Source organism: Triticum urartu, chromosome 6 (assembly GCF_003073215.2).
Source record: "Triticum urartu cultivar G1812 chromosome 6, Tu2.1, whole genome shotgun sequence".
NCBI classification, from domain to species: Eukaryota; Viridiplantae; Streptophyta; class Magnoliopsida; order Poales; family Poaceae; genus Triticum; species Triticum urartu.
This window is the reverse complement of record NC_053027.1, coordinates 514,223,600-514,295,688: the sequence shown is the minus strand read 5'-3', so window position 1 is coordinate 514,295,688 and position 72,089 is coordinate 514,223,600. Positions and strand designations below refer to the sequence as shown.

At 43.2% G+C, this 72,089-nt stretch overlaps 1 protein-coding gene and 1 non-coding gene across 2 annotated transcripts; both read right to left on the bottom strand.

The window, feature by feature from the left end:
• Positions 1 to 46,912: 46,912 nt before the first annotated feature.
• Positions 46,913 to 47,735, bottom strand: LOC125512566. Its single transcript, XM_048677661.1, has one exon. The coding sequence runs from the start codon at positions 47,629 to 47,631 to the stop codon at positions 47,122 to 47,124; it is 510 nt and encodes a 169-aa protein (XP_048533618.1). The 5' UTR covers positions 47,632 to 47,735; the 3' UTR covers positions 46,913 to 47,121.
• A 6,151-nt stretch (positions 47,736 to 53,886) lies between these two features.
• Positions 53,887 to 53,967, bottom strand: LOC125517752. Its single transcript, XR_007287786.1, has one exon. It is a non-coding gene; the product is annotated as a small nucleolar RNA R16 (small nucleolar RNA).
• Positions 53,968 to 72,089: the final 18,122 nt, after the last annotated feature.

The window sequence follows — 72,089 nt, the reverse complement described above, 5'->3', positions numbered from 1 at the left end:
TAGCTTTGCCCGTGAGATTTTTGGTGCAGAGGCAGGCTTTGAAGCTTTTGGCTGATTCAGTTTCTTTGGCTTCGGCGCTGCAGGCGCTTCATCTGATTCAGCGTCATCTGCAGGCTCATTCACGCCTGTCCCTTGAACCACTATATGAGTGATGAGACCTTCTAAGTTGTAGAAGGGCCCAAGAAGATTGGGTTCAGCTTCACGAGTTCCATCGGCACGGGGAGCAGAGGGACCAGGGTTGAAGTCTAATCCCAAAGACTTCTTGTTCTGCTTCGCTAGGTTCTTGGCAAACTGGAAGTTGCGCTTGAACAGATTGTCATCACAGCACCATAGTAGTGACGATGGGTGTGCATCTGCAGGCTGTGGCCCACGGACCATGCAAGGATAGAAGCCTTGTTCAATGGCTTCTCCTCTGGACCTGGGTTGAAGATTCTTGTATAGGATGTCTCCCCACGGTCGCTTGATGGCATTTTTCTCAGCATATTCTTGGGTCACAAACCGGTATTTGAACCATTGTTCTGCCCAATATCTTCGAATCCACTGGATTCGGGTCTTGCGCTACTTATAATCCTCTTCAGGATCTGTCTTGTAAAGTTCTGAGAGGTCATCAGGCAGATCTCTTGATGTTCCCCCACGACGCTGTCTGCTTCCCTTCCTTGCAGATTTCTCTGAAGCCATGAACTTTAAACTGAAAGGCTTCAATACGTTCAAAGGCTTCAAGGGCTTTCGCTTGCTGGACCAACAGGAACTGGCTTCGGGAGAATTTATGTGATGTTGTAAGAATTCTGCAAATGAATGCAGACTATGAGAACCAAGGGATTCTCCCATGGACATGTACCTGTGACAGCATTAAGGTGCGAGGGAAGGGGAAGAGGTCATATGCATTCTCAGAAGATTTTGAAGATAAATCAGTTTAGAAGACATTGACCTCATCGTGCGAAGACATTCACTCATAGATAAGGAGTTGGTTCCAGATTTGTACAAATCCATGGATCAGTACAAGTGAGGAATCTAACTACTTTGTGAAGCATAAGTGAATATACTAGGCATATTATGAGATGCAGTATGAAAGAGATCCAACTTGTGTGAATAGAAACTGCTTGTGGTAGAAAGTGACAAAGCTATCGGATCAAAGGGGCCATAAAAAGGAAGTTTTATTTACCACACGAAGAACTGCTAGACGGAGTGGAAGAGGAGGCCGATCAGTTCGATCGTCCGTGCCCTAACTTGGCGACGGAGGACACCTACAGCGACGGCGGAGAAGACGATGTCCACGGTCGGCATGAAGACGGCGTCGGAGAGGTTGCGGCAGCGAAGCGCTTCGTCGCCGGCGTCGTCGAGGGCTAGCGGTGGCGCTAGGGTTCGTGCGAGAGTGGAAGAAGAGATAATTACTGCGGTGAGGCGTGTATTTATAGGGACAGGGGCGGCTCAGTGTTATTACACAGGTGCCCCTGATGATTCACATCTGAGGAACACGTGGCCATCATGCAGCATGCCGGAGGTTGTTCCACGTCCCACGCACGCCTGGATTGTCGGGTGGTCGTTTCCACTTCTCCGGGTTTTAGGTGAAGGAATGAGCATTGAAAATGGACTTAATGTTTGTCTCTGTATCTTCTGCTGACAAGGACGCAGAGAAGACATTCGACAGTTTCAATAGAATGCATAGGACTTGGAGAGATAGAGTTTGAGATAGAAAGCATAGAGAGGTTAGGGTCCGATCACATTCACTTAGTTCAAAAGATTCAACAAGAAGACATAGCTATAAGTGAATGCTGTAGAGGACAGAACACTAGTATATATATATAATCAACATAGTGAAGATAATCATGAAGACATGTTGAGATTGAAGTCAAACCAAATGTGAAGACATAGCAAATGTAACGCCATGAGTGAAACACTTCAAACAGAATCTTTGGTGGTGGCGTTACCCACCGTATAGGAAGTATTAGACCCAGACACGACGCACAATTATCGTGGCGCTCCAAAGTCAAATTCCACATTAATGTATTCACACTTAGAATGTATGTCTTCATTGATTGAAGATATACTTTACTTCGTGTGTTGCACATCTAAGTCATCAATATGCATAAGTGTTAGGATGTGTGCCTGATCACAGGACATTTAAGGATTCCAAGATATTTAGCTCACACCGTAACTTGCAAAACCTCTTCTCATCCAAGGGCTTGGTGAAGATATCTGCCAATTGCTCTTCAGTGTTGACGTGTATGATATCAATATCTTCCTTCACAACATGATCTCTGAGAAAGTGATGACAAATTTCAATGTGCTTTGTCTTCGAGTGCTGAACTGGGTTGTTGGCAATCTTGATGGCTCTTTCATTGTCGCAGTACAGTGGCACTTGCTTCAGATGAATGCCATAGTCCTTGAGTGTTTGCTTGATCCACAGAAGCTGAGTGCAGCAAGATCCAGCAGCAATGTATTCAGATTCAGCAGTGGAGAGAGATACACAGTTCTGCTTCTTTGAAGACCAACATACAAGTGATTGTCCCATAAAATGACATGTGCCTGATGTAGACTTGCGATCCACCTTGTCACCAGCATAATCAGCATCCGAGAATCCAACTAGATCAAACTCTGAGCCCTTTGGATACCATAATCCTAGAGTTGGGGTGTGAGCCAAATATCGAAGAATTCGCTTCACAGCTAAGTGATGCGACTCATTTGGTGCCGCTTGGAATCGAGCACACATGCAAAAACTAAGCATAATATCTGGCCTAGATGCACATAGATAAAGTAAACAACCAATCATGGAGCGGTATACCTTTTGATCGAACTCTTTACCATTGTCGTCGGGACCCAGATGATGCTTGGCTAGCATTGGCGTCGTGAAGCCTTTGCAGTCTTGCATACCGAACTTCTTCAGGCAATCTTTGAGATACTTCTCTTGAGATATGAAGATGCCGTTGAGTTGCTGTCGTATTTGAAGACCGAGGAAGAACTTCAGCTCTCCCATCATGGACATCTGATATTGCTCTTGCATCATATATCCAAACTCTTCACTTTACTTCTGATTGGTGCAGCCGAAGATGATGTCATCCACATATATTTGGCACACAAACAGTTCACCATCATATGTCTTCGTGAAGAGAGTGGGGTCGAGGGAACCAGGTATGAAGCCTTTGCTTTTTAGGAAGTATTTGAGTGTGTCATACCAAGCCCGAAGGGCTTGTTTGAGGCCATATAGTGCCTTGTTGAGCTTGTATACCATGTCAGGATGTTTTGGATCTTCAAAGCCAGGCGGTTGTCCAACATACACTTCTTCTTCAATCTTGCCATTGAGAAAAGTGCTCTTCACATCCATTTGATATAGAAGTATGTTATGATGATTTGCATAGGCCAGCAGTATGCGTATGGCTTCAAGTCGAGCCACAGGAGCAAATGTTTCATCAAAGTCAATTCCTTCCACTTGAGTATATCCTTGAGCAACGAGACGAGCTTTGTTTCTGACAACTTGACCATGCTCATCTTGCTCGTTGCGGTATATCCATTTGGTGCCTATTATATTGTGCTTCCGAGGATCATGACGCTTAACTAGTTCCCATACATTATTCAGCTCAAACTGTTGAAGCTCTTCTTGCATAGCTTGAATCCATTCAGGTTCCATGAAGGCTTCTTCAACTTTCTTAGGTTCTGTTATTGAGACGAATGCGAAGTGCCCATAGAAATTTGCTAGCTGTGTTGCCCTTGAACGAGTGAGCGGACCGGGTGCATTGATGCGATCAATTATTCTCTCAATCTGCACTTCATTGGCAACACGAGGATGTACAGGGCGAAGATTTTGCTCTTGTCGATCATTGTCATTGTTAGTGGGATTGTCTTCAGGCTGAGCATTGTCTTCAGGTTGATCAGGTGCGGAGATGATAAGTTCCTCTTCAGGTTGAGCTTCAGAGGGTATGATTTCTCCAGTTCCCATTAGTTTGATTGATTCGCTGGATGGAACTTCATCTAGCACATTTGGCAGGTGCTCTCTTTGTGAACCGTTAGTCTCATCGAACCGCACATCCACTGTTTCAACCACTTTATAATGAAAGAGATTGAAGACTCTGTAGGAGTGCGAATCCTTTCCATATCCAAGCATAAAACCCTCATGTGCTTTTGGTGCAAATTTTGAAGTGTGATGTGGATCCTTGATCCAGCACCTGGCTCCAAATACTCTGAAGTAACTGACATTTGGCTTCTTGCCAGTAAGGAGCTCATAAGATGTCTTGTTCAGAATCTTGTGAAGATAAACACGATTGATTGTATGGCATGCAATATCAATAGCTTCAGGCCAGAATTTTCTTGGAGTCTTGTATTCATCTAGCATTGTTCGGGCCATCTCAATGAGTGTTCTGTTCTTGCGTTCGACGACGCCATTCTGCTATGGCGTGTACGGAGCTGAGAATTCATGTGTGATGCCCAAAGTATCAAGATATGTATCAAGGCCAGTGTTCTTGAATTCAGTGCCATTGTCACTTCGGATGTGCTTTATCTTGGCGCCATAGTTGTTCATTGCTCGATTGGCGAAGCGTCTGAAGACATCCTGCACTTCAGTCTTGTAGAGGATTATGTGCACCCAAGTATATCTAGAATAATCATCAACAATGACAACGCCATAGAGACAAGCAGTAGTAGTAAGGGTTGAGTAATGAGTGGGACCGAAAAGATCCATGTGGAGCAGTTCAAAGGGTCGAGTTGTTGTCATGATTGTCTTCGAGGGATGTTTGGCCCTCGTCATCTTTCCTGCTTCACAGGCACCGCATAAGTGATATTTCTTGAACTTGACGCCCTCGATGCCTATGACATGCTTCTTCTTTGCAAGGGTGTGGAGGTTCCTCATGCCAGCATGCCCTAGCCTCCGATGCCAGAGCCAGCATTCTGAAGCTTTTGCTAGAAGACATACGGTAAGTTGTGGTCCTGCTGAGAAATCTACCATGTACAAATCATCGTTACGATACCCTTCAAACACTAGAGACTTGTCAGATTCCATTAGAACAAGGCAATGATATTTTCCAAACATTATGATCATGTTCAAATCGCAAAGCATTGAGACAGACATTAAGTTGAAGCCAAGGGATTCAACAAGCATGACTTTATCCATGTGTTGATCCTTTGAGATTGCAACTCTACCTAGACCCAATACCTTACTTTTACCAGTGTCAGCAAATGTGATGTCACTCTTGTCGGATGGACGTAAGGTTGAGTCCATAAGAAGGCTTCTTTTGCCAGTCATGTGATTGGTACACCCACTATCAATAATCCATTCTGAAGACGCTGGTGTCGTACCCTTGGCACCGCGTGCCATGAAGCAGTAGGTAGGAGCTGAGTAGTCCTTGTCATTTGCATCGGTGTCGGTGATGAAGTCATTGTCTTCAGTGTTGAAGATGGACTTGGCAACGTATGCTGTAGCCAGACTTGCAACGCCAGAATCGGACTCCTCCTCAAACTCCACCTCCGCCTCCTCAGAAGCGGACTCCTCCTCTGAATCCATTTCCTTGCCAACAAACGCACGTGCCTTGCCAGATGAGCTCTTCTTGTGTGATGAAGACTTTGAGGAAGACTTGGAAGAAGACTTTGAGTATTTCTTCTTCTTCTTGTCGTCAGAGTCATATTCCTTGCTCTTCTTCTTATTTTTGTTCTCATTGTCCCACTTCAGACACTCAGAGATGAAGTGGCCAGGTTTCTTGCACTTGTGACATGTTTTCTTCTTGTAGTCATGAGCAGAAGCTTCATCATTCCTTGAGCTTGATCGTGAAGACTTTCTGAAACCTTTCTTCTTGGTGAATTTTTGGAACTTCTTCACAAGCATAGCAAGTTCCCTTCCAATGTCTTCAGGATCATCAGAACTGCTGTCAGATTCTTCTTCAGATGAGGCGACAGCTTTTGCCTTCAAGGCACGAGTCCGCCCATAGTTTGGACCGTAGATATCTCTTTTCTTAGAAAGCTGAAACTCATGTGTGTTGAGCCTCTCAAGTATGTCAGACGGATAGAGTGTCTTGAAATCAGGACGTTCTTGAATCATCAGGGCTAGGGTGTCAAACGAACTGTCAAGTGATCTCAGTAGTGTCTTGACGACTTCATGCTTGGTGATCTCAGTAGTGCCAAGGGCTTGAAGCTCATTTGTGATGTCAGTGAGTCGATCAAATGTGAGCTGGACATTCTCATTGTCATTTCTCTTGAAGCGGTTGAAGAGGTTGCGAAGAACACTGATTCTCTGATCTCTCTGGGTTGAGATGCCTTCGTTGACCTTGGAGAGCTAGTCCCAGACTAGCTTAGATGTTTCCAAAGCACTCACACAGCCATACTGTCCTTTGGTCAGATGACCACAGATGATTTTCTTGGCAGTAGAGTCCAGTTGAATGAACTTCTTGACATCAGCAGCAGTGACACCTTCTCCAGCCTTGGGAACGCCGTTCTTGACGACATACCATAGGTCGACGTCAATGGCTTCAAGATGCATGCGCATCTTATTCTTCCAGTAGGGACATTCAGTTCCATCGAAGACGGGGCATGCAGCGGAGACTTTGATTATCCCTGCAGTCGACATAGCTAAAACTCCAGGTGGTTAAACCGAATCACACAGAACAAGGGAGTACCTTGCTCTGATACCAATTGAAAGTGCGTTATATCGACTAGAGGGGGGTGAATAGGCGATTTTTATGAAAGTCTTCAAAATGTGGAAGTTTCGAAGACAAACGATAGAAATAAAGCTATTACCATGCAGCGGAAGGTAGACTACACTAGGCAAACCATAGTCAAGTATTCAACAAATTGAAAGCATAATGACTAATAGCAGCAATGTAGTGCGGATCAGGTAGGAAGATATTATGAAGCCAAACAGAACACGCAGTCACTCAGTGAAGAAAAAAGATAGTGCAACCATACACTGACTTCACAAGGACCTACAGTAAGTAAAGGGAAGGGAAGGATGAAACCAGTGACTCGTTGAAGACAATGATTTGTTGGACCAGTTCCAGTTGCTGTGACAATTGTACGTCTGGTTAGGGCGGCTAGGTATTTAAACCTGAGGACACACAGTCCCGGACACCCAGTCCTGAACACGCAGCTCAGGACACCCAGTCCTCACCGTATTCCCCTTGAGCTAAGGTCACACAGACCTCGCCCAATCACTCTGGTAAGTCTTCAAGGTAGACTCCCAAACCTTCACAGACTTCGTTCATCGGCGATCCACAATGTCTCTTGGATGCTCAGAACGCGACGCCTAACTGGCTGGAGGATTCACAGTCCTCAAGTGTAATAAGTCTTCAGGTCACACAGACAAGAAGACTTAAGTGATGCCTAACACTCTTTGGCTCTGGGTGGTTAGGGCTTTATCCTCGTAAGGAATTCTCTCTCAAAGGCTTCGAGGTGGGTTGCTCTCAAACGACAAAAGCCGTACTCTAACTCTGAGCAGCCAACCGTTTATGGTTGTAGGGGGTGGGCTATTTATAGCCACTAGGCAACCCGACCTGATTTGTCCGAAATGACCCTAGGTCACTAAGGAACTGACACGTGTTCCAACGGTCAGATTTCAAACTCACACGGCAACTTTACTTGGGCTACAAGCAAAGCTGACTTGTCCGACTCTGGATAAGATTCGCTCTCATAGTCTTCACTCGAAGACATAGGTTTTGGTTAAGCATCACTTCAGTCATTCTGACTGGTTCTCTTGGACCCCACTTAACAGTATGGTGGTTCCTATGACTCAATCAGAGAAGAAAACGAACTACGAAAGATCTAAGTCTTCGAGCTCCATAGGCTTCATGCGATGTCTTCTCTTGTCATAGTCTTCAATGAGAATATCTTCATATACCACCTTTGACATCAATGTCTTCATACATTTTTAGGGGTCATCTCTGGTAGGAAAACCGAATCAATGAGGGACTTCTACCTGTGTTATCCTGCAATTCTCACAAACACATTAGTCCCTCAACTAGGTTTGTCGTCAATACTCCAAAATCAACTAGGGGTGGCACTAGATGCACTTACACCAAGTATATAGATGCATTAATTAAATAAGAGATAATGTGATATCCCAACAAATATCCATGTTCCAACATGGAACAAACTCCAATCTTCACCTGCAACTAGCAACGCTATAAGAGGGGCTGAGCAAAGCGGTAACATAGCCAAACAATGGTTTGCTAGGACAAGGTGGGTTAGAGGCTCATGGCAATATGGGAGGCATGATAAGCAAGTGGTAGGTATCATAGCATAGGCGTAGCAAAAGAGCGAGCATCTAGCAAGCAAAGATAGAAGTGATTTTGAGGGTATGGTCATATTGCCCGAGATCCTGCAAGGAAGAAGAACGAGTCCATGAAGGAGACAAACGAACATAGATGAATCGATCCTCACAACTCCGGAACGAAAACCGAAGATAACGCGAGAAGTAACCCGGAAAGAAGCAAACAACATAGTAAACAACCATCACATAAACATGGCATGATGCACAATCAAGTATGATGCATGTCCGGTTTAATGAAGCATGGCATGGCAAAGTGCACAAGCAACCCTACAAATTAAGTGGTTAGCATGGCACCACATGACTTATTTAGGTCTCTCTCGTTAGGTACTCAACAATATTAAATGTTGGATAGCATGGCAAGGGGTGAAGCAAAAGATAATTACCTATCTAGGCAAGTTTAAATGAGGTCGGAAACAACAATCAACAATTCCGGTAAATCCCCATATGCATATAATAAGGTTTGGTACTGTTCTGCCCTAAACCATATTTTATAGTTGTTAAACATGCAAAGTAAGTCACCATGTTAATCTAGGCATTTTTCCACCCCATTTACATATAAAGTTTATTAAATTCTGAATAACGATTATTTAGTTAGGAAATAAATCATTTTAGCATTGCATATGGACAAAATTACACAAACAGCATTTTAAACATTTTAAACATAGATGAAAGTGACATATCATGAAACTAGGCACAATTTTAAGCATTTTTCATATATAAATTGTTTTAATCCGATGCACGGTTGAAAAGTTATTATATGCTTGATGTTGGAGGGTTTTTCTATAAAACCGCAGTCTCTGGAAAAAACATAAATTCGCAAAACTAAAAAAACAAAACGGGCCGAAACATGGACAAGCCCAACAGCGCATAGAAGGCCGGAGGGATCTGCTCACATCTCTCCAGGGAGCTGGGCCTTGGCGCCTGTGCTGGGCCAGCCTTGGTGGATCGAACGAGGAGATGGTGGGGGCGCGGTCAACGCACGCGCTGACGAGGCATCGTCCTACATCGAGCCTGAGCAAGGCAATGGTGGCGAGGGCGGCTTGGCAAGGCGGGTCGCCGGGTGGTCGAGGAGGCAAGGAGAAGGCCAAGGACAAGCTCCAGAGGCCGGATCTGGTGGTTGTCTCTCTGTTCCCGGCGTCAGCGGCGAACTCCGGTGACAAATTGGCGTCCTGCAGAACGAGGGGGAGAGAGAGGTGAGCTCGGGAGAGAGAGCAGGAAAAGGAGAGGAGGAGGAGGAGGAGGAGGAGACGGGGAGCGGTGGCATGACCTGGTTGCCGGAGCGGCGAGGCGACAGGAGGAAGGAGGAGGAGCTCGAGCGGCTCGGCGGCGGCCATGGGAGCTCGTTCTCCTTGTTGCTGCTCGGGATGGTCTGCTAGTTGCTGCTGCTCGCCGGCAGCGGCTGGGTCGACGACGGGGTCGAGGTGCACCTCGGCGCCATGGGTGCTACGGGAGAGGTAGGCGCACGGGCATAGGAGCTCTGGCTCCTGTAGGATTCGGGCAACGGTGGTGGTTGGACGGCAGGGGAAAACGAGGAGAAGGTGGAGGTTGCGATTCGTCTCGGGTGGAACTGGATCGGGATGATCCCGAGGGGGATTGTGAGTGGGTGGCGGCGGCGCGATGGGACAAGGGGGGGATTTTTAGGGTTGGTCTAGATTTAGACTAGGGAGTATATATATATAAGGAAAGAGGGAGAGTTTAGGGGCTAATCCGTCCCTCCAAATAAAATCGAGCGGTCGAGAAAAATAGACTAGGGAGTCCAAATGAGAAAACGGTGATGTTTTGTAAATGTTTGGGGATGATCCGGATCCAACGGTGACGACTGTCCGGGTCGGGTCCGGGACAGCTTTTCGGACGCGCGCGCGAGGAGGGCCGCGGGCTGACGAGAGAGGTTAGGTTGGTCCTAGTGGTGGGTAGAAGACTGTGTAGAAGGCCTCGGGCTGAGAGAAGAGAAGAGAAGAGAGGCCCGGCGACTGTTTTCGGAGACCGAAAACGTCCGACGTGTGCCCGGCTATAATGCCGCTATAGTTTAACGGTTGAGCTATCAAACCAACTCCGAATGTGATGAAACTTGACAGACGGTCTATCTACACTATAATAAGACCACACGCCAACTTTCAACCCAATCCGAGAACATTTTCCGACCACTTATAAAATAATATTTCGGATGTGCCGCGGGCGCGTGCAAGTGTGTTTGCGCTCAGAACAGGCAACAGACGGAACTGGGGAACCCGGACGGATGCAAGTTTGAAAACATGATGATGCAATGCACATGATGACATGACAAGATGCAACACGCAAGCGAATGGCAAGGCAACAACAGCGAATAACTGGAAGACACCTGGCGCAACGGTCTTGGGGCATTACAGATAACCTGAATAAGCATCCAAGAAACTCCAACGTGCGCAACCCGCCGTAGCATCGATGATCTGATCAATGCGGGGGAGGGCAAAAGGGTCAGCCGGACAAGCCTTGTTTAAATCGGTGTAATCCACACACATACGCCAGGTGCCGTTCTTTTTTAGCACAAGCACCGGGTTGGCTAACCACTCTGGGTGAAAGACTTTCACAATGAACCCGGCCGCCAAGAGCCGGGCCACCTCCTCTCCAATGGCCTTACGCCTTTCTTCATTGAACCGTCGGAGAAACTGTCTAACAAGTTTAAACTTTGGGTCAATATTGAGAGTGTGCTCAGCGAGTTCCCTCGGGACACCCGGCATGTCGGAAGGTTTCCATGCTCTGGAGTCATACTCATCCCCAAAGGCTACTTCCAGTTCAATCTTACCAACTGCGTATGTTGACTTACCAGGTACCACACCGAGAAAAACAGTGTTGGATTGCTTAAGACTCTTATCAGTCAACCCCATCCGATGGAACGTCTCATAGTAGAGGATGTTGATGCTGCTGCCTCCATCTATGAGTACCTTAGTGAGTTTATATCCACCAACCTGAGGCGCCACTACCAGGGCCAAGTGACCCGGATTATCGACCCGGGGTGGGTGATCCTCTTTGCTCCACACAATAGGCTGCTCTGACCAACATAAGTAACGTGGAATCGCCGTCTCAACGGCATTGATGGTCCTCTTGTGAAGCTTCTGGTCCCTCTTACATAAACTAGTGGTGAACACATGGTATTGCCCACTATTCAGCTGTTTTGGGTTGCTCTGATATCCGGACTGTTGCTGCTGATTACTTTGGCGAGGTTGTGGATTATATCCTCCTTGGTTACCAGGATGGCCCTGACCGTGGAATCCTCCTCCACATGATCCGGCGCCCGGGCCATGAAAACTGCCCCCACCTGAACCGCCGCCTGGGTCGTGACCTCCATCGAATGCATTTGAATTTTTAAACGCCTTCATGATTGTACAATCCTTCCACAGGTGGGTGGCTGGCTTCTCCCGGGTGCCGTGTCTTGGACAAGGTTCATTCAATAGTTGCTCAAGGGTAGGACCTGACCCGCCCGACCGAGGGGGTTGCCTGCCCTTGCGCCGTTGATTGCCGCCTTGCGCATTGGTGTTAGCGACAAATTCATCAACCTTACGTTTATTACCTCCTTGATTTGTCGGGTTATGCTGGTGACCCTTGCCGTTGCCGTTCTTCTTTCCCTTCGTTGTCTTTTCTTCGTCAGACACCGGGTCCTTGGTACTGTCCGAGTCAGCATACTTGACGAGAGCCGCCATCAACTGGCCCATGTCATTGCAGTCATGCTTGAGCCGCCCCAACTTCTGTTTCAAAGGTTCAAAACGGCAATTTTTCTCCAACATCAAGACTGCTGAGCCAGCATCCATCTTATCAGACGAATGTATTATTTCCTTGACCCGGCACACCCAATGGGTTGTAGATTCGCCGTCCTCTTGCTTATAATTAGTCAGGTCTACAATCGACATGGGTTGTTTACATGTGTCTTTGAAGTTCTGAATGAACCGGGCCTTCAACTCCGCCCATGTGCCAATTGAATTGGGTGGCAACCCCTTCAACCAAGTACGAGCTGTTCCATCCAACATCATAGTGAAATACTTGGCCATTGCCGCGTCGCTGACCTCCAACAACTCCATAGCCATCTCATAACTCTCAATCCAGGCCGCAGGCTGCAAGTCGGCCGTGTAATTAGGCACCTTACGAGGCCCCTTGAAGTCCTTTGGCAAACGCTCATTATGTATGGCAGGCACCACGCAAGGGACACCTCGGTTCTCGTGGCCACTCCTGCCTCAACCGAGGTTGCTGGATAAACCGGAAAGGTCTGGTGAGCCGCCTGCTCTGCTGCCAATTGAACCGCTCGCTCGGCCTCTTGTCGGATCCTTTCCTGGTCCGCCAAATTCAGGGCTCCTGCCTGTCCCAGCCCATGCCTGTGCGGCCGGTTGCGGCGTTGAACATTGCTTGACATGTCAGCTGAATCCATATGCCTATTGTAGCTCGGGCTCTGGCTTGGGCGAGGGGTTGAATGAATCCTATCTCGACTGTAAGAGTATGCATCCTGCTGCGCCAAAGCCGTTTGAAGAAGTTCTCTCACTCTGCGTGTTTCGATCGCCGCCGGAGAGTTGCCCTCCATTGAAGAGCCGCCAAACGGGCCAATGCTGCAAGGAGGTTTTCCAAGGGATCGGAGAAGTGACCCGGGCGAGTTGGCACATAATAAGGCGGAGCGGTATGTACGCGAGGTGGCTCCATGGCACGCGGTTGAACCGGTGCCCCGGGCGTCGTGATCCGATTTGCCTCCGGTGGGTTGCTTGCTCCACCCCGGTTGTATGAAAAAGGTTCCTAGGATCGAGCGTTAGAGGTAGACGTGACTGAGTTTTCTGATGCCTTCTTCTCATGATCTCATTTGACACGTTCAGATCCACCGAGAGCCAGAAAGTCTCCGCTTGAAGCTGTTGCGCACGAACGTCTAACGCCGCCCGCTCTGCTGCCATCCCGACCTCCTCTGCTGCTAAATTCTCCATAGCTTGTACCATCTCTTCCCGCACGCGTGCCACCACCGCGTCATGATGGGCTCTATCCACCAGTTCTACCATGTCGGTTAACAGAGTCGTTAGTTTATCCGTAAGGTCCATTAGAATCTGAGCCGAGGGCGCGTGGGGTCTCCTGACCCGGCTGCGGCCGACCCAGTAGCTGTTGCTGCTGCTGCTGTGGAGTTCTGCCCGGACTGTGTCCCTGCCATGAAGACTTCATCCCAATTCGGCGGCTTAAGGGGATCCGGAATACTGCTGCCATTGGAACAGCCTCCGAGCATGCCATCCTGCAACTGATACAAAGAGTCTGTCTCACCTGTTGATGATGTAGCGTCAGAACAGATGGCCGTCTCAGCGCCTTCCACCGATCCTTCAGAGTATTCACCGCCGTGGACGCATCCTACGAAAGCATGCTTCACGACATATTGAACACGGGTGGTCCTCGCGCGCTGAGCCGTCTCGATGAGGTTGGTGTGGACGTCCGGCTCAGGGCCTGACTCACTGATTCGGCTGATGAAGACATGAATTCCGCCGAAAGGGACCCGGTACCTGTACTCAATTGAGCCGGCCTCAGGGCCCCAGCCTTCGTCGTTGGTGTAGAGCTTGCCGCGACGACTCTTGGTCATCCGGCCCACAGTGTATCCCAGGAGCCCTTCGAAGTTGCCCTTCAAGAACTCAAATCCACCGTGTGCTGGCCCCACGGTGGGCGCCAACTGTCATGGAATTGTCACGGCAGATGTCCTAGTGGAAGGACTTAGTCGTAGGGCCATCGCAACTAGGAAGCTTAAAGGGGTTAATCGGGACAAAGGACACGAGAGGTTTTATACTAGTTCGTCCCCTTACGATGAAGGTAAAATCCTACGTCTAGTTGTGTTTGGTATTGCTGGGGTTTCGATCACCAAGAGGCTAACTCGCCGGCTTGGTTATCGATCTCTTGTTTCTTGCCCTAAGCCGCCACCGGGTCGTCCCCTTATATACATGGGTTGACGCCTGGTGGCCTACAGAGTCCCGGCCGGCTCATAAATCGCGCCCGGCTCGGTGACTTTTACATGCCTTTCTTTACAAGTCTTTCCTTACATACGGTGTTTTACAATATTGGGCCTTAAGCCACCTCTAGGCCTTTTAGGTCTTTTGTAAGATTTGATAAACTATCGTCTTAATGTTTACTGGGCTCCCTTTGTAACCCGCCATTGGGGCTGACCCGGCCCCTCCTGGGCGGGTCTTAACTGATAGTTATATCCCCAATAGGTATACCTTTTGATCAAACTCTTTACTATTGGCATCAGGACCCAGATGACTTTTGGTTGGCATGGGTGTCGTGTATCCTTTGCAATCTTGCATTCCAAACTTCCTCAGGCATTCTTTGAGATATTTTTCTTGAGATATGAAGATGCCGTTGCTTTGCTGACGTATTTGAATACCAAGGAAGAACTTCAGCTCACCCGTCATAGACATCTGATATTGCTCTTGCATCATGTGTCCAAACTCATCACTGTATTTTTGATTAGTGCAGCCGAAGATAATGTCATCCACATATATTTGGCACACAAACAGTTCACCATCATATGTCTTCGTGAAGAGTGTGGGATCCAGGAAACCAGGTTTGAAGCCTTTGCTCTTTAGAAAATCTTTGAGTGTGTCATACCAAGCGTGAGGGGCTTGTTTGAGTCCATACAGTGCCTTATTGAGCTTGTATACCATATCAAGATGTTTTGGATCTTCAAAGTCAGGCGGTTGTGCAACATACACTTCTTCTTCAATCTTGCCATTGAGAAAGGCACTCTTCACATTGATACGTCTCCGTCGTATCTACTTTTCCAAACACTTTTGCCCTTGTTTTGGACTCTAACTTGCATGGTTTGAATGAAACTAACCCGAACTGACGCTATTTTCAGCAGAATTGCCATGGTGTTATTTATGTGCAGAAACAAAATTTCTCGAAATGACCTGAAACTCCACGGAGATTATTTTTGGAAATAATAAAAAATACTAGCAAAGAATCAAGTCCAGGGGGCCCACACCCTAGCCACGAGGGTGGGGGCGCGCCCCCTGCCTCGTGGGCCCCTGGAGCTCCACCGACCTCAACTCCAACTCCATATATTCGTGTTCGGGGAGAAAAAAATGAGGGAGAAGGATTCATCGCATTTTACGATATGGAGCCGCCGCCAAGGCCTAAACTCTCTTGGGAGGGCTGATCTGGAGTCCGTTCGGGGCTCCGGAGAGGGGAATCCGTCGCCATCATCAACATCAACCATCCTCCATCACCAACTTCATGATGCTCACCGTCGTGCGTGAGTAATTCCATCGTAGGCTTGCTGGACGGTGATGGGTTGGATGAGATTTATCATGTAATCGAGTTAGTTTTGTTATGGTTTGATCCCTAGTATCCACTATGTTCTGAGATTGATATTGCTATGACTTTGCTATGCTTAATGCTTGTCACTAGGGCCCGAGTGCCATGATTTCAGATCTGAACCTATTATGTTTTCATGAATATATGTGAGTTCTTGATCCTATCTTGCAAGTCTATAGTCACCTACTATGTGTTATGATCCGGCAACCCCGAAGTGACAATAGTCGGGACCACTCCCGATGATGACCGTAGTTTGAGGAGTTCATGTATTTACTATGTGCTAATGCTTTCGTCCGGTACTCTATTAAAAGGAGGCCTTAATATCCCTTAATTTCCGCTAGGACCCCGCTGCCACGGGAGGGTAGGACAAAAGATGTCATGCAAGTTCTTTTCCATAAGCACGTATGACTATATTCGAAATACATGCCTACATTACATTGATGAATTGGAGCCAGTTCTGTGTCACCCTATGTTATGACTGTTTCATGATGAACCACATCCGGCATAATTCTCCATCACCGATCCAATGCCTACGAGCTTTTCACATATTGCTCTTCGCTTATTTACTTTTCCGTTGCTATTGTTATCATCACTACAAAATACCAAAAATATTACTTTTGCTACCGTTACCTTTTGCTACCGTTACCACTACTATCATATTACTTTGCTACTAAACACTTGTTGCAGATATTAAGTTTGCAGGTGTGGTTGAATTGACAACTCAGCTGCTAATACTTGAGAATATTCTTTGGCTCCCCTTGTATTGAATCAATAAATTTGGGTTGAATACTCTACCCTCGAAAACTGTTGCGATCCCCTATACTTGTGTGTTATCAAGACTATTTTCTGGTGCCGTTGCCGGGGAGCATAGCTCTATTCTTTGAGTCACTTGGGATTTATATCTGCTGGTCACTATGAAGAACTTGAAAGACGCGAAAACAAAAATTTATCCCTCAACTATGAGGGGAGGTAAGGAACTGCCATCTAGCTCTGCACTTGATTCACCTTCTGTTTTGAGTAAGCTTGCGACACCTAAACCTGCTTCTGCTATTAATTCTTATATGTCGCATATTATTGATGACGCCACTTCTGCTATGCATGATACTTATGATGAAACTACTTCTATGCTTGATACTACTGTGCCACTTGGTGAATTTCTTGATGAACAACTTGCGAGGGCTAGAGAGAATGAAATTATTGAAAATGATAATATTGATGAAAGTGATGATGAAGGTTCTCCTAATAAATATGAATTGCATGTTGTGCCTGAGGGCTATGTTATGGATGAAGAAACTAAAAGAGACTTTCTTGCATGCAATGATAGAAGTGATATTAAGAAATTATTAGCTAAGCTTAAACAAAAAAACTCTGAATGCTAGAATGAAATATGATCCTGCTTATGCTACTTCACCTATCTTTGTTACTGATAAGGATTATGAATTCTCTATTGATCCTGGTATAATTACTTTGGTTGAATCTGATCCTTTTTATGGCTACAAATCTGAAACTGTTGTGGCACATCTTACTAAATTAAATGATATAGCCACCCTGTTCACTAATGATGAGAGAACTCGCTACTTTTATATTCTTAAAATATTTCCATTCTCATTAAAGGGTGATGCTAAGATATGGTTTAATTCTCTTGATCTTGGTTGTGTGCGTAGTCCCCAGGATATGATTTATTACTTCTCTGCTAAATATTTCCCTGCTCATAAGAAATAAGCTGCCTTAAGGGATATATATAATTTTGTGCAAATTGAAGAAGAGAGTCTCCCACAAGCTTGGGGGAGGATTCTCCAATTACTTAATGCTTTGCGTGATCATCCTCTTAAGAAAAATGAAATACTTGATATCTTTTATAATGGACTAACCGATGCTTCCAGAGACCGCCTGGATAGTTGTGTTGGTTCTGTTTTCAGGGAAAGAACACCAAATGAAGCTGAAATTCTATTGAATAATATTTTGAAAAATGAAAATAATTGGACACTTCCTGAGCCAGCTCCTGAGCCTATTCCTAAACCAACTCCGAAGAAAAGGGGTGTTCTATTTCTTAGTCCTGAAGATATGCAAGAGGCAAAGAAATCCATGAAAGAAAAGGGTATTAAAGCTGAAGATGTTAAAAATTTACCTCCTATTGAAGAAATACATGGTCCTAATTTACCGCCTGTTGAAGAAATATATGTTTTTAATCCATCACATATTGAATAAACACATGGTCTTGATAGCCTGACACAGGTAGTAAAGGTAAATTCTCTCTATAGATATGATAAAGCTGAAATCCCTCCTACTAAGTTTCCTAGCCAATGTTTGGATGAGTTTGATAACTTTATGGTTAGGCAAGAAGACTCCAATGCTTATTTTGGTAGACAATTGAAACAAAATGCTTATATGATTGAACACTTGGGTGATTATATGTCTAGAGTTAAAGGTGAACTTAAACTCATTAGTAAACATGCTTCTATGGTTACCACTCAAGTAGAACAAGTACTTAAAGCTCAGAATGATTTGCTCAGTGAATTAAATAGTAAGAAAAATGATAATGTTGTTATAGTTATGACTAGAGGTGGTAAAGTGACTCAGGAACCTTTGTATCCTGAAGGCCACCCTAAGAGAATTGAGCAAGATTCTCAGAGAAATAATATAGATGCACCTAGTCCTTCTAAAAGGAAGAAAAAGAAAAATGATAGGACTTTGCATGCTTCTAGTGAACCTATTGCTGACACACCTGAGAATCCCAATGATATCTCTATTTCTGATGCTGAAACACAATCTTCTAACGAACATGTGATACGTCTCCATCGTATCTATAAATTTTTATTGTTCCATGCCAACATTATTCAACTTTCATATACTTTTTGGCAACTTTTGATATTATTGGGACTAACATATTGATCCAGTGCCCAGTGCCAGTTCCTGTCTGTTGCATGTCTTTTTGTTTCGCAGAAACCCAATATCAAACGGAGTCCAAACGCGATAAAAATGGATGGAGATTTATTTTGGAATATTTATGATTTTTGGGAAGTAAAATCAACGCGAGACGGTGTCCTAGGGGGGCACGAGGTAGGAGGGGCCCTGACCCTCGTGACCACCACGTAAGGCAGTTAGAGCCCTTCTTTCGCCACAAGAAAGCTAATTTCCGGATAGAGATCATGTTAAAATTTCAGCCCAATCGGAGTTACGGATCTCCGGGAATATAAGAAACGGTGAAAGGGAAGAATCTGAGAACGCAAAACCATAGAGAGACAGAGAGATAGATCCAATCTCGGAGGGGCTCTCGCCCCTCCCACGCCATGGAGGCCATGGACCAGAGGGGAAACCGTTCTCCCATCTAGGGAGGAGGTCAAGGAAGAAAAAGAAGGAGGGGGGCTCTCTCCCCCTCGCTTCCGGTGGCACCGGAGTGCCACCGGGGGCCATCATCATCACCGCGATCTTCACCAACAACTTCACCGCCATCATCACCAACTCTTCACCCCTCTATGCAGCGGTGTAACATCTCTCTTACCCGCTGTAATCTCTACTTAAACATGGTGCTCAACGCTATATATTATTTCCCAATGATGTATGGCTATCCTATGATGTTTGAGTAGATCTGCTTTGTCCTAATGGCTATTTGATGATCGTGATTGGTTTGAGTTGTATGTTTTATTATTGGTGCTGTCCTATGGTGCTCTCCGTGTCGCGCAAGCGTGAGGGATTCCCGCTGTAGGGTTTGCAATATGTTTATGATTTGCTTATGGTGGGTGGCGTGAGTGACAGAAGCACAGACCCGAGTAAGTAGGTTGTTTGCGTATGGGATAAAGGGGACTTGATGCTTTAATGCTATGGTTGGGTTTTACCTTAATGAATATTTAGTAGTTGCGGATGCTTGCTAGAGTTCCAATCATAAGTGCATATGATCCAAGTAGAGAAAGTATGTTAGCTTATGCCTCTCCCTCAAATAAAATTGCAATAATGATTACCAGTCTAGTTATTGATTGCCTAGGGACAAATAACCTTCTTGTTGACAAAAGCTCTTTACTAAAACTAGTTTAGTTGTGTCTTCATCTAAACAGCCCCTACTTTAGATTTACTTGCTCTTTATTATCTTGCATACCTATCCAACAACACCTACAAAGTACTTCTAGTTTCATACTTGTTTCCGGTAAAGCGAACGTCAAGTGTGCGTAGAGTTGTATCGGTGGTCGATAGAACTTGAGGGAATATTTGTTCTACCTTTAGCTCCTCGTTGGGTTAGACACTCTTACTTATCGAAAGAGGCTACAATTGATCCCTGTTATCAAGACCTTTTTCTGGCGCCATTACCGGGGAGCAATAGCATGGGGTGAATATTCTCGTATGTGCTTGTTTGCTTTATCACTAAGTAATTTTTATTTGCTGTTCTTAGTTGTTTCCTATCTTTAGTTATGGGTAGGAAACGCAAAATACCAAAAATATAGTTGTACCTACTGAACCAATGGTTGAAGAACCAATCAAAATCTATCACACTGCTGAAGCTTATTACTTAGATCATCTTCGATCCCTATGTGCTCGTGCTGAAACCCCAACTAGTTTAGTTGAGGGCAAATCCTTAGATGAGCATGCTTGTTATGTGCGACACCGTATATCTGAAAAAGGGAAACTATTATGGGGTCAAATTCAACGTTTGCAATGCTATGCTTGGAATTTATGTGAAATATATGATTTTACTTGTTGTTCTGAAAACCCTAAGAAACACCTTCCCTATCAATGTGAGTTCAGTAATAATGGAATCGTATCTTCGTATGCTAAGGGTGTTTATAATTACTATGATGTTCAACAAATTGAAGAATTTGTTGCTTTTAAGGGTGCTTTTGAAATTGCTTCTTTGATTGAAAAGTATGATGCTACTCTTTACAAATCTGAAAATTTTGCTATACTTGAATATTGTTATGAGAATTTTTCTTCTAATACCTATGTTAAACAATATATTGAGGAATACTCCGCTGTCCAGGAAGAGATTAATATTTTGCAGGAGTCTATGGAAGAAGAAATTGATGAAACTGTGAGCTCATTGGATGAAAAAGATGAGGAGGAAAGCGAAGAACAAAAGGAGGAAGAGCGGATTGATCACCCGTGCCCACCTTCTAATGAGAGTAACTCTTCAACTCATACATTGTTTAATTCCCCTTCGTGCTTACCAAAGGATGATTGCTATGATGACTGTTATGATCCCATTGATTCTCTTGAAATATCCCTTTTTGATGATGCTTGCTATGCTTGTGGCCAAGATGCCAATATGAATGATGCTTATGGAGATGAACTTGCTACAGTTCCTTATGTTAAACATGAAATTGTTGCTATTGCACCCACGCATGATAGTCCTATTATCTTTTTGAATTCTCCCGATTACACTATATCAGAGAAGTTTGCACTTATTAAGGATTACATTGATGGGTGCCTTTTACCGTTGCACATGATGATTTTGATGAATATAATATGCATGTGATTGCTGCTCCTACTTGCAATTATTATGAGAGAGGAACTATATCTCCACCTCTCTATGTTTCCAATACGATAAAATTGCAAGAAACTGTTTATACTATGCATTGGCCTTTACTATGTGTGCATGAATTGTTCTTTTATGACATGCCGATGCATAGGAAGAGAGTTAGACTTCGTCATTGCTTGATATATGTTACTTTGTGCTCACTACTAAATTACAAATCATTGCTCATTAAAATTGGCTTTGATATACCTTGGGATCCGGGTGGATCCATTACTTGAGCACTATATGCCTAGCTTAATGGATTTAAAGAATGCGCTGCCAGGGAGACAATCCGGAAGTTTTAGAGAGTCATTTATTTCTGTTGAGTGCTTGCATATAGTTTAAAAACAACAAAAATAAAGTGGGGAACCCAAAGCTTTTTCAAAAAGAATAGTGAAAGTGAGAGAGACGAGCATTGTGAAAGTGGGGGACGTCCTTGAACTTTGTTCATGCCCATGGGAACTTTGTGAATCTTAATTACAGAAACCTTTCGACAAAAATAATTATCCCCTTGTACAATTTCATTGTATTATAAAAATAATGTGCCAAGGTTTGCCTTTAGGATGTTTACATTTGCTTGATGGTTTGTACGGTGCAGGACAGAAACTTTGTCTGTAGTGCGCGATTTTACGTTTTTAGCTGGAACGTCAAATGGTTATGATTCTTTTTGCACTGTCTTCCTATACAAATTGTTTATTTTTACTAATTTTGGTAGAATTTTTCAAGTATCAGAAGTATGGTGAATGTTCAGATTGCTACAGACTGTTCTGTTTTAGACAGATTCTGTTTTTGATGCATAGTTTGCTTGTTTTGATGAACCTATCAATTTATATCAGTGGATTAAGCCATGAAAAAGTTATATTACAGTAGACACAATGCAAAAACAAAATATGAATTGGTTTGAAACAGTATTTAGAGTAGTGATTTGCTTTATTATACTAACAGATCTTACCGAGTTTTCTGTTGAAGTTTTGTGTGGATGAAGTGTTCGATGATCGAGAAGGTTTCGATGTGAGAAGAAGGAAGAGAGGCAAGAGCTCAAGCTTGGGGATGCCCAAGGCACCCCAAGTAAATATTCAAGGAGACTCAAGCGTCTAATCTTGGGGATGCGGGGGAGGCATCCCCTCTTTCTTCAACAAATATCGGTATGTTTTCGGATTCGTTTCCTTCATGCGACATGTGCAAGTCTTGGAGCGTCTTTTGCATTTAGGTTTTTTTTATGCACCATGCTGGTATGATATGGTCCTTGGTTGATTTATAGAATGCTCTTTACACTTCACTCATATCATTTGAAGTTTACATTGCCTGTTTCTCTTCACTTAGACAACCGCCATTTGTAGAATGCTATTTTTCTTCACTTATACTTGTTAGAGCGAGGGCATATCTTTTGTAGAAAGAATTAAACTCTCGTGCTTCACTTATATCTATTTAGAGAGATGACAGGAACTGGTCATTCACATGGTTAGTCATAAAATCCTACATAAACTTGTAGATCGCTGAATATGATATGTTTGACTCCTTGCAATAGTTTTGCGATATAAAGATGGTGATATTAGAGTCATGCTAGTCGAGTAATTGTGAAATTGAGAAATACTTGTGTTGAGGTTTGCAAGCCCCGTAGCATGCACGTATGGTGAACCGTTATGTAACGAAGTCGGAGCATGAGGTGTTTATTGATTGTCTTCCTTATGAGTGGCGGTCGGGGACGAGCAATGGTCTTTTCCTACCAATCTATCCCCCTAGGAGCATGCGCGTAGTACTTTGTTTCGATGACTAATAGATTTTTGCAATAAGTATGTGAGTTCTTTATGACTAATGTTGAGTCCATGGATTATACGCACTCTCACCCTTCCATCATTGCTAGCCTCTCTAGTACCGCGCACCTTTCGCCGGTACCATAAACCCACCATATACCTTCCTCAAAACAGCCACCATACCTACCTATCATGGCATTTCCATAGCCATTCCGAGATACTTGCCATGCAACTTCCATCATCATCATATACATGACTTGAGCATTTATTTTCATATTGCTTTGCATGATCGTAAGATAGCTAGCATGATGTTTTCATGGCTTGTCCATTTTTTGATGTCATTGCTACCCTAGATCATTGCACATCCCGGTACACCGCCGGAGGCATTCATATAGAGTCATATCTTTGTTCTAGATATCCAGTTGAATATTGAGTTGTAAGTAAATAAAAGTGTGATGACCATCATTATTAGAGCATTGCCCAAAAAAAAGAAAAAAAAAGAGGCCAAATAAGCCTAAATAAAAAAGGGGGCAAATAAGCCCGCAAAAAAAGGGGCAATGTTACTATCCTTTTACCACACTTGTGCTTCAAAGTAGCACCATGTTCTTCATATAGAGAGTCTCTTGAGTTGTCACTTTCATATACTAGTGGGAATTTTCATTATAGAACTTGGCTTGTATATTCCAACGATGGGCCTCCTCAAATTCCCTAGGTCTTCATGAGCAAGCAAGTTGGATGCACACCCACTTAGTTTCAGTTTGAGCTTTCATATACTTATAGCTCTAGTGCATCCGTTGCATGGCAATCCCTACTCACTCACATTGATATCTATTGATGGGCATCTCCATAGCCCGTTGATACGCCTAGTTGATGTGAGACTATCTTCTCCTTTTTGTCTTCTCCACATAACCCCCATCATCATATTCTATTCCACCTATAGTGCTATGTCCATGGCTCACGCTCATGTATTGCGTGAAAGTTGAAAAGGTTTGAGAACGTCAAAAGTAAGAAACAATTGCTTGGCTTGTCATCGGGGTTGTGCATGATGTGAATATTTTGTGTGGTGAAGATGGAGCATAGCCAGACTATATGATTTTGTAGGGATGAGATTTCTTTGGCTACGTTATTTCAATAAGACATAATTGCTTGGTTGGTATGCTTGAAGTATTATTATTTTTATGTCAAAGGATAGACTATTGCTTTGAATCACTCGTGTCTTAATATTCATGCCATGATTAGACATATGATCAAGATTATGCTAGGTAGCATTCCACATCAAAAACTATCTTTTTTATCATTTACCTACTCGAGGACGAGCAGGAATTAAGCTTGGGGATGCTGATACATCTCCATCGTATCTATAATTTTTGATTGTTCCATGCCAATATTATTCAACTTTCATATACTTTTTAACAACTTTTTATATTATTGGGACTAACATATTGATCCAGTGCCCAGTGCCAGTTCCTGTCTGTTGCATGTTTTTTTGTTTCGCAGAAACCCAATATCAAACGGGATAAAAACGGACGGAGAATTATTTTGGAATATTTATGATTTTTGGGAAGTAAAATCAATGCGAGACAGTGTCCTAGTGGGGCACGAGGTAGGGGGCGCGCCCCAGGGTGTCAGACGCGCCCCTGACCCTCGTGACCACCCCGTAAGGCGGTTGGAGCCCTTCTTCCGCCGCAAGAAAGCTAATTTCCGGATAGAGATCGTGTTAAAATTTGAGCCCAATCGGAGTTACGGATCTCCGGGAATATAAGAAATGGTGAAAGGGAAGAATCTGAGAACGCAGAACCAGAGAGAGACAGAGAGATAGATCCAATCTCGGAGGGGCTCTCGCCCCTCCCACGCCATGGAGGCCATGGACCAGAGGGGAAACCCTTCTCCCATCTAGGGAGGAGGTCAAGGAAGAAGAAGAAGGAGGGGGGCTCTCTCCCCTCGCTTCCGGTGGCACCGGAGTGCCACCGGGGGCCATCATCATCACCGCGATCTTCACCAACAACTTCACCGCCATCATCACCAACTCTTCCCCCCTCTATGCAGCGGTGTAACCTCTCTCTTACCTGCTGTAATCTCTAGTTAAACATGGTGCTCAACGCTATATATTATTTCCCAATGATGTATGGCTATCCTATGATGTTTGAGTAGATATGTTTTGTCCTAATGGCTATTTGATGATCATGATTGGTTTGAGTTGTATGTTTTATTATTGGTGCTGTCCTATGGTGCTCTCCGTGTCGCGCAAGCGTGAGGGATTCCCGCTGTAGGGTTTGCAATATGTTTATGATTTGCCTATGGTGCATGGCGTGAGTGATAGAAGCACAGACCCGAGTAAGTAGGTTGTTTGCGTATGGGATAAAGGGGACTTGATGCTTTAATGCTATGGTTGGGTTTTACCTTAATGAATCTTTAGTAGTTGCGGATGCTTGCTAGAGTTCCAATCATAAGTGCATATGATCCAAGTAGAGAAAGTATGTTAGCTTATGCCTCTCCCTCAAATAAAATTGCAATAATGATTACCGGTCTAGTTATCGATTGCCTAGGGACAAATAACCTTCTTGTTGACAAAAGCTCTTTACTAAAACTAGTTTAGTTGTGTCTTCATCTAAACAGCCCCTACTTTATATTTACTTGCTCTTTATTATCTTGCATACCTATCCAACAACACCTACAAAGTACTTCTAGTTTCATACTTGTTTCCGGTAAAGCGAACGTCAAGTGTGCGTAGAGTTGTATCGGTGGTCGATAGAACTTGGGGGAATATTTGTTCTACCTTTAGCTCCTCGTTGGGTTCGACACTCTTACTTATCGAAAGAGGCTACAATTGATCCCCTATACTTGTGGGTTATCAACATGAAACTAGTGATAATGTTAATAATGATGTTCATGTTGATGCTCAACCTAGTAATGACAATGATGTAGAGATGGAACCTGTTGTTGATCTTGATAACCCACAATCAAAGAATCAATGTTATGATGAAAGAGACTTTGTTGCTAGGAAACACGGTAAGGAAAGAGAGCCTTGGGTTCATAAACCCATGCCTTTTCCTCCTAAGCCATCCAAGAAAAAAGATGATGAGGATTTTGAGCGCTTTGCTGAAATGATTAGACCTATCTTTTTGCGCATGCGTTTAACTTATATGCTTAAAATGGATCCTTATGCTAAGTACATGAAAGATATTGTTACTAATAGAAGGAAGATACTGGAAGCTGAAATTTCCACCATGCTTGCTAATTATACTTTTAAGGATGGAATACCTAAGATGCTAGGAGATCCAGGAGTACCAACTATACCATGCTCCATTAAAAGAAACTATGTTAAAACTGCTTTATGTGATCTTGGAGCTGGTGTTAGTGTTATGCCTCTCTCTTTATATCGTAGACTTGATTCGAATAAGTTGACACCTACTGAAATATCTTTGCAAATGGTTGATAAATCAACTGCTATACCTGTCGGTATTTGTGAGGATGTGCCTGTTGTTGTTGCAAACATTACTATTTTAATGGACTTTGTTATTCTTGATATACTCGAGGACGATAGTATGTCTATTATTCTTGGAAGACCCTTTCTGAATACTGCAGGGGCTATTATTGATTGTAACAAAGGCAATGTCACTTTTCATGTTAATGGTAATGAGCATACCGTACACTTTTCGAGGAAACAACCTGAAGTCCACACTATCAATTCTATTGGAAAAATTCCATCGATTATTTTTGGAGGTTTTGAATTTCCTCTTCCTACTATCAAGAAGAAATATGATATTCTTATTGTTGGGGATATGCATATCCCTGTTGAGGTAACCTAGTGTTATTCGAAAATTCTCCGGTTCCATGTTACTCGGAATGAGTTTGTTAACAAGACCTAATCAACCTTGTTTGTGGATTCCTTTTGACGAGCATGAGATGGATGAATTTAGAAAACACAACTCTCTGTACCCTCTTTTTACTTTCTGTTATTTGTATTAAATAGAGCAAAAATAGTAATTTCTGCCTATTTTCTGAATTATCCATGCAATAAAAAATACCCCGAAAATAAAAGTTCTCCAAATGCCCTGCCAATTTAATATGATTTTTTCTAGAATATTTTAGAATATTTGGCACTGAGAACACAACAGGGGGAGCAAGCACCTGGCCACGAGGGTCCAGGGCGCCCCCACCCCCCTGGGCGCGCCCCCTGCCTCGTGGGCCCATGGTGGCTCCCCTCCACTTATTCTTGCACCCACATACTTCTTCTTCCTCCCAAAAAAATCACCATCCAGCTCAAGCACGAGTCCTAGCTCATTTTGCTGCGATTTTCGATCTCCTTGCTCAAAGCACCTCTCACAAAACTGCTTTGGGGGATTGTTCCTTGGTATGTGACTCCTCCATTGGTCTAATTAGTTTTTGTTCTAGTGCTTTATTCATTACAAATTTGTGCTGCCTAGGTGACCATGTTCTTGAGCTTGCATGTCAAATTTATATGGTTCCAAGTAGTTCTAATGCATGATATAGACTCTAGGCACTTGTAGGAGTAGTTGCTATCAATTTTGTTGAGTTTGGTTTACTTTTATTTTGAAGTTACTAAAAATTTCAGAATTTTTCAGAAAATAATGAAGAGATTTTTGAGGGGCTCATCGAGCCGAAGCTCGAAGGAAAAGCAAAATGAAGAAGCAGAGAGGCCCAAATATAATCTGCCTCGCACAGCAGAGGTTCAGCCATGTGAATGGCCTTCCGATGATTTCTTAAGAGCAGCCGGCATTTATGATGATTTTTATGAATTGGCTAAGAATACAGGCCTCACCGACTTCCTCTGCGACTAATGCGAACAGTATCTCTTACTCACCAATACTTTTGTGCAAAACTTCTACTATTATCCTAAGGAATCACCTCCTTCAGTAGAGTTTCATTTATATGATGTGGTTAAGAAGATGTCACTATATGAATTTTGCAGGGTTTGCAAAATACCTTTCGAGGGTAGCTTAGAGGAACCACATCGTAGAGATGTGGACGGGTTTATTGACACTATTACTGTAGGGGAAACTAGGAAAGTTTCCGATGCAAGAATCACTAGTATACATTTTCCTGTTTTACGCTACTTTGCAATATTTGCTAGTCGTTGCTTAATTGGTCGCGGAAACTTTGGAAACCTTAGTGTTCCTGATATTATTATTTTGTTCCATGGTTTATTCCGTGACGACTCTGTTAGTATGGGCGGTATTATTGCCAAACGGTTAAGTCTGAACCGTACAAAGGGCCCCATCTTTGGAGGTGTCTATGCTTCATGCCTTGCTGCATACTATAACATGCCTATTAGGCACTACAAAAAGGAAGAAAAATTGTTGCCTACTGTTTATTTAGATTATAAGAGTATGGTAGCACATGATTTTATTGTTAAGAATGGGGAAAATGAGCTTAAATACAAATTGTTCTTTGATAAACATAATCCTAAGACTATTACCCTGCCTGCTCCTTCCTTGTTTGATTTATCTGCAGGCAAGTACCTTGTTCCGTTGGAGGCCATTCACACCTACCGAAACCCTACATCAGCTGCAGAGTCAGAGCCAGAACCACAATTTGATCCTCAACGACAGTCTTATTACCAGTGGGATCCGGAGGTGATTGTCTGCCAGTGGCAATCTGAGTATCCATCACAGTACGACCCCAACTACAACTTTGGATATCCGCTAGGCCATCCGTGGCAATAGACCAACTTAGGCCAAAAGCCTAAGCTTGGGGGAGTACGTATTTCCCACCGACATTACATTTATGTTCACACACTCATTGCTAGAAGTCGGTGCTCATACTTTTTCATTGTAATATCCATGCTAGTTTTATTTCCTTTTTATGCTTTCTTCTTGTGTTTTTGATAAACCTTAAGAAAAAAACCAAAAAAATTAGTTGTAGCTTTTAGCTAGTTTAATTTCTATGCTTGTAGTAGTAATTAAAAAGAAAACCCAAAAAGATTTCATGTTCTTCTTTTACTTGTTGGGAGATTTCCCGTGTAAATAGTTTTATTTCTTTTCTTTTCTTTGGGGGTCGATAGGAGAAGACCATGGTTAAATTGTTGAAGTGATTCCTATATGCATTATTGTTGATTTAACCAAGAGTCCATATTGCCTTGTCTTCTCCTGTTTATTGAATGCTTGCATATTCCAGCTTAGTCCAATGCACGTGCACTCTTATTATTATTCACATCATTCGGTCGTGCAAGAGAAAGGCAATTATGACGATATATGATGGGCTGATTGAGATGGGAGAAGCTGGTATGAACTCGACCTCTCTTGTTTTTGTAAATATGATTAGTTCATCGTTCCTGATTCAGCCTATTATGAATAAAGGTGTTTGCAATGACAATTAGAGATTATAGTTGCTTATGCCATGCTTAATTAGCTAGGAGCTTATAATGGTTTACCTTGCATGCCAACATGCTATTAAAATGGTTGTGATGTGGTATGATAGTGTGGTATCCTCTTTTGAACGATTCGAGTGGCTTGACTTGGCACATGTTCACGCATGTAGTCGAAACAAAATCAGCATAGCCTCTACGATATTTATGTTCATGGTGCATTATATCCTACTCATGCTTGCATTCGGTGTTGATTAATTTTAATGCATGTTCATGATTGGTGTCGTCTCTAGCTGGTCGCTTCCCAATCTTTTTCTAACCTTCACTTGTACTAAGCGGGAATACTGCTTGTGCATCCAATCCCATAAACCCCAAAGTTTTTCCATATGAGTCCACCATACCTACCTATGTACGGTATCTACCTGCCGTTCCAAGTAAATTTGTATGTGTCAAACTCTAAACCTTCAAATAAACATTCTGTTTTGTATGCTCGAATAGCTCATGTATCAACTAGGGTTGTCTGTATCTTCCATGTTAGGCGGGTTATTCTCAAGAGGAGTGGACTCCGCTCCTCACTCACGAGAAAATGGCTGGTCACCGGGATGCCCAATCCCATGCTCTATGCAAATCAAATCAAAATAATTGCAAACAAAACTCCCCGGGACTGTTGTTAGTTGGAGGCACTCGTTGTTTCGAGCAAGCCATGGATTGATGCTTGTTGGTGGAGGGGGAGTATAAACTTTACCATTCTGTTTGGGAACCTCCTATAATTGGTGTAGCATGGAAGATATCTCCATCTCTTGGTTGTTATGTTGACAATGAAAGTATACTGCTCAAAATATTATTCACCTCTATTTCAAAATCGAGCTCTGGCACCTCTATAAATCCCTGCTTCCCTCTGCGAAGGGCCTATCTATTTACTTTTATGTTGAGTCATCATCCTCTTATTAAAAAGCACCAGTTGGAGAGCACCGCTGTCATTTGCATTCATTACTGTTAGTTTACATTGAGTATGACTTGACTGGATCTCTTTTACCATGAATTACAATGTCTAGTCAGTCCTTGATCTTTAAAGGTGCTCTGCATTTATGTTTTGCGGTCTCAGAAAGGGCTAGCGAGATACCATCTTGTTATATCATATTATGATTGTTTTGAGAAAGTGTTGTCATCCGAGATTTATTATTATTGCTCGCTAGTTGATTATGCCATTGATATGAGTAACATGAGACCTAAGAGTTATTGTGAATATGGTTAGTTTATAATCTTTGCTGAAAACTTGAATGTTGGCTTTACATATTTACAACAACAAGAGCAAACAGAGTTTGTAAAAGTTTTTCTTTATCACTTTCAGTTTTTCAACTGAATTGCTTGAGGACAAGCAAAGGTTTAAGCTTGGGGGAGTGATACATCTCCGTCGTATCTACTTTTCCAAACACTTTTGCCCTTGTTTTGGACTCTAACTTGCATGATTTGAATGGAACTAACCCCGACTGATTCTGTTTTCAGCAGAATTGCCATGGTGTTATTTATGTGCAGAAACAAAAGTTCTCGGAATGACCTGAAACTCCATGGAGATTATTTTTGGAAATAATAAAAATTACTGGCAAAGAATCAAGGCCGGGGGGCCCACACCCTAGCCACGATGATGGGGGGCGCGCCCCCTGCATCGTGGCCCCCCTGGAGCTCCACCGACCTCAACTCCAACTCCATATATTCGTGTTCGGGGAGAAAAAAATGAGGGAGAAGGATTCATCGTGTTTTACGATACGGAGCCACCACCAAGCCCTAAACTCTCTCGGGAGGGCTGATCTGGAGTCCGTTCGGGGCTCCAGAGAGGGGAATCCGTCGCTGCTACCTCTTGAGCACTGCGTTGGATTTTCCTGAAGAGGAAGGGATAATGCAGCAAAGTAGCGTAAGTATTTCCCTCAGTTTTTGAGAACCAAGGTATCAATCCAGTAGGAGGCTACGCTCGAGTCCCTCGTACCTACACAAAAACAATAGCTCAACGCAACCAACGTGCTTAGGGGTTGTCAATCCCTTCACGGTCACTTACGAAAGTGAGATCTGATAGAGATGATAAAGAATATTTTTGGTATTTTTGGTATAGAGATGCAAAGTAAAAAAGTAAAAGCAAAGCAATAATAAAGTGATGGAGATTAATATGATGAGAAAGAGACCCGGGGGCCATAGGTTTCACTAGTGGCTTCTCTCAAGAGCATAAGTATTCTACGGTGGGTGAACAAATTACTGTTGAGCAATTGACATAATTGAGCATAGTTATGAGAATATCTAGGTATGATCATGTATATAGGCATCACGTCCGAGAAAAGTAGACCGAAACAATTCTGCATCTACTACTATTACTCCACTTATCGACCGCTATCCAGCATGCATCTAGAGTATTAAGTTAAAAACAGAGTAACGCCTTAAGCAAGATGACATGATGTAGAGGGATAGTTTCATGCAATATGATAAAAAAAACCATCTTGTTATCCTCGATGGCAACGATACAATACGTGCCTTGCTGCCCCTTCTGTCACTGGGAAAGGACACCGCAAGATCGAACCCAAAGCTAAGCACTTCTCCCATGGCAAGAAAAACCAATCTAGTAGGCCAAACCAAACTGATAATTCGAAGAGACTTGCAAAGATAACCAATCATACATAAAAGAATTCAGAGAAGATTCAAATATTATTTATAGATAGACTTGATCATAAACCCACAATTCATCGGTCTCAACAAACACACCGCAAAAACAAGATTACATCGGATAGATCTCCACGAGAGAGGGGGAGAACATTGTATTGAGATCCAAAAAGAGAGAAGAAGCCATCTAGCTACTAGCTATGGACCCGTAGGTCTAAAGTAAACTACTCACACTTCATCGGAGAGGCTTGGATGATGATGTAGAAGCCCTCCGTGATCGATGCCCCCTCCGGCGGAGCTCTGGAACAGGCCCCAAGATGGGATCTCATGGATACAGAAAGTTGCGGTGGTGGAATTAGGTTTTTGGCTCCGTATCTGATCGTTTGGGGGTACGTGCATATATAGGAGGAAGAAGTACGTTGGTTGAGCCTCGAGGGGCCCACGAGGCAGGGGGCGCGCCCTAGGCGGGCGCCCTCCACCCTCGTGACCGCCTCGTGGCTTTCTTGACGGAGGGTCCAAGTCTCCTGGATCTTATCTGATGAGAAAATCACGTTTCCGAAGATTTCATTCCGTTTGGACTCCGTTTGATATTCCTTTTCTTCGAAACCCTAAAATAGGCAAAAAAACAACAATTCTGGGCTGGGCCTCCAGTTAATAGGTTAGTCCCAAAAATAATGTAAAAGTGGATAATAAAGCCCAGTAATGTCCAAAATAGTAGATAATATAGCATGGAGCAATCAAAAATTATAGATACGTTGGAGACGTATGAAGCATTCCCAAGCTTAATTCCTGCTCGTCCTCGAGTAGGTAAATGATAAAAACAAAAATTTTGATGCGGAGTGCTACTTGGCATAATTTCAATGTAAATCTTCTTAATTGTGGTATGAATATGCAGATTCAAAAGGTTCAAGACAAAATTTCATGTTGACATAAAATTAATAATACTTCAAGCATACTAACAAAGCAATTATGTCTTCTCAAAATAACATGGCCAAAGAAAGCTATCCCTACAAAATCATATAGTCTGGCTATGCTCTATCTTCACCACACAAAGTATTTAAATCATGCACAACCCCGATGACAAGCCAAGCAATTGTTTCATACTTCTGACATTTTCAAAACTTTTTCGATCTTGACGCAATACATGAGCGTGAGCCATGGATATAGCACTATATGTGGAATAGAATGGTGGTTGTGGAGAAGACAAAAAGGGAGAAGATAGTCTCACATCAACTAGGCGTATCAATGGGCTATGGAGATGCCCATCAATAGATATCAATGTGAGTGAGTAGGGATTGCCATGCAACGGATGCACTAGAGCTATAAGTATATGAAAGCTCAAAAGAAACTAAGTGGGTGTGCATCCAACTCGCTTGCTCACGAAGACCTAGGGCATTTTGAGGAAGCCCATCATTGGAATATACAAGCCAAGTTCTATAATGAAAAATTCCCACTAGTATATGAAAGTGACATAATGAGAGACTCTCTATCATGAAGATCATGGTGCTACTTTGAAGCACAAGTGTGGTAAAAGAATAGTAACATTGTCCCTTCTCTCTTTTCTCTCATTTTTTTATTTGGGCCTTTCTCTCTTTTTTATGGCCTCTTTTTTTCGTCCGGAGTCTCATCCTGACTTGTGGGGGAATCATAGTCTCCATCATCCTTTCCTCACTTGGTACAATTCTCTAAAAATGATGATCATCACACTTTTATTTTTCTTACAACTCAACAATTACAACTCGATACTTAGAACAAAATATGACTCTATATGAATGCCTCCGGCGGTGTACCGGGATATGCAACGAATCAAGAGTGACATGTATGAAAGAATTATGAACGGTGGCTTCGCCACAAATACAATGTCAACTACATGATCATGCTAGCAATATGACAATGATGGAGCGTGTCATAATGAACGGAACAGTGGAAAGTTGCATGGCAATATATCTCGGAATGGCTATGGAAATGCCATGATAGGTAGGTATGGTGGCTGTTTTGAGGAAGGTATTTGGTGGGTGTATGATACCGGCGAAAAGTGTGCGGTATTAGAGAGGCTAGCAATGGTGGAAGGAAGGAAAGTGTGTATAATCCATGGACTCAACATTAGTCATAAAGAACTCATATACTTATTGCAAAAATCTAGAAGTTATCAAAGCAAAGTATTACGCGCTTTCTCCTAGGGGGATAGATTGGTAGGAAAAGATCATCGCTCGTCCCCGACCGCCACTCATAAGGAAGACAATCAATAAATAAATCATGCTCCGACTTCATCACATAACGGTTCACCATACGTGCATGCTACGGGAATCACAAACTTTAACACAAGCATTTCTCAAATTCACAACTACTCAACTAGCATGACTCTAATATCACCATCCTCATATCTCAAAACAATTATCAAGCATCAATTTTTTTCTTAGTATTCAACGCACTCAAAAGAAAGTTTTACAAATCTTGAATACCAAACATATTATTATTAAGCAAATTACCATGCTATTAAGACTCTCAAAATAATCTAAGTGAAGCATGAGAGATCAATAGTTTCTATAAAACAAATCCACCACCGTGCTCTAAAAGATATAAGTGAAGTACTAGAGCAAAACTATAAATCTCAAAAGATATAAGTGAAGCACATAGAGTATTCTATCAAATTTCAAATCATGTATGGCTCTCTCAAAAGGTGTGTACAGCAAGTATGATTTTGGTAAACTAACAAGCAAAGATTCAAATCATAAAAGACGCTCCAATAAAAACACATGTCATGTGGTGAATAAAAATATAGCTCCAAGTAAAGTTACCGATAGAAGTAGACGAAAGAGGGGATGCCTTCTGGGGAATCCCCAAGCTTTGGCTTTTAGGTGTCCTTAGATTATCTTGGGGGTTCCATAAGAATCCCCAATCTTAGGCTCTTGCCACTCCTTGTACCATAATCCATCAAATCTTTACCCAAAACTTGAAAACTTCACAACACAAAACTTAAAGTAGAAAATCTCGTGAGCTCCGTTAGCGAAAGAAAACAAAAGACAACTTCAAGGTACTGTAACGAACTCATTCTTTATTTATATTGGTGTTAAACCTACTATATTCCAACTTCTCTATGGATTATAAACTATTTTACTAGCCATAGATTCATCAAAATAAGCAAACAACACACGAAAAACAGAATCTGTCAAAAACAGAATAGTATGTAGTAATATGTAGCTAGCACAAGATCTGGAACCCCAAAAATTCTAAAATAAATTTCTGGACGTGAGGAATTTATCTATTAATCATCTGCAAAAATAATTAACTAAATAGCACTCTCCAAATAAAAATTACAGCAGTTCTCGTGAGCGCTAAAGTTTCTGTTTTTTACAGCAAGTTCAACAAGACTTTCCCCAAGTCTTCCCAACGGTTCTACTTGGCACAAACACTAATTAAACACAAAAAATACAACCAAAACAGAGTCTAAATAAATTATTTATTACTAAACAGGAGCAAAAATCAAGGAATAAAAATAAAATGGGGTTGCCTCCCAACACGCGCTATCGTTTAACGCCCCTAGCTAGGCATAACAAGCAAGAATAGAACTAGGTATTGCCATCTTTGGTAGGCAATCCATAAGTGGCTCTCATGATAGATTCATATGGTAATTTTATTTTCTTCCTAGGGAAGTGTTACATGCCCTTTTTTAATGGAAATTAGAATCTAATATTCCCTTCCTTCATATCAATAATTGCACCAACCGTTCTAAGGAAAGGTCTACCAAGAATAATAGGGCAAGAAGGATTTCAATCTATATCAAGAACAATAAAATCTACGGGCACATAATTCCTATTTGCAACAATAAGAACATCATTAATTCTTCCCATAGGTTTCTTAATAGTGGAATCCACGAGATGCAAGTTTAGAGAGCAATCATCAAAATCACGGAAATCTAGCAAATCACACAAAGTTTTGGGAATAGTAGAGACACTAGCACCCAAATCACACAAAGCATAAAACTCATAATTTTTAATTTTAATTTTAGTAGTAGGTTCCCACTCACCATAAAGTTTTCTAGGGATTGAAACTTCCAATTCAAGTTTTTCTTCATAAGATTGCATCAAGGCATCAACGATATGTTTAGTAAACTCTTTATTTTGACTATAAGCGTGAGGAGATTTTAGCACGGATTGCAACAAGGAAATACAATCAATCAAGGAGAAATTTTCATAGTTAAATTCCTTGAAATCCATAATCATGGTTTTAGCAACATCTAGGGTTTTAATTTCTTCAATCCCACTTTTATCAAATTTAGCATCAAGATCAACAAATTCCGAATTCTTAGAACGCCTTCTAGGTAAAGGTGGATCATATTCAGTCCCATCATTATCAAGATTCATATTGCAAAACAAAGACTTAATAGGGGACACATCAATAACTTTTAGATCTTCATCATTATTTTCATAGGAACTAGAAGAACACGCTTTTATAAAGGCATCTTTCTTAGCACGCATCCTAGCGGTTCTTTCTTTGCACTCGTTAATGAAAATTCTCATGGCTTTGAGAGACTCATTGATATCATGCTTAGGTGGGATAGATCTAAGTTTCAAAGAATCAACATCAAGAGCAATTCTATCAACGTTCCTAGCCAAATCATCAATCTTAAGCAATTTTTCTTCAATCATAGCATTAAAATTCTTTTGCGAAGAAATAAATTCTTCAATATTAGATTCAAAATCAGAGGGCATCTTATTATAATTTCCATAAGAATTGTTGTAGGAATTACCATAATTAATTATTAGAGGGATTACTAGGATAAGGCCTAGGATTGAAATTTCCTCTATATGCGTTGTTACCAAAATTGTTCCTACCAACAAAATTCACATCCATAGATTCATTATTATTCTCAATCAAAGTAGACAAGGGCACATCATTAGGATCAGAAGAAACACTCTTATTATCAAATAATTTCATAAGTTCATCCATCTTTCCACTCAAAACATTAATTTCTTCTATCGCATGCACCTTTTTAGTAGATCTTTCAGTATGCCATTGAGAATAATTAACCATAATATTGTCTAGGAGTTTAGTAGCTTCTCCTAAAGTGATTTCCATAAAAGTGCCTCCCGCGGCCGAATCTAAAAGATTTCTAGAAGCAAAATTCAATCCGGCATAAAATTTTTGTATAATCATCCACAAATTCAAACCATGAGTAGGGAAATTACGTATCATTAGTTTCATTCTCTCCCAAGCTTGTGCAACATGTTCATGATCAAGTTGTTTAAAATTCATAACATCATTTCTAAGAGAGATGATCTTAGCGGGAGGAAAATACTTAGAGATAAAAGCATCTTTGCACTTGTTCCAAGAACCAATACTATTTTTAGGCAAAGATGAAAACCAAGCTTTAGCACGATCTCTAAGCGAAAAAGGAAATAGCTTTAATTTAACAATATCATTATCGACATCTTTCTTCTTTTGCATGTCACACAAATCAACGAAGCTATTAAGATGGGTAGCGGCATCTTCACTGGGAAGGCTGGAGAACGGATCTTTCATGACAAGATTCAGCAAAGCAGTATTAATTTCACAAGATTCAGCATCGGTAAGAGGAGCAATTGGAGTGCTAAGGAAATCATTGTTGTTGGTATTGGTGAAGTCACACAATTTAGTATTATCTTGAGCCATCGCGACAAACAAGCAAACTAACACACGAGCAAACAAAAAGCAAACAGGCAAAAGAGACAAATAGAGAAAGAGAGGGAGGATAGAGGAGAGAGAGAGGGCGAATAAAATGGCAAGGGTGAATTGGGGGGAGAGGAAAACGAGAGGCAAATGGCAAATAATGTAATGCGGGAGATAGGGATTGTGATGGGTACTTGGTATGTTGACTTTTGCGCAGACTCCCCGGCAACGGCGCCAGAAATTCTTCTTGCTACCTCTTGAGCACTGCGTTGGATTTCCCCGAAAAGGAAGGGATGATGTAGCAAAGTAGCATAAGTATTTCCCTTAGTTTTTGAGAACCAAGGTATAAATCCAGTAGGAGGCTACGCTCGAGTCCCTCGTACCTACACAAAAACAATAGCTCAACGCAACCAACGCGCTTAGGGGTTGTCAATCCCTTCACGGTCAGTTACGAAAGTGAGATCTGATAGAGATGGTAAATAATATTTTTGGTATTTTTGGTATAGAGATGCAAAGTAAAAAAGTAAAAGCAAAGCAATAATAAAGTGATGGAGATTAATATGATGAGAAAGAGACCCGGGGGCCATAGGTTTCACCAGTGGCTTCTCTCAAGAGCATAAGTATTCTACGGTGGGTGAACAAATTACTGTTGAGCAATTGACAGAATTAAGCATAGTTATGAGAATATCTAGGTATGATCATGTATATAGGCATCACATCCGAGACAAGTAGACCGAAATGATTCTGCATCTACTACTATTACTCCACTCATCGACCGCTATCCAGCATGCATCTAGAGTATTAAGTTAAAAACAGAGTAACGCCTTAAGCAAGATGACATGATGTAGAGGGATAGTTTCATGCAATATGATAAAAACCCCATCTTGTTATCCTCGATGGCAACGATACAATACGTGCCTTGCTGCCCCTTCTGTCACTGGGAAAGGACACCGCAAGATCGAACCCAAAGCTAAGCACTTCTCCCATGGCAAGAAAAACCAATCTAGTAGGCCAAACCAAACTGATAATTTGAAGAGACTTGCAAAGATAACCAATCATACATAAAAGAATTCAGAGAAGATTCAAATATTATTCATAGATAGACTTGATCATAAACCCACAATTCATCGGTCTCAACAAACACACCGCAAAAAGAAGATTACATCGAATAGATCTCCAGGAGAGAGGGGGAGAACATTGTATTGAGATCCAAAAAGAGAGAAGAAGCCATCTAGCTACTAGCTATGGACCCGTAGGTCTGAAGTAAATTACTCACACTTCATCAGAGAGGCTTGGATGATGATGTAGAAGCCCTCCGTGATCGATGCCCCCTCCGGCGGAGCTCCGAAACAGGCCCCAAGATGGGATCTCGTGGATACAGAAAGTTGCGGCGGTGGAATTAGGTTTTTGGCTCCGTATCTGATCGTTTGGGGGTACGTGGATATATATAGGAGGAAGAAGTACGTCGGTGGAGCTTCGAGGGGCCCACGAGGCAGTGGGCACGCCCTAGGGGGGCACCCTCCACCCTCGTGACCGCCTCATGGCTTTCTTGACGGAGGGTCCAAGTCTCCTGGATCTTATCTGATGAGAAAATCACGTTTCCGAAGGTTTCATTCCGTTTGGACTCCGTTTGATATTCCTTTTCTTCGAAACCCTAAAACAGGCAAAAAACAACAATTCTGGGCACGGAGGGCTCAGAATTAGTAGAAGCTTGTAGCATGTTCTCTTCAAAAAACAACAACAGGCGGACACTCAGAGATGTAGTGACCAGGTTTCTTGCACTTCTAGCATGTTCTCTTCTTGTGGTCATGAGTAGAAGCTTCATCATTTCCTGAGCTGGATCGTGAAGACTTTCTGAAGCCTTTCTTTTTGGTGAATTTCTGGAACTTCTTCACAAGCATAGCAAGTTCCTTTCCAATGTCTTCAAGATCACCAGAACTGCAGTCAGATTCTTCTTCAGATGAGGAAACAGCCTTTGCCTTCAAAGCGCGAGTTCGGCCATAGTTGGGACCATAGATATCTCTTTTCTCAGATAGCTGAAACTCATGTGTGTTGAGCCTCTCCAGTATGTCATACGGATCGAGTGTCTTGAAGTCAGAGCATTCTTGAATCATCAGGGCTAGGGTGTCAAACGAGCTGTCAAGTGATCTCAGGAGTGTCTTGACGATTTCATACTTGGTGATCTCAGTGGCGCCGAGAGCATGAAGCTCATTTGTGATGTCAGTGAGGCGATCAAACGTGATCTGAACATTCTCATTGTCGTTTCTCTTGAAGCGGCTGAATAGGTTGCGAAGGACACTGATCCTTTGATCTCTCTGAGTTGAGACGCCTTCGTTGACCTTGGAGAGCCAGTCCCAAACTAGCTCCGACGTTTCCAGAGAACTCACACGGCCATACTGTCCTTTGGTCAAATGACCACAGATGATGTTCTTGGCAGTAGAATCCAGTTGAAGGAACTTCTTTACATCAACAGGGGTGACATCTTCACCAGTCTTGGGAATCCAGTTCTTGACGACATACCATAGATCGACATCAATGGCTTCAAGATGCATGCGCATCTTATTCTTCCAGTAGGGGTAATCAGTGCCATCGAAGACAGGGCACGCATCGGAGACTTTGATTATCCCTGTAGTCGACATAGCTAAAACTCCAAGTGGTTAAACCGAATCACACAGAACAAGGGAGTACCTTGCTCTGATACCAATTGAAAGTGCTAGTTATTGACTAGAGGGGGGTGAATAGGCGATTTTTATGAAAGTCTTCAAAACATGGAAGTTTTGAAGACAAACGATAGAAATGAACCTATTAACATGCAGCGGAAGGTAGACTACACTAGGCAAGCCATAGTCAAGTATTCAATGAAGTGAAAGCATGAAGACTATTAGCAGCTAGGCAGTATGGATTAGGATGGAAGATAGTATGAATCCAATCAAAACAAGTAGTCACACAGTGAACTCAAACAGATAATGCAAGCAGGCAATGACTTCAGAAGACAAACTGTAAGTAAAGAGAAGGAAGAGATAGAACCAGTTGCTTGGTGAAGACAAAGGATTTGTTGGACCAGTTCCAGTTGCTGTGACAACTGTACGTCTGGTTAGGGAGGTTGAGATTCAACTCAGAAGACCGCGTCTTCACCTTGTTCCCCTTGAGCTAAGGACACTTTGTCCCCGCCCAATCACTCTGGTAAGTCTTCAAGGTAGACTTCCAAACCTTCACAGACTTCGTTCACCAGCAATCCACAATGACTCTTGGATGCTCATAACGCGACGCCTAACCCACTGGAGGATTCACAATCCTCAAGTGTAACAAGTCTTCAGATCGCGCGGACAGAAAGACATCAGTGATGCCAAACACTCTTTGGGCTCTGGGTGTTTTGGGCTTTGTCCTCGCAAGGATCTCTCTCTCAAATGCTTTGGAGGTGGGTTGCTCTCAAACGACAAAAGTCATGCACTAACTCTGAGCAGCCACCAATTTATGGTGTAGGGGGTGGGCTATTTATAGCCACTAGGCAACCCGATCTGATTTGTCCGAAATGACCCTGGGTCACTAAGGAACTAACACGTGTTCCAACAGTCAGATTTCAAACACACGCGGCAGCTTGACTTGGGCTACAAGTAAAACTGACTCATCCAGCTCTGGATAAGATTTGCTCTCATTGTCTTCGCTTGAAGACATAGGATTTGGTTGAGCATCACTTTAGTCACTCTGACTTTGTTCACTTGGACCCCACTTCTAAGACTCAACAAAGAAGAAAATGAAACTACGAAACAACTATGTCTTCGCGCTCCAAAGACTTCATGCGATGTCTTCTCATGGCATAGTCTTCAATGTGAATATCTTCACATACCACCATTATCTTCAATGTCTTCACACATTTTTAGGGGTCATCTCCGGTAGGTAAACTGAATCAATGAGGGACTACTACCTGTGTTATCCTGCAATTCTCACAAACACATTAGTCCCTCAACCAGGTTTGTCGTCAATACTCCAAAACCAACTAGGGGTGGCACTAGATGCATGTACAGTTCCGAACGCCGACTTGATGAGAAACGCAAAGGGAAGACGTCAGTCTAGGCGTCATGGCAATGACATGGACCATAGCCAGATGAGAGAACCAAGGCGATGACGTGTTTGCAGGTGTCCTGGACATTCACGTAGGGAATGCCCATATCGAGCCAACAACACCGCATGATATTGATATATCTGTACTCGCTATGTCTATTTATATTTGTACTCGTCATGTGTACTTATATTTAATTTAAATTGAATCTCTTTGTATTATTGTACTCATGATGTTAACTTCAGATAATTAATGTAAATTGTATCTTTTTGTATTTTTAAATTAATTTTTATTTGCATTTGTATTTGTGTCTTCCTCATAATTTATATTTGTATGTTTGTGTGCAGGTTATGGCTAAAGTGCCAGTGCTTTTGCAGGGGCCCCATGACACGGGCCACCGTTGCCACCTATTTTTGAACCCAAATACTAAGCATGATTATCGAACTTTCAGACTTTGAACAATAAAGAAAACATGGTCAATACACAATTCTTTTCTTGCTCACCATGACGCTTATGTACTACTTGGTTTTTCTACGCTCACATCATGCGAAGACCAATTATGTTCGGAACCATCCTTTTTGACATCCCTCGTTAACCGGTGGAGACCTGAAACCCACACCTTTCACTTTCGTTTTGGGGAGCTTACACCTACACTAAAAGATGTTTCTATGATCACTGCTCTACAAATTAGAGGTGAGCCGTTAGTCTCTCCACGAGTATCTCCATCTTGGATATTAGATATTGCGAACCATCTTGGAATGGCAATGACAGAATCACAACGTTCTGGTGGCCCTTGGGGCATCCCACTCGCCTGGCTTCGTGATAACTTTCATACTTTATTTAGCTACGCCGATCCTGAGACGAGAAAAAGACATCTGTTCGCGTATTTGTTGTGGCTCCTTGGGACTCTGCTTCCAAATTCACATGGGGACGTAGTTCTCCCTGGTCCCATCTACATTGCAGAGAATATGGTAGATGAATCTTTTCCCAAGTAGCCAAAATACAACTTTGGTTCTGCCATGCTATGTCATACATATAGAGGCTTGTGTGATGCTACACAAAAAACTTCTTTCGCACAAAAAGCTCCGTTACTTTGTGTTGCCTACGAGTTTCTACAGTTGTGGTCCTAGGAATACCTCCCTGTAGGACGAACTCGTATACTAAATCTCGTACACCCATATGACTGTAGCGAGGGTAACAGTGCAACTATGGCCACCAGGTGCACAATTTGTTTACAATGTTTCTATGTGCACGACATACTTGATGTTAATTGGGACAATGAGGACACCCAACGTGGACTCAACACAAGCATCCGGGGAGCATCGCATGATCATGACGACACAGTTACATCATTAGTTACAGAGTTCTTCGGAGGGGACGTTATTGGCCCATCTTTTATCCCCGAGGAGTCACAACCATACGCCTACAATTACGCTTCAGGTTCGCAACAAGGATTTCAGACTCCACCACCTACGCAGGAGTCGCAGGCACATGAAGCCGAAGTGGAGTACGGCCGCGGTCTTCCTGTAACTCGACCACCTAATCACTTGTCGCTTTCCGGTCCTATGGAAAGGCCAGGTGGTCATCGTCGACTATGGTGATTCATCTATCCACGTGTGCAACCCATTGTATCTACATATGTCAGTATCAGACTTTCCGATTTAAACATCTATGTATGCGGAAATAAGAATGTAGCAGTCAAAAACAATGTTTCCCGCCTATATCTCCCGCCATACTATCCCGCTTCACTCTTTGGCTTATGTTAGGCCGAAATGATTTTTTTTTATTTTGGCTGATGAATACTATGCAACCATTGCCCATCTTAGACATTGAAAAAATATATTTTTGCGCAACCCTTTCGCCTCAATATTTTCCCGCCAACTCTTTCCCTTCATATGTTCACGCCACCCATTTCCCGCCAACCCCTTCCCGCCATATCTTCCCGCCACCCATTTCCTGCCATATGTTCCCGCCATACCGCAGTCGTTATTTCCCGCCATTTTCTCCTCTCTACCTATAAAACCCCCTTCAGACGGAGGTGCATAAGCATTCCAGTGTAGTGTAGTCGAGATGTCCCACTATCCTTTCGATCATAGTTTTCATCCTGCGATGAGCAAGACTCTTCTGAGGCTAGCTACCGATTTCAGGATGGACAATAGGGTAGTTCCATGGGACGAACTCACCGGTAGTGACACCATAATGAATGAGTTGTTTCATGAATTACATAGGTCTAGGTGGCCTGAAAGGACGTATGAGGAGGTACGTAAAGAACTTCTTAGGTTGCATGTAAGGTGGAAGAAGGTAGTGGAGCTGAAGAGTGAAACTTTCAGAAGGACTGCAGGAAAGCATCCATTTTTATGGACCGACAACAGCGAGGACGAAAATGATATCTTCATGCTGCCGCTTCCGGGTTCTGCATCGTCAAAGGACAAGAGTTCTGCATCGTCCAAGGGCAAGAGTACTGCATCCCTGAAGGGCAAGAGTTCAGCATCGTCCAAGGATAAGAGTTCTGCATCCTCGAAGGGCAAGAGTTCTGCATCGACAGAGGATGACGATGATGCCTTCATGTAGTTTTTAAGCTGTATTCCAGTTCTACCGTTTAATTCAGATGTACTTGCATTATTAATTAGTTTGTACTCTCTTATTGTACGCCATTATGTTCTATCTTAATTTTATTTTGTAGTTATTGCACGCGATGTTCGATAATTAGTGGAGGGAAATAAAATGCCACTAATTTATTCTAAAACTATATTTTTTTCATTATGACATGGTACAACTGAAAATAAGATACATCGTATTATTGAAATAAAGCTACATTTAACTACTGAAATAAAGCTACATTAAACTGCAGAAATTAAGATACAAACGATTGCGAAATTTAAAATACTACCACATGAATCTACTGAGTCCAGCATGGATATTTTCCTTTTCCATCGCCAGTTTCTTTTGCTGTCTTGGCCTCACGAGCCCTTTCTTTCTTTCTCTGTCTCTCCGCCTCACGAGGCTCCTTTCGCTGTCGTTCCTGCTCCTCCATGCGACGAGTCTCTTCCCTGTTTTTCTTTTCTAAATCCTGGAAAAAAACGGTGTTGCTCCGCATAGTATTCTTTTAACTCTCTCTCTTGCTCTGCTTTCTCCTCAGCTTCCGCCTTCTCGCGTCGCTCTTCCACATAGAAACTATTCCATGCTTGGCGACTTCTTTCACGAATCTCAGTCACTGCCCAAGCCGTCATCTCCGTGTCAATCCAACGATAGTACATGCATAGAGGCGGAGGAGACAACAACAAGAAACAAGAATGTTAATAAAGAATCAATCAAAATACCAACAATATCTATTCGTGATGGTTAAAGCATACCGGAGGCTTGTCGTACTCTGAAATAGCTACGGGTGGATCTTCCTCATAATTGGCGCACATGAAAAACTTCATGTCCAACCAATCTGAAAAATCCGTCACCTCCTTCACCTTGTAAAGATCGCCACACCAACACCGCAGGACTGCCACTCCCGGAGGCAAACTTGCATTCTTCATTTTCCTCGGCCTAATACTTTGATCCGAGCAAGGCAAACTCATACCCACTGAAAAAAAAGCGGACACACTTTGCACAGTGGCGATTTTGAGGATGGCTGGACGACGGAAGACGAGAGCCTCAGTGCCTTGTTTTATAGGCTCGGACGACAAATGATGCCGAGAAAATAGGCGCGAACAGACGAAATGTTAGACAAGAAATATACGTCATTCAAACAGTGTAGAGGAGCACCGCGGAGTGTCGGCACAAGGCGTCAAAAATGCACCTAGCGCACAGCATCGGATTCCCGCCCGTGCAAATGAGCGTCGTCGCGTGGGAATCCTTGCCGTCTGCCACAACACAGGTTGTCGGGCCGCATGCGTGGGAATCGTTGTGTGAGAATAAATCACCGCAGTCTGCAACAGGGACGCTGTCGCGCGTGCAGCGGCAACAGAGGTGCCACCTACAGGTTCCCGCGGCGTGTGAGTAATTCCCGCAGTGGCGTCACATCCACTGAGGCAAAAGAAGCAAAAGCCGGAGTGATTCCCGGGCAGCAGCAGGGCATCAGCATGGCAAAAGTAACCAGTGTCGGCACAAGGGGTCAAAATCCAGAGATTCCCGCCCATGATAATCAGCATTGCACGGGAATCAGCGTCGTCTAAGTCCTTGTCGTGCGTGCAGCATGAACAGCAGGGCCGCCACCTGCGGTGGCGTCATGGCCCATGCCTCGGCGCGCGCGCAGCAGGGGCTGTCGGCCAGGGAGCGGCAGTGGCAGCGCTCGCCGCCTCGCCCGATGGCGGCATGGCCCACCACTCATGGCCCGTTTCGTCCCAGCTACGCCACTGTGCAGAAAACCGTTGTGCCCCGCGCGGCCGCCTCCTGCCGTGGCGGCAGGGCCCGCCGCCTCCTGGTGTGGCGGTAGGTGCCATGTGTCGCCTGCCGCGCCTGCCGTCACTAGTGAGGGGGTTCTTTTTGACAATTTTATCCGCAAGTGGTCTTTTTTGACAATAGCGTTCGGTAGGAGGTCATTTTGAACAAAAAATCGTTTTATAAAGCCTCCTTTGTGAAACTGCCTGTTATCGATCAATAATGAATCATTGGGACGGTGGATGTGCGTGCGCTGACATGGTTTTATAGAGCCCTCGTGCCTTTGGGAAATACTGTGCTATCGGGCGATCATGAATCATTGTCAGCGATCAGTAATGGTTTTTTTCCTGATCTTGTTCTTTTTTGTAGACGTCAAGATTCTTTTTTTTATATGCAGTACAAACGCATATACTTACATACACACACATACACTTATTTGTATAAATGCATACGCGCATATCCTATGTCCATGGGCATCTTTGAAATATTGAATCGGCACAACATTCGGAGATTCATGAAGTCGCCACATGCGCCTCTTGATCGATGAAAACGTCTCATCACACTAGACAAGCATCACCGAAAAACATGAAATAAATCCAAGAACATATGAACACTAGTGCCAAGTCTACGACTTGAACCCTGGTACGTCACTTCCACCACAAAAAACCTGACCATCCGAGCAACACTCAGTTCGTCTATATACGTCAAGATTAACATGTTGGCAAATGATAGGGCAGTCGCTGTTGCAGCCAGCTGTGTCTGCATTTTTTAAAGTTCATGATTACTTTTTACATTTTGAGAATATTTTTGAATCCACAAAGATTTTTCAAATTCATGAACTTCTTTTAAATCATGATTTATTTTTTCAAATGCGTGAACATTTTTTTGATTCCGCAACCTTAAAAAAATCGTGAACACATCAAATTCATGAATATTTTTTCCAAATCATGAACTTCTTCAAATCTATAAAAGAAACCAAGCCTTTTTTTTCTGTGCTGGTGGAGTCTTTCTTTCCACAAGATAGAGCGAGAAAAAAGCCACAAGCAAAGGACCGGGCGTCTCTGGAATTTGTGTAGTCGTATAGCCGGATCTTGCAAAACTTTGGCAAATAGTAGTACCAAGCAAGAACTAACACAAGTCTCCTTGAAATATGTACAGACCATGGATCTAATTAACTGTGGATCTCTCCGGCTCTGACGTCCGGAGTGAAAGACACACCGACCAGCGGATTGAACCGGAAAAATGGTCGCAGACAAAGTGCAGAACTAGCTAGAATACGATCCACTTCGTGGCAGCTGCGCTGCTCCCGTCGGCGGCGTCGATCGTCCTGGAATGCGCCAGCGAGCATCCGTCGACGGCCTTCTTGCCCCCGGTCGCCGCGCGCAGCAGCTTCGTCCAGAAGCTCGTCGCCGGCTTCTCCCTCCTCCTTCTCATCACCAGCACCGCCTCGTCGCCGTCCACGGCCACCACCCGCTCGTGCCGCATCAGCAGCGACGGCCTCGCGGCGCGCCTGATCTCCCGGTGGAACCCGGGGCTCGCGGACCCCGACGACGCGCCGGTGGACGCCTCCGTGGACGACGCCTCCGAGTCCGAGTCCGAGCAGCAGGAGGAGCGAGAAGCCGCCTCCCCGCGCGCGACGACGGACGGCAGCGTCGCCGAGGGCGAGAGGCGGGACAGGCGCTCCCGCAGGCAGAGCGGGCACACCCCGGGCGCCCCCTGCCGCCAGTGCCGCCGGCACGCCGCGCCGTCAACCTTGCTCAGCTTCTTGCCCATCGCCATCCGCGCCAGTAGGATCGACCACAGGATGTCACGGCCGGTCAGCGAGTTCTTCAGGTAGAGTAGTAGTAGTTGTTGTTGTTTGTGCGTCAGGGCGCGGGTGTACGTGTGGGCATATATACTACTCCCGTTGGGTCAGGTGCCGTTGGGCTGCGCGGGTGAGCTTCGTGGATGTTGCGTGGCGATCGGGATGGCTGGCTGGCTGGCTGGCCATGGCGTGCGTACGGAGCCTGGCTGGGTCCTGGCTGGCGGCGCGTGCGCGCGGGAGGGCCGGGCTGTTCCTCCCACCGGCAGCGGCACGGTGGCAGTGGCAGCCATGCACGGCTTTGTCTTTGTTCCTTTTCACTTTTGAGAATCTTTTTACTTCTCTTTGTAAAAAAGGGGTCTTTTTGGAAGCTTCCCGCCGGGGATCTTCATTCATGTCCTTGGGTTCCACGGCGGCCGGCGGGGAATTTCGCTCCGTTATCGCCGCCTCTTGTTGGGTTGCTTTCCGCTTGACTTGTTTTTGCGACTCTCGGCAGTGCCGGAGCAAGGAGATGTGCCAATAGCAATCGGGATATGGGTCACCGCAGAGCCGTGACGTTGATGGATGAGTGTGTGCGTGCGCTGTTGCACTTGCACTGGCATTGCACCTGCCGGCAAAGAGCCGGAGAAACTGCTGTCCGTGTTGGTTAAATGACGGGGACGTGACAGTGCCCATCGAGGAATATATGGAACGGACTCGATGTCGATGATTGATTTTGCGGATGCTATTTGGCGAACATTAGTCGGGAGCCGGATGCTGGCGAACCTCCTCCCTTACCCCCTGCCATCTGATCTGGCTGCACAGATATTGACGCAAATACTTCTTTTTGCGGGTAGACATTGACGCAAATACGACGCCAAGTCTTCGTAATGGCTCCGTTCCATGCCTCATTTCATAGGGAAGCCCAAAGTTGCTCTATTTCATTTTATTTCACTTCCTAGCACTTTCTATCATTTAATATCCATCCATTTGGTCTTATTGACATAAGAGATGTCAGCTCTTTGAAAGAGTTCATCGTAAGTAGTTTTCTGATGAGCGTCCTTTTTTATTATTTCTTTTAAAAAAGTGCGAACTCGTGCCCTGCTACAGTTTATCCATGCACTCACTAGTTGGGTTACAGAGGTCCTAGTGAACACTTTGCACTCAAACACATTTATGTATTCGAGTTAACTTGTTTTTAAATATGTTTTTCATTTGAGAAAAATCCTAAAAAATTCTGAAATTTCCCATTGTTTGAAAGAACAAAAATCCCTATTTTCAGAGGGGATTTCCCCCCTAAATTGCCATGTGCATTTTTATTATATGTAGCATGTCATTTTTAATGTCTTTTTAATGGCCCTGGAAATTTATTTATTAAGAGCATGACATTTTAATAATTATTAAATGCCATTTTTATTAAGAGAATGTCATTTTTATTATTAAGACCATTGCATTTTTATTATTGTTAAGATGGCATTATTAATTTGTCAATAGGATGGCATTTTAATAATTAAGAGCATGGAGTTTTATTATTAATAACATGGCATTTCTATTATTAGGATGATGATGATTTTATTATTAACAGGTGCTAGTTTTATTATTGAGGGCATGGCATTTTTATTAGTGTTGACATGGCATTTTTTATTATAAATATGATGGCATTTTTTATTTTAGACGATGGCATTTTTTTGCTTTAAATTGCATGGAAGTTTTTTTGGCTTATCCAAATAAATATTATATCTACAGGATGTCAATTTTGTAAAGGAGCACAAGAATTATATATTTTTTGGATCATGGCATTTTCATAATTTTCTGTGTATTTCTTTGTTCATGGCATTCTTTTTATCTAGAGGATGGCCATTTTTAAGTTTAACATGTCAAAAAATTCTAGATCAATCAACCTTTTTTAATTTTAAAGCTGTAACGTGGCAATTTTACTTAAGTGGGCATTTTGGGTCTCCGGGGCTGGCCCTGGCCTGCCTGCTGGTGAACGAGCAAAAACGGTCGGCGGAGCTGCTCCCTCGGCGAACGAATCGTTTGATGGGAGCAGCTCCTTGGCGATCGAACACCATATTAGGTTCCTTGATTTGTGCTAGTATTCAATAATTTGTGGTTTGAAGACTCAAACATAGTACTACTGCTGAAACTGCTACACTTTAGAACTCTCTATTTTGTAAATTCTTATAGAAATTCTATTCGATAGGATTTTCGGCCTCCTTTGATTTACATGAACTTTGTACTCCCTTCGTCCGGAAATACTTGTTATCAAAATGGATAAAAGATGATGTATCTACAACTAAAGAAATTATGGAGGGAGGGGGGGGGGATTCACTATTACTAGTTGGGGGAACTAAAGCGTGAAACCAAGCAGTGGTGGAGCTACGTTGTAGCTTACAGGGGCCATGCCCCCCCCCCCCCCCGGGGGGGGGGGGGGGGGGGGGGGGGGGATTCACTATTACTAGTTGGGGGAACTAAAGCGTGAAACCAAGCAGTGGTGGAGCTACGTTGTAGCTTACAGGGGCCATGGCCCCCCCCCCCCCCCAAACAATTAGTATTTCTGTTTGGCCCCCCTGAAGATCCTGCCTAGCTCCGCCAGTGAAACCAAGAAAACCGAAAAGGGTCGGTCATTTCGGTTTTCTTGGTTTCGCGCTGGGCTGGACCGAGCGCCCAAAAAGAAGCGCCAAGGTTGCGTCAGCGGCCCGGTTCCATGCATGCACATGCGCCCGGTCGAGACCAAAATTTGCAAATTGTTTTCATTTTACTAATGGGACGCACGAGTGTCCATATTTGGTCCACTCGCACACACAAAATATTCATTACGTTTTAAAATAAATGACTCAACTTTGTATTAAAAGACTATGTTTGCTACGGCCTCTTCCCATTCTTCCCCATAGCTCGCCAGGACAAGTTTTGCACCTGCGCTGGGTTAATTAAAAATTGCACGCGATAATTTTACTGCGTCTGTCGGCATGGCCGCGCAGTCGCAGCTCTATCCCCGGATCGACTGGGACAGTAGTCACCGCGTGCGTACGGACGGCGCGGTGCCTTGCTAGCTGCACGGCCGTACGGCGTCGACGACAGCGGAACCACTCCCGTGTTTTAATACTGTTTGCCACGCGGTGACGCTGCCGCGTCGGTGCCGCCGTGGCGGTGCGCTCGTCTACGAGTTTGGCACCGCGCGGAAAGAAACCTCATGTCCTGCGTACCGTCTACAGACTCGCATCGAGTCGCTTGCGGAAGCACGCGGCGACGTGGTCGATCCCGCCATTGCCGACGGGCAGCCGGGCTATTAATGTGTCCACATACCACATTGCTCTCGCCCATTGGCGCTGGCCACTTTTCTGTATCCGACCCTAGCTCGCCTTTTTCTTATTCTCGAATGAGCCAAAGTTCAATCGCTTTAGCTACCTGTCAGACGACTGGTCTAACATGCACACTGTTTACATCAACTTTGTGTCACATCATCAATCAGTTTGTAAAATCAGCCAATCAGCCTTATTCCTCCTACGGTCAGCGGTCGACTGTGTGCAAAGCAATCACGTTAGCGTTCAGTTACCACCAGGAGAAGGAACCACCATAGGCTGACCACGGGCTCCCTCATAGGCTGACCCTTGCAAATTCTCGGTGGCTCAGATCTACAGTCGCAGAGTTCACCTCTACCGTGCTCCACACCTCTCCCGGTGGGTCTTCCTTCCTTGTCTTCTCACCTCCCAATAACTCCATCGATCGATTTTTCAACGTTTCTGCCGTCCTATCGTCTCTCCAATTAACTTCCCCACCATTGGTTTCCCATTACCCTCGACAGATGATCTTCATGTTCGCTAAGGTAAGGGAACCGGCACCTTGTGAGCGAGGTCATCGGCGCCATTGTGCACGCCCGTGGGATTAGCGGCTACGATGGCGCCGGGCGGGCGATGGGGGCCGTTGTTGCTGCCGCCGTCGTGCTCACACTATTTTGATGAAGCCCGTCAATGTTGCTAGCTTCTGGCCAGACCGATGGATTGGCGGCGACGGTGCTCCGGAACACTTCGCTATACCTGCGGATGAATATGGCGCTAGGCATCCTGTGCAGGTTCTAGCTCGTGAAGGGCCACGCCGTCAAGTACCACATGATGACCAATTGACCATCTGCTCCATTGTGCACAACCTCAAGCTCAAGTTGCAGATTGGCTACTGACTATTCCATTTTTCTCTAGCATATTCTCTCAATCGTGTAACTTAAGGTAACTCCAGTCCCTCAGTTTTGTTACCAGGATTACACTGATTTTCCTGAAGACATGTGGAATTAGCTTGCAATCTCCTTTGATGGTATGGCGCCCATAATCTTCTTTGTCGTTCATCATATCATCTATTGTGATTACTAATGTATTCTGCATGTATCTCTACATAATTAAAATAGTGTTTGCAGGTTACTTTTGTTGTTAATTTCTTCTTAATGATGGGCAATTCTAACCTGCTAGCCACGTTATGGTGATACAAATCTCCTTTAATGCATGGTATGGCTTCCACACACCTCCTTTGCCGTTCAACACGTAATCTGCTAACGTGTGAAGAAATTAGCTTGCACAAATCTCCTTTGATGGTATGGCTTCCATAATCTTATTTGTCGTTCAACAAATCATCTATTTGTGATTACTGATGTATGCTGGATGTATCTCTAGATAATCAAAATATCATATGTTCGCAGGTTACTTTTTATGGGGTCAAAATTCCTCTCAATGACGGGCAATTCTAACCTGCTAGACACGGAATACATTTTTATTTTTTAAGCGGGTTGTGCATGAAATGGTTTTACTTTAGCTGGGAGACAACATGCTTAACAGGTGTTTCAAATTATTTATATTTTCTTTGTCTAATATATTCAATTTTTTGGCTACAATTTCCGCAGCAACGCGCGGAGTATCATTTAGTTTTAAAAATCCGGTCGGTCAGTTTTATGACTGTTGATTCAAATGCTTTGTGATACGTGTGGGAGGTCACCATGGATTTGACTGACCCTATTATTTCTTTGATTGATTTTCCCTTTCCTTGTTGAGTGCATGACGCAGCATCCATGCATGCATGTCTCCCATTCGTGACTCTTGCACGCATATGCATGGATGAAATGCATGCCAATCTTAGTTTTGCACGCTTCCCCCCTTAGTTTTGCGGGTGAAAAAAGGGAGGAATGTTTTTGCTTCTGTTTTAACTAGATGATATCCCGTGTTTTGCTACAATAAGCTTGTTAAAGAAAATGTATAAATAGTTGATAAAGATAACTAAACCTAATGAAAACGAATTATAATCTTGAAAATCAATTAAAAAAAGCGTCTAAAAAAACCTTTTGAATTATAGTTAGAAATGTCATTCGAACAAATATATGAAGGATGACTAACATACATGCATGACGTGGCAGCGTTACATGCATAGACTAATGCAAAAATAATTATAATTTATAAGTTAATCCATGGCTTGCTTATGTGGTATACTTAATGCATGGCTTAGTGGGTGAGAAGTCTTACCGTCAAAAATGTCATTTCGAACAAAAATATTAAGGATGACTAACATGCATGTACGATATGACAATGTTACATGCATAGACTAATGCAAAAATAATTGTAATTTATAAGTTAAATGCATGACTTGCTTATGTGGCAGACATAATGCATGGTTTAGTGGGAAAGAGGACTTCAATGCATGGCTTAGTGGAGATGTTGAGGTGGACACTTTGCATGTTGAGAGAATTGTTTTTTTTTTGAAGAATATAGGACGACCATGTTAGCTTTTTTTTCATCTTTTTTCAGAATTCCTTGTTTACTTTATGTGTTTTCGGATGTTGAATGTGTGTAAATGTATACACGTAAGTACTATGCGTGCAAATTATACCAGAGTGTGAAAATTTCACTATTACTAGTAAGGTGCCCATGCTACGCTAAGCACATGAAAGTAGAGTCAAAAGTAGTTTAGCCACATTCAATTATTCATGCTACCATATAGAGCGTTGTTTACTTTGCAAGGTAGGTGAAAACGCTAACAATATGTTCTCTTGTTGCATATCACATCATCATTTTATCTTGTCCTATATTTCTAATGCCAAAGTTTAGAACTGTAGCTTGTTTGAATAAACATTTGAGATATCTCCACATTTATTATATCCCATTTAAAATGATATGCCCCATTAACACATTCTTTAAAAAGCCACACTTACAGATTTGAGCGGATTTGAAATCAACATAACCCAAATGTTTGAATGTAGTTGAAAGTACCTGAGGATGTGCAGATGAGATAATAAGCGGAGTTTTGTAAAAATATCAAAGATTCAGTGTCCAATATAATATTTCACATCATTTGCTACCATAGGTTGCACAGAAAGATTGATAAAATATGCAACGAGAAAAAAGAAAGACATGGACCAGGTTAATGCAAGGCGTCAGGCGTCAGCTGATAAGTGCAGATTATTAGTCCATACATGGAAATTTGCGTCAAGAGTTCATGACATATGTTCGACATATGCAACCGGGAAGACTCAAAGGAACCATTCAACGATTGTAAACATTATTTGTTTTGGAGGAGCCCATTTTCATCTACTGTACCTAACATCCAGTACGTCTAGTGTGGTCATGCTACTCCATGGCGACAAAATCATTAACATTTTGTATTTAAAAACATTTTCTCAACAGTTTTTTAATTCGTGAATATTTTTCACAGATATTACTTAAAATTTGGAATATTTTCCACAGATATTACTTAAAATTTGGAATATTTTCTGAAATTGGGAACATTTTCTTATTTCACAAACAATTTTAAAATTCACGGACATTTTTCCTAATTTGTGAACTTCTATTAAATCCATGAATTGATTTTCAAATTCACGGACAGTTTTGAAAATCCGCGAACGTTTATGAATTCGTTAACATGTTTCTATCCTGTACGAACGTTTTCATAATTCAGAATATTTATAAAAAATTATGTATGTTTTAAGTTTTCCATTGTTTATGTTGTTTCCCTATTTTCTTTGTATATGATCTGAGTCTCTGAGGCCCAACTCAGCCGACCGGCCAGCCCAGAAGCGAGCGTCGCGTGTTTGTTCGGGGCACCCTTATTTCTCGCTTTAAGCGAGCAGGGGGCAGCCAACGCGTTGGACGGGCCACGCGCGAGCAAGGCCACAGCCTGTTTTTCTGGGTTTCTTTTACGTTTTCTGGTTTCGTTTTTTGTTTTTTGTTTTACTTTTTTTATATTTTAAAATATTTTAAATATATATATTACATAAAAAATCTAAAAAAACATTTCAAAAATGTTGAACAAGTACTTAAAAAATATTATCAAGCATTCAAAAAAATATTGAACAAGTATTTGATGGATGGAGGGAGTACGAAGCTTAGCCTAGCAACAGTGTACGCGTGCATCCATCCACCGCGCCGTCATTATCTTCTTCCTGACCGATAGTGTCGTGGACTAGAGCATTGACAACCGCATATGACAAATATGACCCCTCAAACGCCCGCAGACGTGCCCGGGTAGTGACCGGTCATGCCTCAAATCGTCACAACTGTATCTGGACACCTCATACTAGATTCTTAAATCCACACACAAGCATGCAAAGAAAAACCTACGTACTACATAGATCAACTAGTTACTTGCCGGAAATTCGACTATCTCCGTGCCCGGCTCCGGGTACATGGGCGGCAGCTGCAGGTCCGGCTGCTCCGCTCCGGCCTCCTCCTCTCTTTCTGCGCCGAGTTCGATGAAGAGCGCGTCGGTCACCGCCCACTACTGCCGGAGGATATGCCGGTTGGCCTCCACATAGGCCTCATCCTGGATGGACTCTAGGATGGCCTACTGCCCGACATCTCCGCGGCTTGGGTGATGGCGAACTCCGCCTCCGCCTCCTCCATGTTGAACTCCATAGCAGGTTGCTCTGCCACGTCCTCCTCAGGATCCGCCGCCTTCGTCCGCTCCGGCAGCTGCTCTACCTCCTCCTCCTCCGGTTGCTCCTCCTCCTTCCCCTTTGACCCCGGCGAGTCCGGAGGTAGCCCGACAACGATGCGGGCAGCGTGCCTAGCCTGGATCTCCTCTGCGATCTGGCTCCGGCGCTCTATCATGAGCATAACATTGAGCATTTGTAATAAATTAAACTTTGAATCTCATGATGTAATAAAATGACGTATGTTGCACGATATTCATTTTCTATTGAGTGTCCTAGCTAATGATCGAGTGATAGCACGATGAACTCATAGATTCGGATCCTACCAGGTCTGCTCGCTACAAGATGTCTGGTCTTAAGGGTGTCAACATTGTTGCTGGAGACCTAAAGCGCGCAGAGGATACTAAAAACATAATCGATGCAAATTTGGCTAATGAAAAACTTGATGAATACACGTTGTGGATTGATCTGACTGAGATGCCCAAGGGCAAGAAGTCAAATCTGACTGAAACCTCCTTTTAGTTGGTGAAGGAGGTGAAGGAAGTCCTCTTCAGCCTGATGACTAATCCAAGACTGCCCAGATCACCCTCGATCTTGGTTGATTTTTTTTAGTAAAATGCGTGTAACACCTCGGGTGTAACTTGCCATATTTGTATTTCAACTCTTGCCATTTTCGGCTCTAAGTTATGATATTCCCTCGTGGTTGGGTTTTGTCTTCGTTTTGCATTTTGTTCATGTCATGCATTTCATATCATGTCATCATACGCATCTCATTTGCATATGTGTTCGTCTCATGCATCCAAGCTTTTTCCCCATTGTCTGTTTTGCGATCCGGCACTCCTACGTCCTCCGGCGCCCCCCTTTTGTCTCTTTTTGTGAGCAGGTGCTAAATGTTCTCGGAATGGACCGAGATTTGCCAAGCGGCCTTGGTACACCACCGGTAGACCGCCTGTCAAGTTTCATGCCATTTGGAGTCCGTTTGATACTCCAACGGTTAACCGAGGAACCGTAAAGGCCTCGTGTGTGTTGCAGCCCAACATCCCTTCAAAGTGGCCCAATAACACATCCAAACCCCCTCCATCCTCTCGTCCGTTCGATCACGATCGCGTGGCCGAAAACCGCACTCCATTTGGACTCTCCTAGCTACCTCTACCTATAAATAGACCTCCCCCTCTGAAATTCGCGGTAAAAAACCCTAGATCTTCCCCTCTCGCCCGCCGGACACGTCCGGGCGGAGCCGGACACGTCCGCCGCCGCGCCCGTCCAACCACAGGCCGCCATGTGGCATCACGCCACCCGCCGCCGCCGCGGCCCGCGCAGCCCGCCGCCGGCCCACTCCCCGTCGACCGGGCCCGCGCCTCGCCCCGCCGCCGAGCACCCGCGCCGCGCCGCCTCCTCCTCACCGCCGTTTGCCCCGCCGTCCGCCGCCTTGGCCGGCGACCGCCGTCGCAGTGCCTCGCCGGCGCCGCTCTTCCCCGGTGCTGCTCCGTGCCGCCCTCGATGCTCCTCCTCGCCGGCGCTGCAGCGCGTCACGGCGCGCCCTTGCCGGATCCCTCCACTCCGGCAAGCTCCGATCGCCGTCGTCTCCTCCTCTCCAGCGAGCCCGCCCCGTTCAACCTCGATCCACGCGCCGAACCCTAGATCTGGGCATCTCAAAGGTCGAAATTCCCTATGTCATTTTTTTGCATTCTGAAGCACTATTCTTCATGCCATAACTCTGTTATCGTAGCTCCGCTTTGGGCGTGTGATATATCAAATTGTTCATCTGGATGTGATCTTCATTTTGTTCCATTGCACCATGCTTGTTTGAGTCCATCTTGATGTCCAAATTGTTGATGCAAGAGTGCTATAAAATGTTAGTTCATGTTTCTTAACAGATCTTTAGCATTTGTCATTGTTGCCAAGATTATTGTGTGCTGCATATGGGCATGAGCTCTACATGTGTTTTGGGCTATGCCATGCCATCTTTACAGGGGTGTATGCCATGTATTTTTGTGATCAAGGTGGTGACTAGCACATCCATGCAAAGTAGCTCTCGTGATATTGCTGATTTCAGGGACTTGGAATTTCACTAAGTCTTTGCTCGGTTGTTATTTTTATGCCATGTATTCATGTTGCTATAGAGAGATCCATGCTTCTTTTGAGTATGTTCAGTAAGGATGATTTGGGCATATGGTTATGCTCTATCCATCCATGCCCCTGTTTGCATTTATGGAGTACCCTAGCATGACTCAATCTTGCTCTACTTTTGCTATAAAATGTTCCTGGCAGATTGGTTACGTGTTAATCAATTTTGCCAAGGTTGTTGTAGTTGATCCATGCATGCTATGAACTTGTTCTTGCTTTGCTTGGCTTCATGATCATGTCTTCTTGCTGGTAGTATGCTTAGCCTGTCATGCAATGCCTTGTGTTGAGTGCATCGACCTCGCAAAGAGGCCTTCATAATTCTGTTTATGCCATGTCCAGTTTTCTGCTAAGTCTGTGATGTTGTTATCTTTTGCATTTTTGACATGCTTGTTTGAACCTGATCTTGTGTGATTTAGCCGTAGCTCAGTGTTCATCTTTTGTCAAGCATCTTGAGTAGATCACTGCCATGTGCTTTGTTGCTATGTTGGAATGCAGTAGCTTAGTTTCTTGTTGCATTCTAGATGACATCGTGCTGTTAATCGCAGAATTGTGCCATTATCGTTTTGCTTGCCTTTTGCAAACCGTGCATCCGATTCCGGTGATCTTTATATCGATTTCGACCGAAATCAACTCATCTTCCCAGCGGCACACTTGGTTTGCCAAGTTGAGGCCTGGTTCAATCTTTTCCTTCCGGAGCATGCATATGCATTGCATATCACATCCCGCATATCATGTCATGTTTTGCATCATCTTGCTTGCGCATTGCACCGTGGTTGATTATTGTTTTCCTTTGCTTGTGTTCTTGCTTTGGGTAGAGCCGAGAGACGAGTACGTGATCGAGGAACCCGTTGAGTACGCTTACGAGGATCAAGCTTACGTCAACTCGAAGAACTTTGCAGGCAAGATGACCATACCCTCGAAATCACTTCTATCTTCGCTTGCTAGTTGCTCGCTCTATTGATATGCCGCGATTCCTACCACATGCTTTATCATGCCTCCCTTATTTCCATGTCAAACCTCTAACCCACCTTGTCCCAGCAAACCGTTGTTTGGCTATGTTACCGCTTTGCTCAGCCCCTCTTATAGCGTTGCTAGTTGTAGGTGAAGATGGAGTTTGTTCCTTGTTGGAACATGTTTATTGTTGGGATATTATTATTATATCTTGTTTACTTTAATGCACCTATATACTTGGTAAAGGGTGGAAGGCTCGGCCTTATGCCTGGTGTTTTGTTCCACCCTTGCCGCCCTAGTTTCCGTCATACCGGTGTTATGTTCCTTGATTTTGCGTTCCTTACGCGGTTGGGTTATAATGGGAACCCCTTGACAGTTCGCCTTGAATAAAACTCCTCCAGCAAGGCCCAACCTTGGTTTTACCATTTGCCACCTAAGCCTTTTTCCCTTGGGTTTCGCGGACTCAAGGGTCATCTTTATTTTAAACCCCGGGCCAGTGCTTCTCTAAGTGTTGGTCCAACCTGAGCGATGTCCGGCGCCCCCTGGGCAACCAGGGTCTATGCCAACCCGACGTCTGGCTCATCCGGTGTGCCCTGAGAACGAGATACGTGCGACTCCTATCGGGATTTGTCGGCACATCGGGCGGCTTTGCTGGTCTTGTTTTACCATTGTCGAGATGTCTTGTAACCGGGATTCCGAGTCTGATCGGGTCTTCCTGGCAGAAGGAATATCCTTCGTTGACCGTGAGAGCTTGTGATGGGCTAAGTTGGGACACCGCTTCAGGGTTTGAACTTTTGAAAGCCATGCCCGCGATTATGGGAAGATGGGAATTTGTTAATATCCGGTTGTAGAAAACTTGACACTTAACTTAAATAAAAATGAATCAACAGCGTGTCTAACCGTGATGGTCTCTTTTTGGCGGAGTCCGGGAAGAGAACATGGTCTCGTGTTATGCTTGAACGTAAGTAGTTTCAGGATCACTTCTTGATCTTTGTAGCTTCTCGACCATGCTTTGCTTCTCTTCTCGCTCTCATTTGCGTAAGTTAGCCACCATATATGCTAGTGCTTGCTGCAGCTCCACTTACTACCTTTTCCTACCCATAAGCTTAAATAGTCTTGATCGCGAGGGTGTGAGATTGCTGAGTCCCCATGACTCACAGATTACTTCCAAAAACCAGATGCAGGTGCCGATGATGCCATTACAGGGGATGCGACCGAACTCAAGTGGGAGTTCGACGAGGATTCTGGACGTTACTATGTTTCCTTTCCAGACGATCAGTAGTGGAGCCCAGTTGGGGTGATCGGGGATCTTTCGCATTTGGGGTTGTCTTTATTTTGGTTCCGTAGTCGGACCTTGATTGTATTCTAGATGATGTAATGCTATATTTATGTATTGTGTGAAGTGGCGATTGTAAGCCAACTCTGTATCTCTTTCTTATTCAGTACATGGTATGTGTAAAGATTACCCCTCTTGCGACATGCCTACAATGCGGCTATGCCTCTAAGTCGTGCTCCGACACGTGGGAGATATAGCCGCATCGTGGGTGTTACAAGTTGGTAATCAGAGCCTTCCCCGACTTAGGAGCCCCCTGCTTGATCAAATCACTAGCGTTGTTGAGTCTAGAAAAATGTTTTGAGTCTTATAGGATTATATATATTGGAGAGTAGGATTCTTTTTACTCCTCAGTCCCTTTGTCGCTCTTGTGAGGCTTCCTGACGTAGAGTTTTGACTCTTTGATACGTCTCCAACGTATCTATAATTTTTGATTGTTCCATGCTATTATATTATAAACTTTGGATGTTTATGGGCTTTATTATGCACTTTTATATTATTTTTGGGACTAACTTATTAACCCAGATCCTAGTGCCAGTTTCTGTTTTTACCTTGTTTTAGAATATCGCAGAAAAGGAAAACCAAACGGAGTCCAATTGACCTGAAACTTCACAAAACTTATTTTTGGACCAGAAGCAACCCAGGAGACTTGGAGTCCATGTAAGGGAAGCTTCAAGGAGGCCACGAGGTAGGGGGCGCGCCCTCCACCCTCGTGGGCCCCTCGTGGCTCCCCTGACGTATCTCTTCCTCCTATATATCTCAATATACCCTAAAACGATCGGGGAGCACAATAGATCGGGAGTTCCGCCGCCAGAAGCCTCCGTAGCCGCCGAAAGCCAATCTAGACTCGTTCCGGCACCCTGCCGGAGGGGGCAATCCCTCTCCGGTGGCCATCTTCATCATCCCGGTGCTCTCCATGACGAGGAGGGAGTAGTTCTCCCTCGGGGCTGAGGGTATGTACCAGTAGCTATGTGTTTGATCCCTCTCTCTCGTGTTCTTGAGGTGATACGAACTTGATGTATCGCGAGCTTTGCTATTATAGTTGGATCTTATGTTTCTCTTTCCCCTCTACTCTCTTGTAATGAATTGAGTTTCCCCTTTGAAGTTATCTTATCGGATTGAGTCTTTAAAGATTTGAGAACACTTGATGTATGTCTTGCCGTGCGTATCTGTGGTGACAATGGGATACCACATGATTCACTTGATGTATGTTTTGGTGATCAACTTGCGGGTTCCGCCCATGAACCTATGCATAGGGGTTGGCACACGTTTTCATCATGATTCTCCGGTAGAACTTTGGGGCACTCTTTGAGGTTCTATGTGTTGGTTGAATAGATGAATCTGAGATTGTGTGATGCATATCGTATAATCATACCCACGGATACTTGAGGTGACATTGGAGTATCTAGGTGACATTAGGGTTTTGGTTGATTTGTGTCTTTAAGGTGTTATTCTAGTACGAACTCTAGGGATGTTTGTGATACTTATAGGAATAGCCCAACGGATTGATTGGAAAGAATAACTTTGAGGTGGTTTCGTACCCTACCATAATCTCTTCGTTTGTTCTCCGCTATTAGTGACTTGGGGGTGACTCTTTGTTGCATGTTGAGGGATAGTTATATGATCCAATTATGTTATTATTGTTGAGGAACTTGCACTAGCAAAAGTATGAACCCTAGGCCTTGTTTCAACGCATTGCAATACCGTTTATGCTCACTTTTATCACTTGCTACCTTGTTGTTTTTATATTTTCAGATTACAAAAACCTTTATCTGCTATCCATATACCACTTGTATCACCATCTCTTCGCCGAACAAGTGCACCTATAAAATTTACCATTGTATTAGGTGTGTTGGGGACACAAGAGACTCTTTGTTATTTGGTTGCAAGGTTGCTTGAGAGAGACCATCTTCATCCTACGCCTCCTACGGATTGATAAACCTTAGGTCATCCACTTGAGGGAAATTTGCTACTGTCCTACAAACCTCTGCACTTGGAGGCCCAACAACGTCTACAAGAAGAAGGTTGTGTAGTAGACATCAAGCTCTTTTCTGGCACCGTTGCCGGGGAGTTTAGCGCTTGAAGGTATATCTTTAGATCTTGCAATCGAGTCTTTTAGTTTCTTATTTTATCACTAGTTTAGTTTATAAAAGAAAACTATAAAAATGGAATTGAGTTTGTCTCATATGCTTCACCTTTTTAATATCTTTCGTGAGTATGATGGAAAGGATAATTGTGCTCAAGTGCTAGAAGAAGAAATCTATAAAATGTTTGGCACTAAATATTTGAATGATGAGAATGATTGCTATGTTGTTAGTATGAATTCCTTGAATATCCATGATGCTAATGATATGCAAAGCCACAAGCTTGGGGAAGCTATGTTTGATGAAGATGATATTTTTTTGTCCCCCAAGTTTTGATGAGCAAATTTATTATGATGAAAGCATGCCTCCTATCTATGATGATTATTGTGATGACACGTATGCTTTAAAGAATAATGATAACCATGAAACTTGTCATCTTGATCTTAATTTTCAATCACATGATAGTTATTTTGTTGAGTTTGCTCCCACTATTATTCATGAGAAGAATTTTGCTTGTGTGGAGAGTAGTAAATTTTCTATGCTTGTAGATCATGAAAAGAATGCTTTAGGTGCTGGTTATATTGTTTAATTCATTCATTATGCTACTGAAAATTATTATGAGGGAGGAATATATGCTTGTAGGAATTGCAATAATATCAAGTTTCCTCTCTGTGTGCTTAAAGTTTTGAAGTTATGCTTGTTTTACCTTCCTATGCAAGTTGATTCTTGTTCCCACAAGTTGTTTGCTCACAAAATCCATATGCATAGGAAGTGGGTTAGACTTAAATGTGCTAGTCATATTCTTCATGATGCTCTCTTTATGTTTCAATTCTTATCCATTATGTGAGCATCATTGAAATCATCATGCCTAGCTAGGGGCGTTAAACGATAGCGCTTGTTGGGAGGCAACCCAATTTTATTTTTGTTCCTTGCTTTTTGTTCCTGTTTAGTAATAAATAATTCATCTAGCCGCTGTTTATATGTGGTTTTATGCTTTTAATTAGTGTTTGTGCCAAGTAGAACCTTTGGGAAGACTTGGGGAAAGTCTTGTTGATCATGCTGTAAAAAAACAGAAACTTTAGCGTTCACGATAATTGCTACCATTTTTATCTGGACAGTGCTATTTAGTTAATTCTTTTTTCAGATGATTAATAGATAAATTCCTCAGGTCCAGAAATTTATTTGAGAATTTTATGAGTTCCATAAGTATATGTTTGATCCAGATTACTACAGACTGTTCTGTTTTTGACAGATTCTGTTTTTCATGTGTTGTTTACTTATTTTGATGAATCTATGGCTAGTAAAATAGTTTATAAACCATATATAAGTTGTAATACATTAGTTTTAACACCAATATAAATAAATAATGAGTTCATTACAGTACCTTGAAGTGGTGTTTTGTTTTCTTTCGCTAACGGAGCTTACGAGTTTTCTGTTAAGTTTTGTGTTGTGAAGTTTTCAAGTTTTGGGTGAAGATTCGATGGACTATGGAATAAGGAGTGGCAAGAGCCTAAGCTTGGGGTATGCCCAAGGCACCCCAAGGTAATATTCAAGGACAACCAAAAGCCTAAGCTTGGGGATGCCCCGGAAGGCATCCCCTCTTTCGTCTTCGTTCATCGGTAACTTTACTTGGAGTTATATTTTTATTCACCACATGATATGTGTTTTGCTTGGAGCGTCAATTTATTTTTTTAAGATTTGCTTGATTTTATTTAGAACAATGTTTTGCATCTTTTATTTCAATAAAATTGGCATTGATAGTCTTTACTATGCCTATTTTAGAAGTCCACATGTTGCTGTTTGAAAACAGAAAGTTTACCGCTGTTGCAATAATTCGCTAGAAAAGTCAGAATGTGATAAAATGTTGAAACCTTTTTCATATTAATATATGATAAATTTACTACAGTGGGAATTTTTTTCATAATTTTTGGAGCTAGGGAAGTATGGATCTTGCTGCACCCTTTACAGACTGTCCTGTTTAGGCAGATTGCTGTTATGTTTGCATTGTTTGCATATGTTTGCTTCTTTAATGATTCTATTTGAGGATAGGAATATTAAATATGCAGTGGCATTTAGTATGAAATGTTGAATAATAATTTTAGTGATTTGATACAGTAGAGTATGGTAAGGTTTTTTGCAATGGTTTATACTAACTTATCTTACGAGTCCTTGTTGAGTTTTGTGTGGATGAAGCTTTTGAGATTTAGGGAGACCGTGATATGAGAGGAATCAAGGAGACACAAAAGCTCAAGCTTGGGGATTCCCAAGGCATCCCAAGATGAGGTCTCAAGCGTCTAAGCTTGGGGATGCCCCGGTTGGCATCCCACCTTTCTTCTTCAACAACTATCGGTTAGTTTCGGTTGATCCTAAGTTTTTGCTTCTTCACATGATGTTTGCCATTATTAGAATGTCATTTTATTTTGCTTTGCTTGATGTTTGAATAAAATACCAAGATCTGAAATTCTTAAATGTTAAGAGAGTCTTCACATAGTTGCATAATTATTCGACTACTCATTGGTCTTCACTTATATCTTTCAGAGTAGTTTATCATTTGCTCTAGTGCTTCACTTATATCTTTTTAGAGCACGGTGGTGGTTTTATTTTGAAGAAATAGATGAACTCTCATGCTTCACTTAGATTATTTTGAGAGTCTTAAATAGCATGGTAATTTTCTTAAATAATCCTAATATGCTAGGTATACAAGAAGAATAATAAAATTCTCTTACGAGTGTGTTGAATACTATGAGAAGTTTGATACTTGATAATTGTTTTGAGATATGGAGATGGTGATATTAGAGTCATGCTAGTTGAGTAGTTGTGAATTTGAGAAATACTTGTGTTGAAGCTTGTGATTCCCGTAGCATGCACGTATGGTGAACCGTTATGTGATGAAGTGGGAGCATGATTTATTTATTGATTGTCTTTCTTATGAGTGGCGGTCGGGGACGAGCGATGGTCTTTTCCTACCAATCTATCCCCCTAGGAGCATGCACGTAATACTTTTCTTTGATAAATTGTTGATTTTCGCAATAAGTATATGAGTTCTTTATGACTAATGTTGAGTCCATGGATCATACGCACTCTCACCCTTCCACCATTGCTAGCCTCTCTAGTACCGCGCAACTTTCGCTGGTACCTTTAACCCACCATATACCATCCTCAAAACAGCCACCATATCTACTTATTATGGCATTTCCATAGCCATTCCGAGATATATTGCCATGCAACTTTCCACCGTTCCGTTTATTATGACACGCTCCATCATTGTCATACTGCTTTGCATGATCATGTAGTTGACATCGTATTTGTGGCAAAGCCACCATTCATAATTCTTTCACACATGTCACTCATGCGTTATTGCACATCCCGATACACCGCCAGAGGCATTCATATAGAGTCATATCTTGTTCTAAGTATCGAGTTGTAATTCTTGAGTTGTAAGTAAATAAAAGTGTGATGATCATCATTATTAGAGCATTGTCCCAGTGAGGAAAGGATGATGGAGACTATGATTCTCCCACAAGTCAGGATGAGACTCCGGACCGAAAATAAAAAGAAGAGAGAAAAAGAAAAGAGGCCATAAAAAAGAGAAAAGGCCCAAATAAAAAAAGAAAAAAATGAGAGAAAAAGAGAGAAGGGACAATGTTACTATCCTTTTATCACACTTGTGCTTCAAAGTAGCACCATGATCTTCATAGTAGAGAGTCTCTCATGTTATCACTTTCATATACTAGTGGGAATCTTTCATTATAGAACTTGGCTTGTATATTCCAATGATGGGCTTCCTCAAAATGCCCTAGGTCTTCATGAGCAAGCAAGTTGGATGCACACCCACTTAGTTTCCTTTTTGAGCTTTCATATACTTATAGCTCTAGTGCACACGTTGCATGGCAATCCCTACTCACTCACATTGATATCTATTGATGGGCATCTCCATAGCCCATTGATACGCCTAGTTGATGTGAGACTATCTTCTCCTTTTTGTCTTCTCCACAACCACCATTCTATTCCACCTATAGTGCTATATCCATGGCTCACGCTCATGTATTGCGTGAAGATTGAAAAAGTTTGAGAACATTAAAAGTATGAAACAATTGCTTGGCTTGTCATCGGGGTTGTACATGATTTAAATATTTTGTGTGGTGAAGATAGAGCATAGGCAGACTATATGATTTTGTAGGGATAGCTTTCTTTGGCCATGTTATTTTGAGAAGACATGCTTGAAGTATTATTATTTTTATGTCAATATGAACTTTTATCTTGAATCTTTCGGATCTGAATATTCATGCCACAATTAAGAGAATTACATTGAAATTATGCCAAGTAGCACTCCTCATCAAAAATTCTGTTTTTTTATCATTTACCTACTCGAGGACGAGCAAGAATTAAGCTTGGGGATGCTGATACGTCTCCAACGTATCTATAATTTTTGATTGTTCCATGCTATTATATTATCAACTTTGGATGTTTATGGGCTTTATTATGCACTTTTATATTATTTTTGGGACTAACTTATTAACCCAGAGCCCAGTGCCAGTTTCTGTTTTTACCTTGTTTTAGAATATCGCAGAAAAGGAAAACCAAACAGAGTCCAATTGACCTGAAACTTCACGGAACTTATTTTTGGACCAGAAGCAACCCGGGAGACTTGGAGTCCACTTAAGGGAAGCTTCGAGGAGGCCACGAGGTAGGGGGGCGCGCCCACCCCCCTAGGCGCGCCCTCCACCCTCGTGGGCCCCTCGTGGCTCCCCTGACGTATCTCTTCCTCCTATATATCTCCATATACTCTAAAATGATCGGGGAGCACAATAGATCGGGAATTCCGCCGCCAGAAGCCTCCATAGCCACCGAAAGCCAATCTAGACCCGTTCCGACACCCTGCCGGAGGGGGCAATCCCTCTCTGGTGGCCATCTTCATCATCCCGATGCTCTCCATGACGAGGAGGGAGTAGTTCTCCCTCGAGGCTGAGGGTATGTACCAGTAGCTATGTGTTTGATCTCTCTCTCTCTCTCGTGTTCTTGAGGTGATACGATCTTGATGTATCGCGAGCTTTGCTATTATAGTTGGATCTTATGTTTCTCTTCCCCCTCTACTCTCTTGTAATGAATTGAGTTTCCCCTTTGAAGTTATCTTATCGGATTGAGTCTTTAAAGATTTTAGAACACTTGATGTATGTCTTGCCGTGCGTATCTGTGGTGACAATGGGATACCACGTGATTCACTTGATGTATGTTTTGGTGATCAACTTGCGGGTTACGCCCATGAACCTATGCATAGGGGTTGGCACACGTTTTCGTCGTGATTCTTCAGTAGAAACTTTGGGGCACTCTTTGAGGTTCTATGTGTTGGTTGAATAGATGAATTTGAGATTGTGTGATGCTTATCGTATAATCATACCCATGGATACTTGAGGTGACATTGGAGTATCTAGGTGACATTAGGGTTTTGGTTGATTTGTGTCTTTAAGGTGTTATTCTAGTACGAACTCTAGGGATGTTTGTGACACTTATAGGAATAGCCCAACGGATTGATTGGAAAGAATAACTTTGAGGTGGTTTCGTACCCTACCATAATCTCTTCGTTTGTTCTCCGCTATTAGTGACTTGGGGGTGACTCTTTGTTGCATGTTGAGGGATAGTTATATGATCCAATTATGTTATTATTGTTGAGGAACTTGCACTAGCAAAAGTATGAACCCTAGGCCTTGTTTCAACGCATTGCAATACCGTTTATGCTCACTTTTATCACTTGCTACCTTGTTGTTTTTATATTTTCAGATTACAAAAACCTTTATCTACTATCCATATACCACTTGTATCACCATCTCTTCGCCGAACAAGTGCACCTATACAATTTACCATTGTATTGGGTGTGTTGGGGACACAAGAGACTCTTTGTTATTTGGTTGCAAGGTTGCTTGAGAGAGACCATCTTCATCCTACGCCTCCTACGGAGTGATAAACCTTAGGTCATCCACTTGAGGGAAATTTTCTACTGTCCTACAAACCTCTGCACTTGGAGGCCCAACAACGTCTACAAGAAGAAGGTTGTGTAGTAGACATCACTCTTCTCTTCTCAAATTTCACGAATTTTTTTTAGGATCACGCGGGTATCTTGGAATCGTTTCGATGGTTTTGTGACGAGAACATTGTTCTTGGTGCCTCCTGGCATTTAGGGGTTGTGGCAGTGTCCCGGGGAGTTGAGCTCCGAGGTGTTGTCGTCACAATTTTATCATTGCAGTTCTGGAATACCTGAGTTCGCCGACATCGAAAATCTCCTTTATGCAGTTGTTGGTGAGATAACCTCGACGCCACCCAGTACTGGGGTGGGAGTTCGGGAGTATTGCCATAACTCATATAATGGATGCTTTTCGAAGGTTGAGGTAAAAGATTTCCGAAGGTTTCTTGGTTATGTGTTGAAGGATGGATACAGCTGGATGTAGGATTTGCTAGTTTTGGGTGAGATATTATGCTTCCCCTGTATCCCCAACACCTGATTGCATAACCAGAAAGTTTCGGGAGTTTCATAGGTGGGAATTCATGTAGCTCTAGTATTTCTTCCCGTAGATATTTGGTTTGTGATTGGGTAATCCTTACCAAGTATTTTTTCATATCCATACCTTGTTGTTTTATTCATCTATCTTTATCTAAGTGGCTTCTCAACTTATGGAAGTGTGATGATTTACTTTGGAATTCGTTTGCTCATTCTTGTTCAATTTTAAGGCTATATGTTGCAATTTTGATCCATTGATTCAGCTTGAATATATGTCTTTCAAGATGCTAACGGATGTCAACCTCTTCAGGATGGCTCCTCCAACGCGTCAGAATCCGGAACCTCCACCACCACCTCCACCTCCGGAGGCATGGCAAGCTGTCATGGCCGCTACCAACGCCAACACGCAGATGCTTATGCAACTCGTGCAAGAGAGCAACCAAGGAAATCAAGGCCATGACAACAATCAAGCTCAGTTTGCTACCCTCAACCAGTTCCTCGCAAACCAGCCGAAGTCTTTCAGTAATTGTGTCGAGGCCACGGATGCTGACGATTGGCTCGTGGATATCTGCAAACATTTTGAGTGCAGCAACGTCAGGCCTGAGGACTTTGTCAAGTTTGCTTCGTTCCAACTCAAAGACCAAGCTGTTGAGTGGTATCAATAATACAAAGATTCCAGAGGAGGTCATGTGATTACCTGGGATGATTTCCGCCGAGACTTCAAAGCTCACCACATTCCTCAAAGTGTTGCTGAGAGTAAGTGCGAGGAGTTCCACAATCTGAAGCACGACAGCTTGTCTGTTTACCAATACAACATCCTGTTCCAGAGGCTCGCTTGCTTTGCCAAACAAGACGTCCCTGACGAGAATAGCATGATTTATCAATTCAGAGGTGGCCTCAGAGAAGATCTACAACTAGCTCTTGTGCTTTTTGAGCCGACCAAGTATGATGAATTCTACAACATGGCACTAAAGCAAGAAGCTGCTCAGCTCAAGTGCGATGCATCTAAGAAGAGAGTCAAGGATGCAACTCCTTCTTCTTCTTCAACTCAAGTGGCAGCTAAGTAGCAAAAGTTCTGGTTGCCTCCTCCTCCTCCTCCGTTCCATTAGCCTTATCAGCAGAAGAGGAAAGGTGGCAATGGATCTCCCCACCCACCCAACCCAAGCTATCAGAACAAAGCTTCGTCATATGCTCCAAGGTCAAGTGTTCCGTATCACCGGCCACTCTCAGAGGTTACGTGCAACAAGTGTCAGCAGAAAGGGCACTATGCGAACAAATGTTTCAACCAGAGGCGCCTTCCACCTCCTCCTCCTATGAGATCTTCCTGCAATGCAGTGGTCAAGCACAATCCCAAGTCTGCAAAGGTCAACATGATGAACGCAACTCAGGCAGAGGACTATTCAGAAGTGATCATGGGTAATCTTCCTGTTAATGGTATTCCTGCAAAAGCCCTTTTCGATACTGGTGCATCGCATTGTTTCATTTCAAGACCATTTGCATCTAAGCATGAGTTGCTCTTCCAAGATTTTCCTAGACAGTTATCAGTTGTCTCTCCGGTTAAATTCATGAACGCAAGCTCTATGGTTCCGGATGTTTCTATCAAGATGGGCGACTATAAGTTTCTGTCCTCTCCAATTGTTCTCGGTAACTCGGATATTGATCTAATTCTCCAAATGGACTGGCTTTCTAAGCACAAGGCTCAGCATGATTATGCTGCCAGGGAGATTCAATTGACACACTCGTCTGAGGATGTGATCATCTATGCAGCTCGTGATGACACCATTCGACTATTTTCTCTCAACGAGAAGGGCGAGTTGAATGCCATCTCTCAGATTCCAGTCGTTTGTGAATATCAAGATGTCTTTCCAGAAGAGCTTCCAGGAATGCCTCCTCTCCCCCAGTTGAATTGGTCATTGATCTTGAGCCTGGCAAGGAACCTGCTTGCAAACGTCCTTACAAGCTTGGACCAGAAGAGTTGAAGGAGCTGAAGAAACAACTCGATGTACAAGAGCGTATGGGTCTGATCCGACCAAGTTCTTCTCCATGGGGTTGTGGTATTCTTTTTGTCAAGAAGAAGGATGGCACAGACCGACTTTGTGTCGACTACCGCCCATTGAACAAGAAGACCATAAAGAACAAGTACCCACTTCCCAACATCAATGAGCTTTTCGAAAAACTCAAAGATGCTCAAGTATTCTCCAAGCTTGACCTTCGTATAGGTTATCATCAGATTCACATTCGTGAACAAGATATCCCCAAGACAGCATTCAGAACAAGCTATGGTTCCTATGAATACACTGTCATGTCTTTTGGCCTTGTCAATGCTCCTCCAACGTTCTCTCGCATGATGAACTTCATCTTCAACCCCTACACAAATGATTTCGTCTTGGTGTATCCCGATGATATTTTGGTCTTTTGCAAGAACAAGGAGGATCATGCCAAGAATTTGAGATTGGTGCTGGACAAACTTAGAGAACATCAATTCTATGCGAAGTTTTCGAAGTGTGAGTTTTGGCTCGATGAGGTTCTCTACCTTGGCCATATCATATTCGCCAAGGGCATAGCTGTTAATCCTGAGAAAGTGTCTGCAATTGTGAATTGGGAATCACCTCAGAATGTGAAGCAGCTCCGCAGTTTCCTTGGGCTTGCAAGCTATTGTCGAAGATTCGTTGAGAATTTCTCTAAGATTGCGAAGCCTCTTTCCAACCTCCTCCAGAAGCATGTGAAGTATGTCTGGACGCCTGATTGTGACATTGCTTTCAACACCCTCATAGAGAAGCTAGTCACAACTCCAGTTCTGACTCCTCCTAATGAATCCAAACCATTCGAGGTCTTCTGTGATGCTTTCCTTCAAGGTCTCGGTGCTGTGTTAATGCAAGAGAAGAAAGTTGTGGACTATACCTCTCGCCAGTTGAAGCCCAACGAAAAGAACTACCCCACTCATGACCTCGAGTTGGCGGCAGTTGTCCATGCTCTTTTAACATGGAGACATCTCTTGTTGGGAAGGAAAGTGGACATTTTCACTGATCACAAAAGCCTCAAGTACATCTTCACTCAACCCAACCTCAACCTCAGGCAGACTCGTTGGGTCGAGATGATTCAAGAGTATAATCCGAGTATTGAATATACTCCAGGCAAGGCCAATGTCATTGTAGACGCTTTGAGCAGGAAGGCTTACTGCAACAGTTTGATTCTCAAGCCCTTCCAAACGGATCTTTGTGAAGCTTTCCGCAAACTTAATCTCCAAGTTGTTCCTCAAGGATTTATTGCCAACCTCCAAGTCTCTCCTACTTTGGAAGATCAAATTCGTGAGGCACAACTTCTTGATGCCATGGTGAAGAAGGTGAAGATTGGGATTGCCAAGAGTCAACCCAAGTACAAGTGCTATCGCCTTGATGACAAAGATACTCTTTTCTTCGAGGATCGAATTGTTGTTCCTGAGGGTGATCTACGTAAAGTCATTATGAACGAGGCTCACAATTCACTCCTTTCTATTCATCCTAGAAGTACAAAGATGTACCATGACCTCAAGCAGTCGTATTGGTGAACTCAAATGAAGCGAGAAA

Bases quoted from the DNA above. Each gene is read 5' to 3' on its own strand.
- LOC125512566 (XM_048677661.1), bottom strand. From the start codon at position 47,631: ATGGCGATGGGCAAGAAGCTGAGCAAGGTTGACGGCGCGGCGTGCCGG.